At 47.8% G+C, this 72,089-nt stretch overlaps 1 protein-coding gene across 2 annotated transcripts; it reads left to right on the top strand.

Annotated features, from left to right (window-relative positions):
• The first annotated feature begins 36,860 nt into the window (after positions 1-36,860).
• Positions 36,861-71,093, top strand: LOC111833212 (leucine-rich repeat transmembrane neuronal protein 4-like). 2 transcript variants are annotated; one of them, XM_023791229.2, is made up of 3 exons: positions 36,861-37,369; positions 49,528-51,125; positions 69,585-71,093. In XM_023791229.2, the coding sequence occupies exons 1-3, from the start codon at positions 37,366-37,368 to the stop codon at positions 69,648-69,650; spliced, it is 1,668 nt and encodes a 555-aa protein (XP_023646997.1). In that variant the 5' UTR covers positions 36,861-37,365; the 3' UTR covers positions 69,651-71,093. The 2 variants fall into 2 exon arrangements, with proteins under 2 accessions (XP_023646997.1, XP_023646996.1); XM_023791228.2 differs by lacking the exon at positions 69,585-71,093 and adding an exon at positions 51,413-51,645.
• Positions 71,094-72,089: the final 996 nt, after the last annotated feature.

Genomic DNA, 72,089 nt, shown 5'->3' with positions numbered 1-72,089 from the left:
CAGGAGATTGTAGAGATCAGAATGTCATCAGGAGATTGTAGAGATCAGAATGTCATTAGCAGAGAGTGGAGATCAGAATGTCATCAGGAGATTGTGGAGATCAGAATGTCATCAGGAGATTGTAGAGATCAGAATGTCATCAGGAGATTGTGGAGATCAGAATGTCATCAGGAGATTGTGGAGATCAGAACGTCATCAGGAGATTGTGGAGATCAGAATGTCATTAGCAGAGAGTGGAGATCAGAATGTCATCAGGAGATTGTAGAGATCAGAATGTCATCAGGAGATTGTAGAGATCAGAATGTCACCAGGAGATTGTGGAGATCAGATCATCAGGAGATTGTGGAGATCAGAATGTCATCAGGAGATTGTGGAGATCAGATCATCAGGAGATTGTGGAGATCAGAATGTCATCAGGAGATTGTGGAGATCAGATCATCAGGAGATTGTGGAGATCAGAATGTCATCAGGAGATTGTGGAGATCAGAATGTCATCAGGAGATTGTGGAGATCAGATCATCAGGAGATTGTGGAGATCAGATCATCAGGAGATTGTGGAGATCAGAATGTCATCAGGAGATTGTGGAGATCAGATCATCAGGAGATTGTAGAGATCAGAATGTCATCAGGAGATTGTAGAGATCAGAATGTCATTAGCAGAGAGTGGAGATCAGAATGTCATCAGGAGATTGTGGAGATCAGAATGTCATCAGGAGATTGTGGAGATCAGAACGTCATCAGGAGATTGTGGAGATCAGAATGTCATTAGCAGAGAGTGGAGATCAGAATGTCATTAGCAGAGAGTGGAGATCAGAATGTCATCAGGAGATTGTAGAGATCAGAATGTCACCAGGAGATTGTGGAGATCAGATCATCAGGAGATTGTGGAGATCAGAATGTCATCAGGAGATTGTGGAGATCAGATCATCAGGAGATTGTGGAGATCAGAACGTCATCAGGAGATTGTAGAGATCAGAACGTCATCAGGAGTGTGTGGAGATCAGAATGTCATCAGGAGATTGTGGAGATCAGATCATCAGGAGATTGTGGAGATCAGATCATCAGGAGATTGTGGAGATCAGAATGTCATTAGCAGAGAGTGGAGATCAGAATGTCATCAGGAGATTGTAGAGATCAGAATGTCACCAGGAGATTGTGGAGATCAGAACGTCATCAGGAGATTGTAGAGATCAGAACGTCATCAGGAGTGTGTGTGGAGATCAGAACGTCATCAGGAGATTGTAGAGATCAGAATGTCATTAGCAGAGAGTGGAGATCAGAATGTCATTAGCAGAGAGTGGAGATCAGCACTGTCTGCCTCCCACCCTCCACCCCCACCCTACTTAGAGCTACTTTTCTACCTCTAGCTAATAAAAACTGGACAATCACTTACACAAAGGTTGGTGCCATGGGATTAAATGTGCATGCGGCTGACTCTCCCCTGAATTTGCTAATGGAATGTGTGAACTCAAACACTTTTCCAGTCATTCCACCCTGTGAATGCATGTTCTCCAGCCACTGCATGTGGAATGACTCTGTAAGAGTATCACTCATATTAGTAAATGTGTTGAGAAGCATCACTGGTGTCATCATCCCTGGAGGAAAAGCCCCCACCCATCCTTAGCTGTCATTACTCGAAGGTGATGGCATCACATCGGGAGAAGAAGGGTGTCATTACTCTAAGGCAGTGACATTACTCTAAGGCAGTGACATCACAGCAGGTGGAGAAGCCTGTCATTACTCGAAGGTGATGGCATCACATTGGGAGAAGAAGGGTGTCATTACTCTAAGGCAGTGATTTCACAGTGGGTGGAGAATCCTGTCATTACTTTAAGGCAGTGACATCTCAGGAGGCTGGAGATGGGTGTCATTACTCTAAGGCAGTGACATCACAGCAGGTGGAGAAGCCTGTCATTACTTTAAGGCTGTTATGTCACAGTGGGTGAAGAAGGCTGTCATTACTCTAAGGCTGTTATGTCACAGTGGGTGAAGAAGGCTGTCATTACTCTAAAGCGGTGATGTCACAGCGGGTGGAGAAGGCTGTCATTACTCTAAAGCGGTGATGTCACAGTGGGTGGAGAAGGCTGTCATTACTCTAAAGTGGTGATGTCACAAGCGGGTGGAGAAGGCTGTCATTATCCTAAGGCGGCAACATCATTGCAGAAGAAGGCTGTCATTATTCTAAGGAAGGTGATGTCACACCCTAACCCTAACACCTACACTCACCATACTGTTTCTGAAATTGTCGCTTGAAGATCCCGTTGACCAGTTTAAATCCAGTTAATGGCAGCAAAACAGACGGATGTGATGGAGAGATCTCTAAATGATAAGATGCGATTTGACAGATACAGATCAAACTCTCCCTGAATCTGTAGTTCAGAGGGTACAGCTTAATGCGTTCAGAATCTGATTGATGTCACCACCCTCACGCAATGGAGAAAAGTGCTGATCGTGACTCGAGAAGGAAGATGAACGCCTCAAGTCCCAGATCCCCCACTGCGCAAGATCGCTGTAGTGAGAGAACACCCAACTCCTGTCAAGCAGGTTCAAAGCGAGCGACACCTCAGGATGGAGAATGTGGTGAGAGGTAAAGTGCAGCACATGTGAAAAGCGGGAAGGCCTGTCAGAGAGTGATAACCTATCAGCCGAATGGGGGATGTTTCCCTAACGGAGCTAAACGCAAGCGCAGGACGCGGCACATCCAAAGGCCTGCTGCCCTTGCATGTAATCATCCAGACTCCAGCACAAGGTCACCACCAAACTCAGCATATCGGCATGTAAATATTTGTTTTCAGCCTAATGTAGTAATAATGCAGGGAGCATCTCAGGAATATGTTAACAAGCCTAGGACTGGACAGCCTTCACAAAAGTGATCGTGAGTTATGCAAGGGTACCTGCGTCAGCAAGGAAACAGCTGAGCACAGCTGGAGAGGGCTGACCTGGGTCCGGTGAAGCACAGGTCACATCATAACAGTCCAGAGAACCAAAATCACAGCAGTTAGTGTATATTCACTCATTTTAGCTGAACTGTTTCCATCTCCTGAGAATAAGCCCTGCAGTGTGAGTATGTGCGGACTGTGTACAGACCGTCAGTCCATATGGCTGGCAGGGAGGCTGGCAGGCTGCAGCAATGTGTAAGTGTTGGTCTGTAACTGTTAATCAGGACGTTCATGGAGAATATTAATGGCACAGCATGATTTTATTATAGCATTTCCATCATTTGCCCCCTATATGTATCTGCTGGACACACCATTACTGACTGAAGTGTAGCAGCTTGACAGATACTACATTTAACAGAAAGGCACCATGAGGGCAGGGCCATAGCATTGGGGCGGGGCCATAGCATTGGGGCGGGGCTATAGCATTGGGGCGGGGCTATAGCAGGAGAGTAGAATGAGCCTGCTGAAGCTCCCAGCTGGGGCAGCATGAGGGTGGGGTGAGGAGAACAGGATGAGGAGGGGGGGGCTCTGTGCTGGGGGCGGCATGAGGGTGGGGTGAGGAGAACAGGATGAGGAGGGGGGGGCTCCGTGCTGGGGGCAGCATGAGGGTGGGGTGAGGAGAACAGGATGAGGAGGGGGGGGCTCCGTGCTGGGGGCGGCATGAGGGTGGGGTGAGGAGAACAGGATGAGGAGGGGGGGGCTCCGTGCTGGGGGCGGCATGAGGGTGGGGTCAGGAGAACAGGATGAGGAGGGGGGGGCTCCGTGCTGGGGGCGGCATGAGGGTGGGGTCAGGAGAACAGGATGAGGAGGGGGGGGCTCCGTGCTGGGGGCGGCATGAGGGTGGGGTCAGGAGAACAGGATGAGGAGGGGGGGGCTTCGTGCTGGGGGCGGCATGAGGGTGGGGTCAGGAGAACTGGATGAGGAGGGGGGGGCTCCGTGCTGGGGGCGGCATGAGGGTGGGGTCAGGAGAACTGGATGAGGAGGGGGGGGGCTCTGTGATGGGGAGACATAGTGACATAAGGGATGAAGTCAGAAGACCAGGATTAGTGGGACCTACTCACAATGCTACCCACAAGCCTCACTGAGACTATGGGCTCACATCACATGTGGGTCCCCTGGCACCGGGGGGGGGGGGGCTTTCTCTATTACAGCTTCATCAGTGCATTCAGTTCAGATGCTGAAGGGGCCCAAAAACATCTTCCATCTTCATTACCCCGTCTTACACGTGGGAATAATTACACACATTAAATACATACTGAACACAGGTATGAGATACCGGGGGGGGGAGGGGTTAACACCATTTATCTGCATCCAGGTGCTATGACGATGTCAGAGACTCCATCTTCACTGTGAAACACAGGTGAGATTTGCGAGATGTGTGTTTACATCTCTGTGTGTCTGCGTGTGCATGGCAGAGCTCACCTATCTACCAGCAGCTTGACCCCTGGTTTATTTATCGTGTGACGGGGACAGTCATGTCCAGGCTTTGAGTGACGAGGTAACGAAAAGCCTCTTAAATATGGGTCATTTCTCCGCTTTCTTCCTTACTGTGTTCCTTGTCTAAGTCACAGCAGCAGTAGCCATGAATTTTTAATACCCCAGCAAGCACAATAATTCAATTAAGCACAATTAAAAATGAAGAAATGATTAATGAAAAAAAACATGTTCGTCTCCCGGCGATTCACTCTCTACAGTTAAACGTCTGCTTTTCTTTAATTAGCTCTTGCAGCTCATGGTTGCAGCTGAGATGCACCAAGCTGTACTTTTGTAGCCTGAATTTAAAGCAACCAGGCACTTCCTCTGCAGGACAGAAACACTGGGCCCTTTTCTCCCAAGAGGACAAACAGCAGCATTCATGTGGTTTGTGCACAGGGCGGCCCAACGTCCCCCTCCAGCTTGGGCTGTGACTTAAAGCCATCTACAGCAGGTGTGGCTCTCTTCTGCATGATTAGGGAAGTTATCTTACTCGTGTGTGTGTACTAGGGGAGTTATCTTACTCGTGAGTGTGTACTAGGGGAGTTATCTTACTCGTGTGTGTACTAGGGGAGTTATCTTACTCGTGTGTGTACTAGGGGAGTTTTCTTACTCGTGTGTGTGTACTAGGGGAGTTATCTTACTCGTGTGTGTACTAGGGGAGTTATCTTACTCGTGTGTGTGTACTAGGGGAGTTATCTTACTCGTGTGTGTGTACTAGGGGAGTTATCTTACTCGTGTGTGTACACAGGAATCAATGATAGCAATGGTGCAGAGGTCGGAAACTCTGGAGCAGGCAAACACGGGATTTTGAGCTCTTCTTAGGTCCGGGGCACCACACCTTCCTGAGCATGAACAGGTTAGTAAACTGCAACAACACAGTAAATAAACAAAGAGATAGATAAATAGATAGATGAACAAACAAACTAACAAATAAATAAAGCTACCATCAACCAAAAGCAGCGAAAAGCAGCCAAAAACATTTGGTGCTAACAGCTCAAAACAGGCAAAATACTGTAACATCAGTTCTGAGGTAAAGGCAGAGCTTTTGCTTACTTTCAGAATAAAAATACTTGTACTTTGTTGAATGTGGAGCCCTTTCTTTCTCTGTCTATTATTATATGTCTTGCCCTCACTTACACATACAAGGAAGGATGTTCAGCTGACAGAAACTTCTAGAGACAAACAATAATAATGCATTTCTTGGAGACAGAAACAGCGGCTGTGTGATAAAAATAACCCTGGAGTGGATCTATTTGGGACAGATACACCTGCTTATTCTGTGTCTGTTACCTCTCTCAAGTTATCTTGGGGAAATGACCAGAGAATTTTCAGCTCAAAAACCAGCACAGAGGATTGCAAAATGCACAGAGAATGACTTGTGGTGCAGAACAAGGCTTGGATCCCAGAAGCATTCCTGAAAGGTTAGTGAGCATCTTCAAAGCCTCAAGCACAATGGCTTTCAGTTGTTTGCCTGTTTCAAAGTAACAGATGGAGAAATTTTATGCCAGCCGTCACAGATACCCACCGAGCCCCCCCCCCCCCACCATTGTTGCCCCCGGTCAAATTGTCATAGTTCAGCTATGAGCGCAACATCAAACCAATGACTAATAAAAGCCATCTGCCAAGACTGACAGCGGTGAAGTTCCCCTCACGGGCGACTCCTTGAGGTTTGTTCACAAGCCCGGAGGACATCAAATGCTCTGTTGCTATTGCTAATTGCACAGCTTTTGCGTCATATGGACCCTGCGTGACGCATGCACTGCTGACCAAAGCACCTTCTAACAATGACACATAACTACCAGTAACATAAACTTCTATCCCACCAGGAGATCGGGAGAAGACCAGGGTTAGAAACAGGAAAGGGCTTCAAACAGCAGATGCTGAGATGTTTCCTCTAGATGTCTGAAGAACGCACTGACAATAAAGCATGTCTGGCTGACTGTGGCATAAAGATCAGTCATATACCGTAATAAAAAACGCTCAGAACATAACATCACGGCTGATCTTCTCTGACTGTGCATGTGTGCTGGAATCTGAGGGCACTTGGGTTGTAAGAAGCCAAACGTTTATTACTCAAAAATGCCATGAACTTGGCTGATGCACATTACTTGGCAAACAGAGATGAACATCCCTAAACTCAATCAGAGATGAACATCCCTAAACTCAATCAGAGATGAACATCCCTAAACTCAATCAGAGATGAACATCCCTAATCTCAATCAGAGATGAACATCCCTAAACTCAATCAAACAGAGATGAACATCCCTAAACTCAATCAAACAGAGATGAACATCCCTAAACTCAATCAAACAGAGAAAAGCTAAACCACAATGACTCACCTGAACCCCACATGTTCAGGAAGCCCCCTGCTATGCAAGATCCTCCCATCAGACTCGATTGACCTTAACGGGCTAGTGATTCTCATTAGATCAGTCTTGCTGATGGGTCTGTATGTCTGTGGCACTGACTGACACTCAGGAAACACAGGTATCAGGTATGTGGCACTGACTCACACTCAGGAAACACAGGTATCAGGTATGTGGCACTGACTGACACTCAGGAAACACAGGTATCAGGTATGTGGCACTGACTCACACTCAGGAAACACAGGTATCAGGTATGTGGCACTGACTCACACTCAGGAAACACAGGTATCAGGTATGTGGCACTGACTCACACTCAGGAAACACAGGTATCAGGTATGTGGCACTGACTGACACTCAGGAAACACAGGTATCAGGTATGTGGCACTGACTCACACTCAGGAAACACAGGTATCAGGTATGTGGCACTGACTCACACTCAGGAAACACAGGTATCAGGTATGTGGCACTGACTGACACTCAGGAAACACAGGTATCAGGTATGTGGCACTGACTCACACTCAGGAAACACAGGTATCAGGTATGTGGCACTGACTCACACTCAGGAAACACAGGTATCAGGTATGTGGCACTGACTCACACTCAGGAAACACAGGTATCAGGTATGTGGCACTGACTCACACTCAGGAAACACAGGTATCAGGTATGTGGCACTGACTCACACTCAGGAAACACAGGTATCAGGTATGTGGCACTGACTCACACTCAGGAAACACAGGTATCAGGTATGTGGCACTGACTCACACTCAGGAAACACAGGTATCAGGTATGTGGCACTGACTCACACTCAGGAAACACAGGTATCAGGTATGTGGCACTGACTCACACTCAGGAAACACAGGTATCAGGTATGTGGCACTGATTCAAACTCAGGAAACACAGGTATCAGGTACTGTATGTGGCACTGACTCACACTCAGGAAACACAGGTATCAGGTATGTGGCACTGACTCACACTCAGGAAACACAGGTATCAGGTATGTGGCACTGACTCACACTCAGGAAACACAGGTATCAGGTACTTTATGTGGCACTGACTCACACTCAGGAAACACAGGTATCAAACTCTCTGATCCGCAGCATAGCCCAGCAGGCACCTTTTTCAACAGTCCCTGTGGTCCTCATTGAGTGGAGCCATCTGAGCATCATAGATAAGGAGAACAGCTTGAGCCGATGCTAACAGCAGAGCCGGACCTGAAGACTGGGTCCACAGCCTCTCACACACACGGGGGAAAAGGCTCCTGTGCGGACATAAGCACACACAACGCCGGCCTTTACTGTGCAGGCTGCTCCTGGCAGCTGATGTAAAGGCAGAGAGGTAAACAGGGGTGTGGGGGGTTATCTCAACCCAATGAGCAGCTCAAGCTCCAGTGCAGCTCTGCCTTCTGCCTTCTGGGAGATACACAGCAGCAGCAGCATGTCCTATGGTGCTAAAGTGATGGTGGTGTCAGAATTGCTGGAGGGTTTCAGGGTGTCCCAGAGAGGCAGTGCTCAGGTGGTCATCGTGGGGAGTAAATAAGCAACAGTGTTGGATCCCACCCAGCTGCCGCAGGTACTTCCGGGACGGAGCACTGAGATCACTCTAACAGGTTTTAATCCTAATGCTGAAAAATCCCTAGATGCCGTCCTCTGGCTGTCCTCCTACGCCAGTGTCAGCCCAGCAGCATCTTCCCCTGCCTCTTTCAACCGTATGCTTGTCCTCAAACGCTGGGAGAGGAGGTCACAGTAATCAGGGGAGCACATCTCCCCGGTGGTGATGCCAGGGCCTCGGGTCCTGCATTACGCAGCGGGTACATCAGGCTCCGCGGAACAGAATCTGCTGCCTCAAACATCAAACAACAAACTAGTGATTGTCAGAAAGAGGTCAGCAAACAGCTGATTATGGTCATTTTGCCTGGGAATTTAATGACTCACAGCTTCTGTCGGAGCTCGGAAAATGCCCACAAGAACAAAAAGAACCGCGTGTGCAGCTTCTGGGCCTTTAATGACCATCAAGCATACAGGCCGCAGCACACGATTCCCGGGATTAATGACAACAATTTCACTCAAATATTTATAATGCTTTTGGTCGCTCTCCTTGGATGCAGCAGATGATTTAAAATGTTTACTCATTTATTTTTTTTATAAAACTGTATTTAACAGGACCTTGGGAAGCCTGATAACATCTTAAATAAAGTATCATATTTTTAAGCCTGGGGCTGGATAACTGAGGTAATGATGGTTAATTGCGATCCAGACCAGCGGGGTCAGGATGGATTCCAAAAGAGAGCCTTGAGTTTGAGTTTAAATGGCACCATCCAGCCACTGCATGCAGGCAGCCAACTGAAGAACACTATTGTTGGGGGAAGTTTCCCCAGAGCACCCCCTATAGGCCAAATTAACTTTATGCATGATGCCTCTAGCCAACTGTGAGGAGATGTGTTGCTCCTCCAATCAGCTCCAGGTTTCTACTTGTACCTGGCAATCCGGTTTTCCTAAATAACATAAAGGTGTCCTGATTGGCTGGTAGATGGAACATAACCCTCCAGTGGTCCAGTCTTGAGTATGATGCCACAGCACAGCACTGGCACTCATCACCGCTCCCATTTGCAGCAGCCATTTAGTTTCATTTCAATGCATGAGAATAGGCGTCAAAATCAATAAGGAGAGAGCACAGGGCATGATTGATGCGAGCAATGGCGTACGGGTCCTGGTGGGGAAGTCCATCTCACTAATGGCCGCAGATGATGCTGAGGTGATGTCATCCAGAGGGAGCAAATGACAAAGCATAAAAAATATATTAAGTTACTTTAAAATAAAACCTTCATCCAAGGGGGATGATCTATTCAGGTCAAACACCTCTCTCAAGGCTAGTAGCCAGACCTTCAGCTTGCCTGGTGCCATTTGTGATGCTAAATGACTTGATGTTTAACAGGGAACACCAGGCCTGTGTGGTAACCCTACAGTTATGGGACTGTGCAATTATATCTGCAGTGTCACTAGGACTTATCTGGTGCTTAATGACTGCTAAAGCTTTGCAAAGGGCTAACTAACCTGGGTTTTACTAATGCTAATCCTTCTCTGGTACTAAGCAAGTGCTTCACTGATGTCAATCTGGTGGTTTGCTAGTACTAAACTTAGTAAAAGTGGTTAATAGTATACACACTTCCCTAACCATTAGGCCACCGCAGGGACTTTGCCCATGCTAATCACATGCTATGCTAGCAGCTGCTTTACTTCTAATCAGTGGCTACTACTGCAGTGCTTCCCCCAGTGGTAATCAGATAGTTTGGTAGAGTTAATTGGTTGCTCTGGCAGAGTGTTCTAGTAAATTGTTTTACTAGAGCTCTTCAGGTTCTTTGTAAGCTGATCTGGTGCTCCGCCAGTGCTTTCATTAATGTGAATCAGGTGCTTCACTAATGTCTCCTCTGAAGGTAATCAGGTGCTTCACTAATGTCTCCTCTGAAGGTAATCAGGTGCTTCACTAATGTCTCCTCTGAAGGTAATCAGGTGCTCTTTTGCAGCTAATCATTACAGCTCTTAGACCTGTAATCTGCGAGGGGGGTGTCTGAATTGTGGTTGACGGTGTCATATGCAAAGATTAAGCACTGAGGCAGAAAAGCCTCCCCGCTTCTCAGGCCCTGGAATATCACATCTCCCCTCCCCAGGTGACCACGTGCTCTTCTGGCTGCCCTGGGGACCTGAACACTGCTTTTCTCCAGTTGTGTGTCCAGTAGCCCCTAACCCTCCTGCTTCTTATTCCCCCCCAGTATTCTACCGGTCAAACATTTTTGAACACCACTCTTCCATTTATTTCATAAACTGAAGATTTTTTTATTCATGTTAAGCACTGGAAAGTCAAGTCAAATAAAAGATGTTTCCTTTATAACGTGGAAAGAGTATGTAAGAGTGCATGTCTGACATCCTATTAACTGGTTGTGTGATGATGGCATCGTCAAATTCTAGGCCGTCCTTTAGCTTTGAACGCACTGGTTAACTGTTCCATCCTATGTATGTAATGTCGCTTGTAGAAAGAATGCCTTGAATTTTCTCTTCTAACTGCTAGAGGAGGTGGATCAAAGATATGACATTTTCTTGCAAATAAAGGTACTCAAATTGTGAACACACTGTAAATTTCTTTCCTATCAAACAATATTGAGTGTGTTTTTAGTAAATGTTAAGTGAGTAACAGTGTGTGCATAAACGTTTGACTGGTAGTGTAGAGGTAAACCTATGGTACGTCTACGTGCCCAGTGCATCCCTCTCGTCAGGTAAACCTATGGTACATCTCCGTGCCCAGTGTATCCCTCCCGTCAGGTAAACCTATGGTACGTCTACGTGCCCAGTGTATCCCTCCCGTCAGGTAAACCTATGGTACGTCTACGTGCCCAGTGCATCCCTCCCGTCAGGTAAACCTATGGTACGTCTACGTGCCCAGTGTATCCCTCTCGTCAGGTAAACCTATGGTACATCTCCGTGCCCAGTGTATCCCTCCCGTCAGGTAAACCTATGGTACGTCTACGTGCCCAGTGTATCCCTCCCGTCAGGTAAACCTATGGTACGTCTACGTGCCCAGTGCATCCCTCCCGTCAGGTAAACCTATGGTACGTCTACGTGCCCAGTGTATCCCTCCCGTCAGGTAAACCTATGGTACATCTCCGTGCCCAGTGCATCCCTCTCGTCAGGTAAACCTATGGTACATCTCCGTGCCCAGTGCATCCCTCCCGTCAGGTAAACCTATGGTACGTCTCCGTGCCCAGTATATCCCTCCCGTCAGGTAAACCTATGGTACATCTCCGTGCCCAGTGTATCCCTCCCGTCAGGTAAACCTATGGTACATCTCCGTGCCCAGTGTATCCCTCCCGTCAGGTAAACCTATGGTACATCTCCGTGCCCAGTGTATCCCTCCCGTCAGGTAAACCTATGGTACGTCTACGTGCCCAGTGTATCCCTCCCGTCAGGTAAACCTATGGTACATCTCCGTGCCCAGTGTATCCCTCCCGTCAGGTAAACCTATGGTACATCTCCGTGCCCAGTGTATCCCTCCCGTCAGGTAAACCTATGGTACATCTCCGTGCCCAGTGTATCCCTCCCGTCAGGTAAACCTATGGTACATCTCCGTGCCCAGTGTATCCCTCCCGTCAGGTAAACCTATGGTACATCTCCGTGCCCAGTGTATCCCTCCCGTCAGGTAAACCTATGGTACATCTCCGTGCCCAGTGTATCCCTCTCGTCAGGTAAACCTATGGTACATCTCCGTGCCCAGTGTATCCCTCTCGTCAGGTAAACCTATGGTACGTCTACGTGCCCAGTGCATCCCTCTCGTCAGGTAAACCTATGGTACATCTCCGTGCCCAGTGTATCCCTCCCGTCAGGTAAACCTATGGTACATCTCCGTGCCCAGTGTATCCCTCCCGTCAGGTAAACCTATGGTACATCTCCGTGCCCAGTGTATCCCTCCCGTCAGGTAAACCTATGGTACATCTCCGTGCCCAGTGTATCCCTCCCGTCAGGTAAACCTATGGTACATCTCCGTGCCCAGTGTATCCCTCCCGTCAGGTAAACCTATGGTACATCTCCGTGCCAAGTGTATACCTCCCGTCAGGTAAACCTATGGTACGTCTCCGTGCCCAGTGTATCCCTCCCGTCAGGTAAACCTATGGTACGTCTCCGTGCCCAGTGTATCCCTCCCGTCAGGTAAACCTATGGTACATCTCCGTGCCCAGTGTATCCCTCCCGTCAGGTAAACCTATGGTACGTCTCCGTGCCCAGTGTATCCCTCCCGTCAGGTAAACCTATGGTACATCTCCTTGCCCAGTGTATCCCTGACATCACTCTGCCTGGAGGCTGTTAATGGCTACATCATTAAAGCAGGAAGGAAAATTCTCATTTAGTCTACAGCAAGAAATTGGGAACAAGTGGAGCTGGAGCAAAAAGGTTTAATTCCAGAAAAGCCAAAGAAAATGCTGACAAAATGAAAGAAGCATTATTTGTTTCACTTATTCCCCGCAATCTGAATGCTGAATGGGCAGAACCGCAATGGTGGCATGGGATGGGGGGGCAGTGTGAGCGTCAGGCCAGGAGGTACAGACATGCCTCGCGGTCGGCCCCCACGCAGACTGAAGGGCGAAGAGAATGTGCAGGTGGCACATCAAGGCTGATTACTACATTCTACATAGACAGACAGACAGACATACACCCAGCCAGCCCTCCTGATCAGTTTCTCCAGCCTGGATGAGTCCTTTCTGCTGTGCCGCTCCCCCAACACACCACACCAAAGAAAAGGACACTGGCCACCACTGGAGCTTCCTGCAGATGTTAAAGGACCACAGGCTCCTCAGGAAGTACAGCCTGCTTTGGCCCTTTCTGTACAGGTGCTGGGTGTTGTACAGTATGTCCAGTCCAGTTTATTCCCCTTGCAAACTTTTAAAGTAACCAATCTTGCTGACCCTATCAAAATCAGGAAGGGAAGTATTATGGTGCATTCGATTATTTCTCTCATAGTCAAAACTCGGATGAAATCGTCACGAAAAACGTCACTTCCCGTCGGAAACATGCCTCTTTCATGACGTTGATGTCAGACAGAATTTTCTTGTCCGAGTTTCCTCTGTGATGTAATTTCACTCTCAACAGTAATTCAATTTTATAAATCTTTAAAAATGTTTATTTTGTTAATTGTATTAATAGTTATAAATGTAATTGCACAGGTTAGATTTAGAGAATACCATATCATGAGCGTAAACAGTATCCTAGCATGCAATATCAGATTTTTACCAGATTTGTTAGTCTTTGGTTTGTTTGTAGTTTGTTTGCCTGTTGAAAAAAGAATATTGCTATGAATGTGCTAAAATATTTTATAAAGCTTTTAATGTGGTTTGACTAGTTCGTGTTTCTTGTTTGAAAAATAATCTCACTCCAAATCTGCTAAAATATAAAACAACAACACACAGCAGTGTGTTCACGGAGGCAGCCATGTTTGTTCCGAGATGCGGTAGCTCGAACGGGAGATTGTCGGACGTGATGTCACTCAACTCGGAATTTCCGAGTTCCGAGAGAAAAAGGAACGCACCATTAAGCACACCGTGTTAATGAAGTATGAGAGAGGTCTGAACGTTGCCCCCTAGTGGAGGGGCAGTGGGAGACTCCGCCCATGTGGGACACTGAGAGCTGAGTGTACCTGCCAGAGATGGGCCCCTGTTCATCGTGGGGAGGGGAGTTCCTGCGGGCAGCGCTCAGCGAGCATGATGGAGTTTTAGGCCTCAGATAAGGACGACCTTACCGTTTATGACTGGATGTGCTTGCAGAGGGCGCTAGTGTTGTCATCGAGAGCAGAATAGTTGTTTTCAGTGCCTCTCCCATCATTCTGTGCGACATTTTGGGCTGTGAGTTTTAGGTATGAATAACATTTAACACAGAGGGAAAATAGCCCAAATACCTTTACCCAAATCGGGAAATTTCAGAAGCCTCAATTATGTTTTGCGATTTTCATTTGGTTTATAATACATAAAATGACTTAATTTATCCTGATGTCAATGTTTGCTGTGTGGCTCTTTTGTTGTTTTTTTTGGATAGTCTGATATCAATTACATGTGAACTCTTAATTAGCTGAGTCCAAGATAATAATGAAATGAAATCTGCTCTACTTGTCCATTCTTAGCGCTTTTCTGCTTTGTAGCTGAGATTTCAGAGTGGTTTGGATATCTGTTGTCGTTCAAATGCTGATATTAATTAATAAATAATGGATATATAAAACATAGTTCATGTTTAATTACAGCTCTTGCATGGTTAGGGGAAGAGGAAAGGCCAAAGTCACTGAATTACGGCTGCGTGACCAGTTGTTCTCCAAAACAGAGCATGCGGTTCTCATGGAGACATTTCAGTTTGTTTTGGGGTCTGTGGGAGACATGCAGAGACGTGGAGAGATGTGCAGAGACGTGGAGAGACATGCAGAGTCGTGGAGAGACGTGCAGACATGCAGAGACGTGCAGAGACGTGCAGAGACATGCAGACATGCAGACGTGCAGAGACATGGAGAGACGTGCAGAGATATGCAGAGACGTGCAGAGACATGCAGACATGCAGACGTGCAGAGACATGGAGAGACGTGCAGAGACATGCAGACATGCAGAGACGTGCAGAGACATGCAGACATGCAGACGTGCAGAGACATGGAGAGACGTGCAGAGACATGCAGACATGCAGAGACGTGCAGAGACATGGAGAGACGTGCAGAGACATGGAGAGACATGGAGATACATGCAGAGACATGGACTTTTCTGTCAGAAGTGCTGGGTAAAAAAGGAATTAAGGTTTATTGTAGATTGTTAAAAGACTGAATCTTTGCGTGATTGGATTTTGGGGGGCAATGGGGAGTGCCTCCCTATGCTGTGTAAAAATTGCCAAGATAAATTAAAACATGTTAATTGCATTAAGAAGAAAGAGTTTTTTTGTGTGTGTGTATGTGTCTTGGGATGCTTCCTTAATTCAGTAAAAGTACTGCAAATGGATTGGTTTTATAACAAAAATTATTACTTTATTCATTTGTTTACAATATATATATATATATTACATTAGAAGCAACCAGTAGTTTTAAGTAAAACATTTATTTGAAATAGTTACAAACTGAAACCCAATTTATAGTTCTAAAAGAGCTGTTCTGAGTTTAAAAGCAGTTTCATTGGCTTCTTTTTAATTAGTAACACCTTTGCGGTAACATAAAACACCAAACATTTGTGTTACTATCCCTTTGGGAGCCAACAGCTACAATTACAATTAATAGCAAAATGGCAAGAACAGCCCTGAATGAGTCCACCAAAAAAGAAATTCATGTATGTTAAATATTGTTTGTCAATGGACATTTGTTATGAAACCAAAAAATTTGCAACATTTTTACTGAATTCAGCAAGCGTCCCAAGACTTTCTATAATATGTGTATATCCTTTAAAAAGATTCACTCATTAAATTAACCGTTTATTTTGAATTCCAGTTGGAAGCACTGCGAGAGAGCCACTGTGCGAGAGAGGCACAGTGCGAGAGAGCCACTGTGCGAGAGAGCCACTGTGCGAGAGCCACCATGTCTTCTGTCCCCCCCCATGTATACTCTTGTCTAATTCCCCCCATATGGCTGCATCAGGCTGAACTCCTGTCATAAAACTACACTGGCCAGAAAACTTTAATCATAATCATGTAACTTTTATGAATATTTTACAGTATTGGTTAGGCATTAAATAAAAAATTTACTTGAAACACGCTGCATAAATTAGTGTATATGTCTGATTTGTGAATGTTTACAAGTTTAATGCATTCAATCATGCAAAGATTCTACTGGAAAGCTCTCAAGAGGGAAGCAGGAAGCCGGCGTGCCATGGCCTTTGTCGCCCTGAAGGCGGCGCCACCCACAGCGGAGATGTACCCACATATCCAAAGTGGATCGTCATGCTGCTGTCGCTGAATGTGGTTTGAGAGGAGTGTGGCCCCCCCGGTCCACTCACGACCCCCCCCCCCCCACGCCCCCCGGCCACCCATAGCGTTTGAACCAGAATCACTAACATTTATCTGCAGACGTAGGGCTTCAAAGGTCACATGGGACAGCGGCTGTGTTAAATTGCCTTCCCTGCTGCTGTCAAGCACTGTGATGCAGGGGGGTGGGGGGGGGGGGGCGTTCCTCCTTGTCGGCCTTATCCCAGCTGTGTTAACAGTCAGAAAACGCAGGGGGGGTGAAGATGGCTGACTAAGTGCAATCTGCACAGATGCCAGAATAACCCTGTCCACCTGTCCAGCAGACAGGAAGCGATTACAGAAGCAGAGGATGGTTTGGATCTTTGACCTTATTTTCTGCAAGGGTTTTACTTTCAATAATGAGTAAGAGATTCAGACAAACTCTCTCAGTGTAGTTGGATTTCATTTATGCGAGGCTGTCTGATCTTCCCGCAAAGGAAAGCGACGCAGAACATCAGAATGCTCTGATTTAGCTCATATGTCCCTTATAAGAGTGTCATAGCAACTACATTTAAGCTTGATGAATGGATATGTTGGAAATCAACTCAGATTTACAGTGACAGTCTGTGCCAGTCTGTTTGAAGCAACGGAACAAGGTCCTCAGCTATGCTGCACTTTAACTGAAGATGTCCAGAGCCCCATCCTGCTGGCTGCGGTGGTGGAATGAGGCCCTCAGCCCTTTGTAATGTAGATATTCATGGACTGCAGCTGCTTCTTGTTATCTCTCTCTCTCTCTCTCTCTCTCTCTCATTTGTTTAATTAATTGCAATCTCTCTGTTTGTTTGTTTGTTTATTTTTAATTTTTTATGTGTGTCATCCGATTATTCCTCATAGCATTAGGATGGAATATAATAAGATACTGTCAGGTTATGAATTATCATACAGCAATACCACGTTAGGGAATATTACGCAATGCAGCCACGCTATGGGGTGCTTCAAGTATTATAGTGCCATACTCTACAGAGTAAATCGCGGTATAATTAGCATCCTTAATCCATGTTGTAGAGTAACGTGCAGGATTTTTAGTATTATACTATTAGTGTTTCATGTTACAGAGTAATGTTCTGCATTGTATCATGGTACTATTTTGCAGAGTAATGTGGAGTATTATTAGTATTACTGCAACATGTGACAGAGTAATTAATATTGTTAATTATTAATATTGTTATACCATGCTACATAGTGATATACAGTATTTGTGGTATTATTATGCCATGTTGAGGAGAAATGTGAAGTATTATTATGCTTTGTAACAGATCATAATTTCTCTGGGCTGCCATGGTAAAACAGGATCCAAAGCCCAGTTCCAGCACTCCGTCCATTCTGCATAAAAACAGTAATTATCACAGAGCCGCTTGCACCCTCTGCCCGCTGATCCATCGGCTCCCTGTGGGGACGCTAGTGTTCACAGATAACGCTAAACACCAGTGGGGGAGGGTGATATTCCCATACACACCATTTAGAAGGTTTTATTGCATTATATTCTGTTTATTTACTTCCTGGCTACACACAAAATTCAATTATTGTAGCATCACACAAATTAAAAATGCAAGAGAAGCCAGATCAATAAAGCAATTTGTGTTGATTGATAAGATGTTGCTATGAAATATGGTACTGATCATTTATTTATTGGGTTATTGGTGCAGTAAAACATTTCATTTCCCGCTCAGGGTACCATTAATGCTATTTTGGGACCTTGACATTATCTCACTTGAAAAACTGACATGCTGTAGGGTAAGACGGAACCAAAGGAACATGGGAAAGGAAGAAATTAGGAAGCAAACGAGAGAGAGAAAATGAAGGATGTCATTAAAATTGTCAGCTACCCACTGCTCATTGTGGCTCTTTACTCACTGCCGGTGGCTCCTTCGTTATTCCTGCCACATTGCAGAGATTTATCCACTGCATGTTGTTATTTGTTTATTTATTTAAAGCAACTCATTTGGATTTTTTTTTGTTTTTTGGACATTCAAAACAGCCCAAAAATTTGGCTATACAGCTAAACAAAAACATTAAAGCTGAAATTACACACAACATCGATGCACAGGCAAATGGACACTGACACAGGCTCAGCCTGAAAAGCTGTGCTGCTTCACTTAACCTGTGTAAAGAGCGTCAGACACAGACACTGTACAGGCTCAGCCTGGACAATGAAAAGCTGTGCTGCTTCACTTAACCTGTGTAAAGAGCATCAGACACAGACACTGGACAGGCTCAGCTTGGACAATGAAAAGCTGTGCTGCTTCACTTAACCTGTGTAAAGAGCGTCAGACACAGACACTGGACAGGCTCAGTCTGGACAATGAAAAGCTGTGCTGCTTCACTTAACCTGTGTAAAGAGCGTCAGACACAGACACTGTACAGGCTCAGTCTGGACAATGAAAAGCTGTGCTGCTTCACTTAACCTGTGTAAAGAGCATCCGACACAGACACTGGACAGGCTCAGCTTGGACAATGAAAAGCTGTATGTTAAATATTGTTTGTCAATGGACATTTGTTATGAAACCAAAAAATTTGCAACATTTTTACTGAATTCAGCAAGCGTCCCAAGACTTTCTATAATATGTGTATATCCTTTAAAAAGATTCACTCATTAAATTAACCGTTTATTTTGAATTCCAGTTGGAAGCACTGCGAGAGAGCCACTATGCGAGAGAGCCACTGTGCGAGAGCCACCATGTCTTCTGTCCCCCCCCATGTATACTCTTGTCTAATTCCCCCCATATGGCTGCATCAGGCTGAACTCCTGTCATAAAACTACACTGGCCAGAAAACTTTAATCATAATCATGTAACTTTTATGAATATTTTACAGTATTGGTTAGGCATTAAATAAAAAATTTACTTGAAACACGCTGCATAAATTAGTGTATATGTCTGATTTGTGAATGTTTACAAGTTTAATGCATTCAATCATGCAAAGATTCTACAATTACAAAGATTACAAAGAATGGTGTGCAAAGGGAAAAACATCCAGTTTGCGGCAGTCCTGTGGGTAAAAATGCCTTGTTGATGCTAGAGGTCAGAGGAGAATGGGCCGACTGATTCAAGCTGATAGAAGAGCAACTTTGACTGAAATAACCACTCGTTACAACCGAGGTATGCAGCAAAGCATTTGTGAAGCCACAACACGCACAACCTTGAGGCGGATGGGCTACAACAGCAGAAGACCCCACCGAGTATCACTCATCTCCACTACAAATAGGAAAAAGAGGCTATAATTTGCACGAGCTCACCAAAATTGGACAGTTGAAGACTGGAAAAATGTTGCCTAGTCTGATGAGTCTCGAGTTCTGTTGAGACATTCAAATGGTAGAGTCAGAATTTGGCGTAAACAGAATGAGAACATGGATCCATCATGCCTTGTTACCACTGTGCAGGCTGGTGGTGGTGGTGTAATGGTGTGGGGGATGTTTTCTTGGCACACTTTAGGCCCCTTAGTGCCAATTGGGCATCGTTTAAATGCCACGGCCTACCTGACCATGTCCATCCCTTTATGACCCCCATGTACCCATCCTCTGATGGCTACTTCCAGCAGGATAATGCACCATGTCACAAAGCTCGAATCATTTCAAATTGGTTTCTTGAACATGACAATGAGTTCACTGTACTAAAATGGCCCCGACAGTCACCAGATTTCAACCCAATAGAGCATCTTTGGGATGTGGTGGAACGGGAGCTTCGTGCCCTAGATGTGCATCCCACAAATCTCCATCAACTGCAAGATGCTATCCTATCAATATGGGCCAACATTTCTAAAGAATGCTTTCAGCACCTTGTTGAATCAATGCCACGTAGAATTAAGGCAGTTCTGAAGGCGAAAGGGGGTCAAACACCGTATTAGTATGGTGTTCCTAATAATCGTTTAGGTGAGTGTATATAGCCATTGCTATTCACTTTTAAAACTTAAAATATATATCACTCTGTTATAAATTGTTTTTGAAATTTAGTGAAAACACAAAATAAAAATGTAATTTATTCCATAACTGTGTAACAATTTGGATGTAAAATGTTCAGTTACATTCTGTGTGGTTGTTGTTACTTTAAGTGATTTTATATTCTGCAGGGACCCAAAGGTCCTTTTAGAGAAGTTTTTCGTTTTAATTTGTATTAATATTTTATGTGTTTTTCTCATGTCTCCCACTGTTTGTATTTCAAAATTTCTGCAAGTGAACAATAATAACTTAAAACAAGCATAAGTGACGCTGTAGCTGACAAGCAGGCTGCATCAGTCTCATAGAGCTGCGTGATCTCACTCTTCCTCATTACACATTGATGTTCTTCCATGCCCTTATTTTGAGGGTAACAAAGATGTTTTTCTTGCCTTTTGCGGTATTTCCTTCACTTGAGGTTCTGTACTCATCTTCCAAATGGATGCAGTGGTAGAGCGTGGCTTCTTATGGACTAGTATGATGTTAAAACCTGTCCCCACTGTAAATACAGCCACCCCCAGTGTCCTCAGACAAAAACAAATTATGGTGTTACACATGCGCTGGCCTTCAGTAATGTACCCTTATCCCAACAGTGACCAGCCTCACACAACTGCTTCAGATCAGCAGAGTCCGGTGACCGCAGGGTAAATCAAAGAGGCAAGTCAGAGAGACCACCCAGCTGTACCTGACCATAAATCAGATCAGCAGAGTCCGGTGACCACAGGGTAAATCAAAGAGGCAAGTCAGGCAGACCACCCAGCTGTGCCTGACCATAAATCAGATCAGCAGAGTCCGGTGACCACAGGGTAAATCAAAGAGGCAAGTCAGGCAGACCACCCAGCTGTGCCTGTCCATAAATCAGATCAGCAGAATCCGGTGACCACAGGGCAAATCAAAGAGGCAAGTCAGAGAGACCAACCAGCTGTACCTGACCATAAATCAGATCAGCAGAGTCCGGTGACCACAGGGTAAATCAAAGAGGCAAGTCAGGCAGACCACCCAGCTGTGCCTGACCATAAATCAGATCAGCAGAGTCCGGTGACCACAAGGTAAATCAAAGAGGCAAGTCAAGGAGACCACCCAGCTGTACCTGACCATAAATCAGATCAGCAGAGTCCGGTGACCACAGAGTAAATCAAAGAGGCAAGTCAGGCAGACCACCCAGCTGTGCCTGACCATAAATCAGATCAGCAGAGTCCGGTGACCACAGGGTAAATCAAAGAGGCAAGTCAGGCAGACCACCCAGCTGTGCCTGACCATAAATCAGATCAGCAGAGTCCGGTGACCACAGGGTAAATCAAAGAGGCAAGTCAGGCAGACCACCCAGCTGTGCCTGACCATAAATCAGATCAGCAGAGTCCGGTGACCACAGGGTAAATCAAAGAGGCAAGTCAGGCAGACCACCCAGCTGTGCCTGTCCATAAATCAGATCAGCAGAATCCGGTGACCACAGGGCAAATCAAAGAGGCAAGTCAGAGAGACCAACCAGCTGTGCCTGACCATAAATCAGATCAGCAGAGTCCGGTGACCACAGGGTAAATCAAAGAGGCAAGTCAGGCAGACCACCCAGCTGTGCCTGACCATAAATCAGATCAGCAGAGTCCGGTGACCACAAGGTAAATCAAAGAGGCAAGTCAAGGAGACCACCCAGCTGTACCTGACCATAAATCAGATCAGCAGAGTCCGGTGACCACAGAGTAAATCAAAGAGGCAAGTCAGGCAGACCACCCAGCTGTGCCTGACCATAAATCAGATCAGCAGAGTCCGGTGACCACAGGGTAAATCAAAGAGGCAAGTCAGGCAGACCACCCAGCTGTGCCTGACCATAAATCAGATCAGCAGAGTCCGGTGACCACAAGGTAAATCAAAGAGGCAAGTCAAGGAGACCACCCAGCTGTACCTGACCATAAATCAGATCAGCAGAGTCCGGTGACCACAGAGTAAATCAAAGAGGCAAGTCAGGCAGACCACCCAGCTGTGCCTGATCATAAATCAGATCAGCAGAGTCCGGTGACCACAGGGTAAATCAAAGAGGCAAGTCAGGCAGACCACCCAGCTGCGCCTGACCATAAATCAGATCAGCAGAGTCCGGTGACCACAGAGTAAATCAAAGAGGCAAGTCAGGCAGACCACCCAGCTGTGCCTGATCATAAATCAGATCAGCAGAGTCCGGTGACCACAGGGTAAATCAAAGAGGCAAGTCAGGCAGACCACCCAGCTGCGCCTGACCATAAATCAGATCAGCAGAGCCTGTTGACAGTACCTGTAATAGAGCTAGAGAAGGCAAGGAGGCCATCAGGCTGCATCTGAAAAAGGAAACCCCCTTATCTCAGGCTGAATTCGCTGTGTGGCACTAGAGGAAATGCCTTAATACAAATAAAAAAAGGTCTCTGATGGTATATAATGAACCCTAGTCCAGGAACAGCACATCCTGAGTCAAGGTTAGAGGAGTTAACGCAATAATTCACAGGAAAAGAAGGCTGGAGGCGGCTGCAAAAAGATCTATATGTTTTTGCGGGCGGGTTTGCAGGGCGACGTGAGCGTGCATTCGCAGTGTCTCCCAGACCTGTCAGCACGCCCACCCACACACCCACCTGCGCGCCTGCAAACACGGCACCGGGACCCTCCCCTTCCTGCCCGCTCGCGGGTACCAGCTGCACTCTTTAAAGGGATTCTCCCCATAGACATGGATCCCTGGGTCTCTCCCACACGCTGCTCTGAAGCATCCCCACCCCCCCACGCTTTGCCCTGGAAGTGTGGAGCCTTGGGTTTGTAAAGAGTTTTAAATGCCAGTAAAAGAATGACTGACACTGCTCATAGTGGAACTTTCTTTGTCTGAGATTCAAGGCTGTTAGTTTAACCTCTTAGGTCAGGATAGAGAGGTTTTCTGAATCATGACTGGCATGTTTTTTTGGCTGGAACACCACATGCTTATTTTTTAGAGCAGTGTTTCTCTATCCAGTTCTTTGGGACCCAAAGTCAATCCATGTTTTTGCTCCCTCCAAGCTCAGACAGACAGTCCACATTTTTGCAAATTTTAGCACAAACGTGGACTGTCTGTGGGTCCCGAGAACCGGATGGGAAACACTGTTTTAGAGGGATGTGCCACATGGGCGACCTGGAGCGTTGGAGAGAACGCTCGGGCCCCTGGCTGGGAAGCTGACAGGGCCAAGGAGGGAATGAGCTGTGCAATCAGAGGTGCAGGTTTATCTGAAAGCGTTCAGCGTTGCACCCAGGCGCTGGGCGAGCGTGGAGAGCGAAGCGGTGAAATGGCAGAGCACATGGGCATGTCGCGGCCGGCCTGGCGAGTGGAACAGCACAGCCCACACAGAAGCGCCTTTCACTTAAATTAATTACAAAGCCCCCAGGCCCCCAACCGCATGCTCTCGCTGACACGCGATCGTGCCGCCTTGTCCTGCGTCACAGCGCAGAATCCACAGATGGCGGCCGTATGCCACCAGCCCCATTGGAGCCCACATCAGCCCGACACGAAAGCGTGATTCCCATCCCTGGCATTTCAGAAAAACCTTTCAAGATGCTTTTATTAATAAGAACCTTCCGGGGGTCCAGATGGTGAGCAGTTTGCTGCTTCATGTGTCCTCTGAGCTTCTGCTTTGCAGGAACAGCTGAATGAGACTGTCATGAACTCCTGAAGGTGAGAAGCAACCATAACTACCCATGAAGCTATTTCAGCCTCTTTAAGAGGAGTCACCCTGGCGGTTTGGGTGCTATGAGGCATGTCAAACATACAGACTTCAGAACGTCCTTCAGTTCACTCTCAAAGCGGGGCTTTCGGGCGGGAATGAGCTGTAGATAGCAATCAGCCCTGATGGAAACAACAGCCTTCTCATGCCAGACTAGACGCAAGGCAGCTCGGTGCAGTGCAGAGCCTTAGCACAGTACTCACTCATAGAACACACTCACAGAACACATTCACAGTACTCACTCACAGTACTCACTCACAGAACACATTCACAGTGCTCACTCACAGTACTCACTCACAGAACACATTCACAGTGCTCACTCACAGTACTCACTCACAGAACACACTCGAAGAACATACAGCACATGCTAATGGTACACACTCACAGTACACCCACAAGGTGTGCTTACAGTACATATTCACAGTACACACTCTCGGTACGCACTCGTGCTACATGCTCATGTACACACTAATGGTACATGCTCACCGTATGCACTCATGGTACACGCTCAGCGGATGATCAGTTACCCCAAAGCCTGGCTTTCAGCTCTGTGTCCCCTGCCCTGCCGCTGTCCCCCTGGTCACTGGCTCCCACTGGCAAGTTAGTCTGAAATCAGCAGCTCAGAAAGCGCTGCAGTGCCCTGCTACTGACCTCAGTCACCTGCCTGGGGTGTAGCCCTGAAATCACATGGCACAGTGCGTAAGGAGACACCCCAATGTACGCAGCGGAGTCACATCAATATTTGGATGTGGAAAGTGACACATTCATTGCAATGAGCCGCTTGAATAGACCTGTCGATTTTGCCAGTCCCACGCCTGCCCGTATCGCTCTGAGTGGGTTTGCCGTTCGCTCACCCCCCCCCCCCGTGCACTGCAGCCCCGTCTTTGTTTATTGACAATGGTGCTCTCCCTCCGTCTCCTTTGAGAGTGATGGCGGCGGCTTTGGCAAAGCACGCGATTCGCCACTCACATGCACGGGGCCCCCGGCTCGTTAAAGTGCCCTAGGAGGGAATAACAGGCTGTGATACGGACAGTGTGCTGGCGGGACCTGAGCCATGCCGTCTTCCAGGTCCTCCATTACCTCCAGGTCCACAAAGATCCAACCATCCTCAAAGCATCAGTCTAACTGGCTCCTCAGCCTAAGAGAACTTGACATTGCTGATACATCTACAGCTGGAGGTCAACTCCCGCAAACAGTGCAATATCTTTTTTTTAACATTTAGCCATGGCTTCAGGGTTCCTTTTTTTACGCAAAAAGCCTCAATTCAACATGAATTTCATAAAGATTACAGAAGACGTCCCTGTCCTGGGACTTGCAGGTGTAGCTGTCTGCACAGGTGGTCATGTGACATGTTGCATAACAGTCCCTGACTGTCGCCATGGGTACAACAGAAAATGCTTTGTTTTTCTTTCATAATTGTATTACGAGCTGAGTTTCTAGTTATGATGTTTTTATTTAAAGAGATTGCGACCGAAGAGGCTGTTTCTCCAGCTATAAACATGTTGGTGGTGATGTCATAGCCCCCTTTCTGTGTGTGGGGTTTGTGTGACCCTGTGGGGTGTTGGAGAGGCGCTCCGCGGAAAAGCCAGCTCTCCCTGAGACAGCAAAGTGAGTGTTCGCAAATCCATTACATCACAAGGGTGCCCATGAAATTCCCTCTATTCCATCCTCCAATATTCCCGTGTCCCGTGGAGCTGTTTGCCATCTGTTCGGAAAAGTCCGGTTTATATATAAACATTCATATAAATAGTTGCAATTTAGCTGAGGAAATATATACTGTACACTGATTCAACTGATAATTTAACAACTATTCATAATTTGAAATAACTGAAGGTTTTTTTTGTTTTCAAAAATGAGCTTAAAATTTCATTTCATATCTACATCATGTCTTCATTTTATAAACACTGACAGTTTAATCCTGGGGATTTATTGCCTCATTTATATTTACAGCCTATGGAATTACATATCTGCTGTTATCTGGGAGTTCCTGGACGGCAACTCGCTGCTCACAGAGAGATGGAGGTAAAGCCAAGCGATACTGAAGATCTGTCGACACTGTTTACCTTCCTCTCGCGGATTTCATTCAGCCTCTGTTGTGTGCGTATTTTCCCATCTTGTAACAGTGTTACTGAAGCTCTTTGCTGTGTTTCCTACATATTACATGCATGTTTTTTTCTGATCATGAACATGCAGTGTGACATGCAGCATATCTGACGTAACTGTGTGCTGCTTCTGATCTTCTGCAGGTTCCCACTCTATTCCACAGCGATCATAGACATGTCGCATGGGATGAATATTAGCATGACACCATGTTTTCTGCACAACACTGATCGATCAGCCTGGGCTGCTTCAAATGTATGAGGAGGGCCTTATCTCAGACTCAAGGGAGCCCAATGTATCTCAGACTCAAGGGAGCCCAATGCATCTCAGACTCAAGGGAGCCCAATGTATCTCAGACTCAAGGGAGCCCAATGCATCTCAGACTCAAGGGAGCCCAATGCATCTCAGACTCAAGGGAGCCCAATGTATCTCAGACTCAAGGGATCCCAATGTATCTCAGACTCAAGGGAGCCCAATGCATCTCAGACTCAAGGGAGCCCAATGCATCTCAGACTCAAGGGAGCCCAATGCATCTCAGACTCAAGGGAGCCCAATGTATCTCAGACTCAAGGGATCCCAATGTATCTCAGACTCAAGGGAGCCCAATGCATCTCAGACTCAAGGGAGCCCAATGTATCTCAGACTCAAGGGAGCCCAATGTATCTCAGACTCAAGGGAGCCCAATGCATCTCAGACTCAAGGGAGCCCAATGTATCTCAGACTCAAGGGAGCCCAATGCATCTCAGACTCAAGGGAGCCCAATGTATCTCAGACTCAAGGGAAGCTCCACACCAACCAATACAGAGGTGTCACTGCCAGTACTCATCCTCTCACCTGCATTGAATATAATGATTCTCACAGTATCACAGTATCTGGATTTCTTTGAGTCTCTTGAGTCATGCCAACATCTCAACCAAGGTGGAGACAGACTTTATAACGATCCCTGCATTAGAGTAACATTGTTCAATTAGCTAAGTCACCCTTCCTTCTTGTGCTTGAATTGCAGCAGTCCAGTGGGTCCATCTGTGAGCTCTCCATGAGGGCTTCTGGGCTGAGCTGCAGCAGGGCGCGGGCTGCTGGGCTGTGATGCCAACCTGATGCCCCCTTCCATTTTCACCATGAAGCCGAAGGTGATGATCGGACCCGAGAGGAAACTGCTGGAGCTTTATTTTCAGAGAAGATAATCATCCCTCACATTTCAGCAGCAGGAAAGAGAAGTATGTCTGTGTGTGTGTGTGTGTGTCTGTCTGTGTGTGTGTGTATGAATGTGTGTGTCTCTTTGTGTGTGTGTGTGTGTGTGTGTATGTGTGTATTAATGTGTGTGTGTGTGTGTGTGTGTGTGTGTGTGTGTGTGTGAATGTGTGTGTCTTTGTGTGTCTCTTTATGTGTGTGTGTGTGTGTCTGTCTGTCTGTCTGTCTGTGTGTGCATGTGTATATGTCTGTACATGAGTATGGAAAATGGAACTGGACCAGAAGCTTATCTGAGCAGGAACACACTACTACAGATGAGTGCTTCTCAGGTTAAGGATAAATAAACAGGAAGTTTTTCTTTACTGTGTACTGGTTCCTACACTGTGCATCAGGCCTGGTAATATATGACAAATTCATTATCATGACCACTTATTAAAATGCTTACCAGAGGAGAAAGGAAGAGGTCACCACCCATCAAACTGGTTACCTTTGGAGAAAGCTGGGGATGACCATCAATCAAACTGGTTACCTTTGGAGAAAGCTGGGGATGACCATCAATCAAACTGGTTACCTTTGAAGAAAGCTGGGGATGACCATCAATCAAACTGGTTACCTTTGAAGAAAGCTGGGGATGACCATCCATCAAACTGGTTACCTTTGGAGAAAGCTGGGGATGACCATCCATCAAACTGGTTACCTTTGGAGAAAGCTGGGGATGACCATCCATCAAACTGGTTACATTTGGAGAAAGCTGGGGATGACCATCCATCAAACTGCTTACCTTTGGAGAAAGCTGGGGATGACCATCCATCAAACTGGTTATCTTTGGAGAAAGCTGGGGATGACCATCCATCAAACTGGTTACCTTTGGAGAAAGCTGAGGATGACCATCCATCAAACTGGTTACCTTTGGAGAAAGCTGGGGATGACCATCCATCAAACTGGTTACCTTTGGAGAAAGCTGGGGATGACCATTCATCAAACTGGTTACCTTTGGAGAAAGCTGGGGATGACCATCCATCAAACTGGTTACATTTGGAGAAAGCTGAGGATGACCATCCATCAAACTGGTTACCTTTGGAGAAAGCTGAGGATGACCATCCATCAAACTGGTTACCTTTGGAGAATGCTGGGGATGACCATCCATCAAACTGGTTACCTTTGGAGAAAGCTGGGGATGACCATCCATCAAACTGGTTACATTTGGAGAAAGCTGAGGATGACCATCCATCAAACTGGTTACCTTTGGAGAAAGCTGGGGATGACCATCCATCAAACTGGTTACATTTGGAGAAAGCTGGGGATGACCATCCATCAAACTGGTTACCTTTGGAGAAAGCTGAGGATGACCATCCATCAAACTGGTTACCTTTGGAGAAAGCTGAGGATGACCATCCATCAAACTGGTTACCTTTGGAGAAAGCTGGGGATGACCATCCATCAAACTGGTTACCTTTGGAGAAAGCTGAGGATGACCATCCATCAAACTGGTTACCTTTGGAGAAAGCTGAGGATGACCATCCATCAAACTGCAATGCTCTCTTATCAGGCAGCACACATCACACTTTAAACTCCTAGCATATTCAAAACACTGCAGCTTTAATTGTCACCTGGAAGTTTGAACACATACCCCTGCTCTTAGTTCCCTACATTGGCTTCCTGTTAGGTTTAGAGCTGACTTCAAAGTTCTCCTACTTACATGTAAGGCACTCAAAGGTCTAGCACCTGCCTACCTTACAGAACTGATTCATGTTTACAAGCCGCATCATACACTCAGATCACAGACTGCAGGTTTCCTTGTCGTTCCACATATAAATAAAGTAACAGTGGGCAGTAAAGCTTTCTGCTACAGGGCTCCTATATTGCGGAATGGTCTGTCAGCTCATGTTCAGGATGCTGAATCCGTCTCAGTCTTTATATCTTGACTGAGGATTTATTACTTCAGTTTCAATGTGCCTGTGCATGTTCTGCCACCCCCCCCCCCATGCTCTTCCTCCTTCCCACGTGTCCTGATGGTGCCGGATGGGCACCATCTGAGTTGGAGTGCTGGTTCTGTCCCATGGAAGTGTGACATTGTGGAAGCGGCCAGCAAACTGTGATACTGGGGGTGCAGCCTTCAGTCTGCCAGCACACAGACACATTTATGTCACCTTGACCACAGTTTGCACCTTACATTTAGCAAGCAGCCTACAGAGGGGGGGTTGGGTATCCAGCTGACCTTGGACCCCCAAAGGCTTCAGTCTCCCTCTTTGGGAGTTTTTGGTTCCTCTCCTCCGTCTGACTTCTCTCTTTCCATCTGTCGAAATGCTGTAATGATTGATTTCAACACACCCTTGTCAAGTGCCATGAGGTGATACCCTTATGAAAAGCACTATATAAAATAAACTGAATCGAATCAAAATGGTTACCAGAGGAAAAACATTTGGTTTTTCATGTATATATGACTGACTTGTTTCAGACAGAAAACTGACAGAGAGGATCCTGGTCACTAACTGCGCGCCGCACAGAGATTGGGGAGGGTGAGAGATGCAGGAAGTGCCTGTGTCTTTTCCGGAATAGCCACGCCCCTCTCTCTGACATAGTGAAGCGGCTCCATCGCTGTGTTCCCCGGACACTCTCCCTCACTTACGAAATATAAGAAACGCTAATATTTTTACAGTTTGGTTGTAGAATTTTTTAATGGGGATCCCTGTGCTTGTGGGCTTTTGTGGGGAGGCAGTGGTCGTGGATGCCACAGACTGTGGATTACATATTTAATAACTTAAATATTTAATGACACACACGCGAGGTGTACAGGGAAAGAGTGATTGTCTGAGATGAAGGCACACTCATCTGGAACTGCTGGGTGAGAAACGATTTGATTAGAAAAAAAAACATTTGCCATTTCCTGACTGTGCGGCGCTGCCCCACATGGCCCTGCTGGGAGACAGCTGGAGAAAATGAACGTCTAACCACTCCGAGGGGGCGAGGAGGGGGGAGCTGCCCCCGCTTCTATATGCTCTAAAGCAGTGTCTCCTAATCTGGTCTTCAGGGACCCACAGTCAGTCCATGTTTTTTCTCCCTCCCAGCAGAGAGCCGCAGTCTCTATATCAGAGAGCTGGGAGGGAGCAAAAACATGGACTGACTGTGGGTCCCCAAGGACCGGATTGGGAAACACGGCTCTAAAGGGCTCGATCAAAAGCGAGATATTAGCCTAGTCTCCAAAGCCCAAGCAAACAGCTGACCGTGTAATCTGGATGTTGGTCGCTGGTTAACAACATTAGCTTACTCTGAATTTTTACTAGCAGCTGAATTACATAAAATTACAAATGTTGTCTAATGAGCAACAAGATGAATGACAAGATGAAGCAGTTTGGCATGACACAGGAGCACAACTACAGGTGCAGGACTCTCAGAAGATGCAGCTCTTCTCACAGAAGTGTTTTTTGAAGCATTATGCTCTTCTCCTTCTCCTGTGCAGATAGGGCATGAAGATCAGCCCAGGTCTCCAACAAGCTGGCTTTGATGATGTCATTAGCCCCCATTCCTATATCTTCACACTGCAGTATCTCCAAAGGGGCTTGAAGCCCAATCAATTTCCCACTTTTGCTGCTCTGTTGCCTCTCAGATGTTCTGAAGTCCTTCACACAGATGTTGAGCATGTCGAACAATTTCTCCTTGCGTTCTTGATGGTTGTAAAATCCCCGGCTGAAGTGGGTTCATGTTGGACTTACTGCATCATACCAAGGTCTCATGTGGACTAAGCTACAATGTTGTGTGCAGTTTTAAATGCTGCATTTACACATATTTACACTGCACCTAGCAGCTCGTGGGAGGGCTGAAAATCATCAGGAAGAGCAACACGGGCCAACCTGCACAGTGACAGCTAGCCCACAGGTCTACTAAACAGCAGCCACATGAGGAGTGGAGCCCTGTGCACCCATCTGTACACACAAGCTTTCAAAGAGACACACACACTCACAAAGAGACTCACACACTCATAAAGAGACACACACACTCATAAGGAGACACACACACTCATAAAGAGACACACACACTCACAAAGAGACCCACCCCTGTGCTCTGGACCCACCCTGTCCCCCTGTGACAGAGAGAAAGCTGAGGTGCCTCGCGTTCCCGATCCATATGGACAAAAGAGCAATGGCCGAGAGCCATCAGCGGCCTGCTTGCTTCAGCCTCTGATATTAGGGGGCACCGCAGTACTCAGAGCACTGGGTGCATGTCAACAACACCCCCCTATGTATGTAGAGTCTTAAAGCACTTATGTAAGTCGCTCTGGCTAGGGGCGTCTGCCAAATGCTGTAAATGTAAATGTAAATGTAAATGTATACACTTGGGTGGCATTTTGATGCACTGTCCTCAGAAGTGGAGTGATTAGTGCCCCTGCCTGTTATGTGGAATGCAAGCGGTTCGATCCCTATATGGGGAGAGTGCTGTACCATTTAATGGGGCTGGTGTGAGGCTCTGTGGATTAAGTCTCCTTGCCTGTGTTCAAAATGTCACAAGTATGAATCCCGTCCTCAGTAGAATAGGCACATGACTGTTGACCCTTGAGCAAAACCCTCCAACATGCTCCACAAATGCCAAACAAAAGATGATCCTGTGTTCAGACCCCAAGCTTCACTCTCACGTGTGTCTCTCAACGGAGAGCAAGATGATGATATGTTAAATGAAACATTCCAATGTACCTGTACTCATACTTGTGCAAATGACAAATAATAAGTATCATGTCATTTCGTAGCCGGATCATCCTGTGGGAGGGAGGAACGACGTCATCGCTGGGTCATTAGTGTCCAGGCCTGTGTTTTGCTGAGGTGTTTTGCTCATTCCTCCTCACTCATCGACATTGTTAAGCACAGCCTTATAATGTAGCTCCCAACGATGGCTTCAGAAAGACATTAAAATGGCTTGAAACGATCTGCCTTCAGGGGGTTGTTAAATCAAGGATAGAGTTGGAGACTCGATCATCAAAGCCAGCCTCCTTAACCTGGATGTGCTACTTCCTGTTAGCCCACTCTAGCCTGCACTACTTATTCAGCCAACAGGGGGCAGCATGGTGCACACCCACACACGACACGGGCCCATCGCTAATGCACACTGTTATGGCAGCATCTGGTAAAAGTCCTGAAGCCCCCTATGAGACTGGAGATCTGAGACCCGATGGGTGGTTCATGGGAGTTTTACTTATACAAAAATGTTCTAAGATAACCAATCAGATTGTAGGGGATGTGGGTCCAAGCAATTGGAAGAGGCAGGACCAAGACATCTGATTGGTTGGTCCCGCCTTCTCTAGTTGCTTGGACCCACCTGCTCTACAATCTGATTTGTTATCTATCTGAACCAATCATTTTTCTTTCTGCCCTCAGAACATTTTTGTGGAAGTAAAACCTCCATCCATCCCGCAAGCCAAGTCACGGCTTACAAACCAGTGGACAGCAACATCTGCATAAGCAAGGATGACAAACTGCCCTGCTGGCTGACATTGCTTCGCAGTGCAGGCAACTGACTAAAGAGTAAAATGATACACAATACACTAGCGGTTAACAAAAACAAAACAAAACAGACACAATAACATAGAAATATGGATCTGGAATGTTCTCCCGGAGACCCCCGGAATAGTGGGATCTGGAATGTCCTCCCAGAGACCCCCGGAATAGTGGGGATCTGGAAAGTCCTCCCGGAGACCCCCGGAATAGTGGGGATCTGGAATGTTCTCCCAGAGACCCCCGGAATAGTGGGGATCTGGAATGTTCTCCCGGAGACCCCCGGAATAGTGGGGATCTGGAATGTTCTCTTCTTGGCTCTCTGTTCATGGAAGGCTAGGCAGACACCGAAAATAAACACGTAAAGCGTGCTGTAAGAGGCACAGAGTGAATGCTGACACACTTAAAACACGAAGGCACCCTGCCCTTCACTCCGTCCCGCGTTTAATCTGCTCCACATGGAAAGGAGGTAGCACGACGACAGCGTGAGTGTGAGCTGGAGGGGGCGCTGTCAGCAGAAATGCCACCGACACTCTCTGAGCTGAGGGCTTTTCACTCAGAGAATGATCCGTGTTATTCAAAGGGCTTGGGATTAAGTGCTCTTCTTAAGCTTCCCATGGAGGCACGGCAGCGGGAATCAGCCTGGGTGCGAACTTCGGACCCTTCAGCAAGATCTCCATAAGCCAGTCATTCTTCGTCAACTAGACATGGGCAGTTGTCTCGGTTACCCTTGAGGTTACCAATTAAAAAAGAAACAAGCATTTAAGGAGATAACAAATGCTTTGAGTATACTTTGAGTATATTTTGAGTACTTCCCGTTCTTCTCGATGCCCAGCTTCTAGTAACTCTCATTGTGAATGTTAACATATTTCTAGCACATTCCGGATTCTTCTGGTCTATTTATAATGTTGCCCCTCTTGCAGTGTGGACAGGGGCCTGTGTGCCCTTCCCAGGCAGGTGTGTATAATATAAGAGTTACAGACCCTGCAGACGCAGCTTAAAGTTAAGATCGCATCTCACATCAGTGTTTTAAATGATATCCCATTTTGCCTTTATCCTGCATGTGACAGCTATATATACAGTATGTAGATATAGTTTAATAGGCAATACTTTCCGGTCAGCTGTTAACAAGCAGCACTCACAGGAGTGGAACCTTCCTGTAGCTACAGGGCCTTAATTATCTGCCAAGTGCGAGAGAGCAGCTTGGCGAGCCCCAGTACCCTCGCCCCCCCACCCCCCAATGCACGCACCCACCTCGCGTTTAAAGCGTCTGAAATCCCCCCTCCCTGCTGACGGAGGCCGGCTCACGCTGTCAGTGAACAGGGAGACGCAGAGGCGATGGTATCCTGGTAACAGGCGAGCTGTGCCCGCCGCATCCCCCCCGTCCTCATGGTGCCGTCCTCGCCGTCCTCGCCGTCTTCCACAGAGTGCCATGTGCCTCCAGACTCCAGACTTAAGAGACCTTCTGGAGGACCCCTCACCCTTTACTTAAGAAAAAAATAGCTGAGGGACATAAATATGCTTCCTCCCCCAGCCTCCTGACCAGAACAAGCGATTAGAAGATAAATAAACTGGAACCTTCTCTAAGATTCAAAAGCATCACATACTATGAGTGAGTGCTCGCCGATGCCCTAAGAACGGGAACATACATTCTAACATTTACAGCAAGTGCAAATGTACATGTGACCACAAGGTCAAGTGGGACAACCACGGACTCCTGTGTGTTCAGTTTGCAGCAAGCACAGCCAGCACATACAGCACAGCCAGCACGTACAGCACAGCCAGCTCGTACAGCACATACAGCACAGCCAGCGCATACAGCACAGCCAGCACGTACAGCACAGCCAGCTCGTACAGCACAGTCAGCACATACAGCACAGCCAGCTCGTACAGCACATACAGCACAGCCAGCTCGTACAGCACAGCCAGCTCGTACAGCACAGTCAGCACAGCCAGCACATACAGCACAGCCAGCACGTACAGCACAGCCAGCTCGTACAGCACGTACAGCACAGCCAGCCCGTACAGCACAGTCAGCACAGCCAGCACATACAGCACAGCCAGCTCGTACAGCACATACAGCACAGCCAGCGCATACAGCACAGCCAGCACGTACAGCACAGCCAGCACGTACAGCACAGCCAGCTCGTACAGCACGTACAGCACAGCCAGCTCGTACAGCACAGTCAGCACAGCCAGCGCATACAGCACAGCCAGCACGTACAGCACAGCCAGCTCGTACAGCACAGTCAGCACAGCCAGCGCATACAGCACAGCCAGCTCGTACAGCACATACAGCACAGCCAGCGCATACAGCACAGCCAGCTCGTACAGCACATACAGCGCAGTCAGCACAGCCAGCACGTACAGCACAGCCAGCACATATTAAGTCCAAGAACCTAACAGCTATATGGAAAGGAGTCCTGTGCTAAAACTGACCCGCTTGTTTTTTCCAGGGGAGGGGCTTGTCTGGCCTTCCATAATAGCCATATGATTACAGTGGCACTGTCAAAAATAATTAAAATCACACTGTTGCCTCGGTTAGATTCCATCTCCTCAGTGATCACTCAAGCCCCATGTCACTGCAGCTACATCTCAATCGTGGCCCCCACCCTCTGGGGGGGACTATCCAGGTCTTGCTTCCAAACGAACCCTTGATTAATTATTCTGAATGAGGTGCTAATGTGTGAGGTGGCACCCATTAAGTGGTTAGTCCTTTTGGGAAAGTGCTGATAGCAAAAATGCCCAAATATATGGCCCCTTAAGCCATCCCGGGTCAGCGACCAACATCAGATAATTCACTACAAATGTGTTTCTCCTTTAGTTAAGGTGAGACACTTATTCACTTAAGTAATTCACTTAATTATAGAGCATGGACCTGTTATGCAACAGAAAGCTCTTTAACTTATTAAAAGCATTTATTTATATTTGCATTTCTTTTCATTTTCTTTTTCTTTGACTTGATTATATTGCTTTTCATTTCAATTTCAATTTCATGTAACACAACACCACATATGCAATGTAGTATATAGCATTTATTTTATTTAACCGCTGCTTTTGTCCAAATAGCACATTACAAACAGATGACTGTCAAGGAGCAATGGACTGTCAACCATAAGCAACCAAATAAAATCTAAGACGTTTGGTATTTTTAGTTTTTTATTTATTTATTTATTGACATTGTTTCCCCTTCTGGGGACAGAAAAAAAGGTCAAAATAACAGGTTTTTATTACAGTAATATAAGCCCAGACAGACACAATGACACGCACACGTACTTAATATATATATAAAAGTATAGCGCTGCTATCTAACCCAGTAAGCGGTAATGAGGGATCTGTCAGGCGCGCTCCTCTCACCTGACAAGGGACAGACGATTCACGGCTGTCGCAGCTCTGTTCAGGCCAGTCTACCAGTTTATGACTATAACATAACATGCTCCAGTGTGTGAGTGTCACCTTAACACCCCATAAAAACATAACTCTCACCCTGGGCAATTTAAAAACAAAACAAAACACATGTAAATGTGTAGAACTTCAAAACACCATATTTAACAGGGCTAAATGTAATCCGTTATACATATAAGTTAAGAGATAAGATATATTTTGATGACCCCAGAGGGAAATTCGTTTGCGTAGAGCAGCAAAAAGATACACAAGATTGGGTGTTTATATCTTTTGTGGGGACCATCCATTGATTTTTATGGGCAAAACCCGTAAGTTTGTAGGTATTTGATACAATGTCAATGGTTTTCATGAAATTGAATTTCCCCATTCATTTCCCCTCGTGGGGACCGAAAATTGGTCCCTACAACGTCAGTCAAAACAACATTTAATTAATCACATCGTGGGGACATTTGCGCACACACTACATCACACACACACACACACACACACACACACACACACACACATATATATATATATATATATATATATATATATATATATATATATATAGTATTTTCCTGATTAATGTAGTAATACAGTACTCTTCCGATTGCTGTTAATGATGTGTGACCAATGGGCAGATCCCATTAAGCGATTGCTATACTTTGTAAAATGTATATCGGGGGTGTATAAATTCTTTAATCACGGTCTCTCCCTGTTCCGGGACGTGTCACCATTTCCACCAGAGCGCGTCTAACACAAGTGCATCAGCACCCTGGTTACGTCTCGCCGTTTAACCACTTGCTGACTAGCTGCTGCCTGTCACTGTCCGTCCGGCCGGCCGAGGAGCGCAGGGGGTCCCGCTCCTTACCACGGAGCCGTCGTACACGCAGCCCGGCTGCAGCATGACGCCCGGCTCCCCCGCACCGGAGCGGCGCGCACAAACGGCCAGGTTTCATCTGCTGACCCTGCCCGCTTTCTCAACTCCTTGATCGCTCAGCTTGCTCCTCTTTCTGCATACGGATCGTTTAAATCAGAAGCGACTCCGGATTTCTTCCCACACCGAAGCGCCCCGAGATTTACCTGCCAAGCTGTGCATTTTCTTACGGCAGTTTTAAGAGGCACGGATGGGAGAAGCCTGAGCCCCGCTTGCGCGGGAGCGCCTCGCAGCCTCCGTGTTCCCCTGGACACCGGCAAGGACAGGTGGCTCCGTCCACGCTTCTCACCAAACCGCGCACTTTGGGAGACCGCAACCGCAAGGCGACCGCAAAGCACACGGACCTAGAAGGCGGACATGGGTGAGTGATCGCAACCCGGCGCGCTTGGCTCAAAACCAGCGACAGATCACTCATGCGGGGCATGAGCAGCGCAACTGGTTTCACGTAGTAGAGACCAGCTGTCCGTTGCTTACGCGCAAATGTCCAAAAAGAGACGAACAAAGTTGCCTTTTATTATCGGAATTGAGTGTGCGTAGTATTTTCACTCAGATGCTGAGGATGAATGGATGCACCGAAACACTTCAAAACCTCATTACGGTTACTGATCTGCAAGTGCCTCTGTTTCAGGGACTTACAGTGGATTGCATTAGTTATGTCAATATGTATTCGCGGCAGTGGAACTGAAATATTGTGGCTCTTTCCTGTTAGTTCGTCGGCGTAATTCGTATTTTGAGGCATATGGAAAGATTACTGCAATGGTTAAAATTCAACTTCGAAGTTTGCAACTGCCTGATTTATTCTGAAGGTGGTTATTCTGGTTTATATTGGGATAAACAAATTAACATTCAACTCATTCCCAATAAGACAGAGCCGTAGGCAGTGAGCATTGGGAGGATTAGTAAATCTTATGCAATCCCATTCTTTTTGCATCCCCAACATAGGCGGACATTGCCGTCTCTGTCAAGATTGAACAAAAGCGATGACAGATTGCAGCGCTCCTGTTTACCGGTTTGTAACTTGGCCGGCTCCGGCTCGGGCTCGGGCTCCGGCTCGCAGCCAAGCCCATTATTCACAGCCCGTTTCCACTGACAACTTACAGTAGTTATATAAGACCTGAGCTGTTCGAGGAGCCCGATCAAGCCCCCGAAACGGGCCGGGCTTCGTTAGTGATGGACGGCATATTAACGCGATTGATCGGTAATGTTCATTCACGGCCAGCGTGAAATTATTAACGCATCCATGATTTATCCTGGCTCGGCGTGTCATGCTGCTTGAAGTGCGCTAGTGAAAATAACCTTGTATTTCCTGGAGGATCAACTAAACCACCTGCTTACTTATTCAGGTACATCAATGGAGGTTTTATGATATACATATTGATCGAAATAAGCAAGTGAATGAACACGAAAACCACGCTGATATAAAATCATATTAATGTTCAAGGGGAAAAAGTTTTAATAGAACTGTTAGAGACATCACAGTGTTCCCCAGCTCCCAGAAGCATCGTAATATCCTCCAGTTCCCCGATAAGGGTTCATCTGGATATTTATTAACGCTTCAAATGAGAGTAAATGCGGTGAGTTCGTCTTCTGGGCTAGAATCCGGTCATGGGGGCTAACTAAAATTACTTTACTTTAAATGTTTGTTTCACTTCTAAAAGTTTGCTTTCTGAAAGGAGGATTACTTGCACTACTTGAAAATATGCGTTGTGTACTGTGTGAAGGTTTTATATGGCAATGCCCCAGAAATGGCGAAATACTTGATACACACTGCGGTACTTCGTGTTCACTGTGTTGGATGACGGTGAATGCTCCAACATGAATGTAGGCACGGCAAGCTGGCGGATTGGTAACAGAGTGGATGCATTTCGAGCGCTGCTTGGAAATGGATTTTACATCGCCATGCCAAGGATCTGAGTTAAGCGCTCAGCTGAGCGGTAAAGCGTGAAGCAAAATGGACTAGCGGGAATATTCAGTGGGGCTTATGTTTGACCTTTGAAACCCATATAGCGCAAAATTCATGTAGCAAACGGTGTATTTCTGACATATGTGGACTAAAGCCTGGCAGCAGGCACTGCCCGTAGCCTTTGGCAGACACTGGTCCTTCTCCTCAGCCAAACGGCTGATGGCTGAAGCTTCAGAAATGCATTTGTGATTCAGTGGTTTCTCCGGGTAGGTCCTCTGCAGCTCTCTGACGCCTCCTAAACGTGCTGCTCCTCCGCCGTTCCGGCACTTTCCCACATAGGTACCAGTTTGTATTCTCACATATGCGTTTATTTTTTTCGCTCTCTGTTCACTCAGAATATCACATGACGCAGTTGTCTGGCAAGAAGCCTATCCACGTATAGCAGAGAAATGCCGCTTCACGGAAACCATACATAGCATCATTCATGCAAACCAGAATAACTGCAAACCTGGCTCTTCGGTCAAGCACACAACATCCCACCTCTTTCAGACTGTAAATCTGTACTCTGAACTACAGTACAACCCCTGGAACTCTCAGTCCAACGAGAGGTAAATAAAAAGAAAAATTTATAATAACCTAACCAGACAACATAATTTTAATCGGATATTTTGTTTTGTGAATAATCTATTTGTGCGTAAACAGCCTGTGGTGTCTGCATTTAAGTTGTCATTATTATCAGCAGGATGATGACCAAGAGCTGCCAATATTCTGTGTATGTACAGTATTTTATACTGTCGTACATTTCTGCCAGCAGATTCTTGCTGACGGGAGATTTAGTCCCCATAACCTACAGGATTCATGATTCAGGCAGAGGAAGCTGGAGGAGATCACTGCCTCATTGCCTTTTGCCTCACTGTACTGAGGGATCGCTTCACCAACCTCTGTCCTCGCACTGTCAGAAAAAAAGAGTATCAATCTGTACCTTTGCTTGTCACTGGGGCTGTACCCTCAAGGGTCTGCCAACTGTAAGATAGCTGTTGGTAAATGTACCTTTAAAAAAAATGGACTATGAGGAATATTTTTGTACCATTAATGTTGTTTGTATCTTGGGGATGTTCCTCAGAGTCCTTTTCTGTACCTTAAATTAGACTAAAAGGTACATTTACCTATAGCTAGGGTACAATTGGCTAGACCCTTGAAAGTACAGCCCCAGTGACAAGCAAAGGTACAAATTGGAACACATTTTGCTGACAGTGCAGAGCCCTGATAGTCATCGGTATCTCAGAGACAACCTCTGTCCTCACAGACCCTGATAATCATGGTCTCTCAGAGGCAGCCTCTAATCTCACCTCACAGAGCCCTGATAATGAAGGTCTCTCAGAGGCAGCCTCTGTCCTCACAGAGCCCTGATTATCATGGGTCTCTCAGAGGCAGCCTCTGTCCTCACAGACCCTGATAATCACGGTCTCTCAGAGGCAGCCTCTAGTCTCACCGTACAGAGCCCCGATAATCATGGGTCTCTCAGAGGCAGCCTCTGTCATGACAATCACATGTTTATGCAGTTTAGTTAATGCAGCACATATGGGAGATGCTAACACTTCTTTCTTCCTAGCTCCTCTGGAGTGACATTTCAGGCTATTTTGATTTAAAAACTGCAGGATTTAAAGTAATGGGTTTTAAGTGCACAAAAAGCACCTCATTTCAATATAGTGGTCCCCGTGACCAGCTAATCTCACATTTTTAAATTGCAGTTCAGCTTCACTAATATGCTCATATCGGACAGTTTTATGTATGAAAAGAATAATTTGAATCCGCAAGTCTTAAAGGGGAACTGTGAGCCAGGTCTGATGTAGGAGTGTGATTGTATAATCATCATCAAACACTCCATCCTCAGTTATGGAGGTAGATGATATTCGCAGCAATGAAGCTTGTCCTTTACGCACCGCTTGTGCTGGTGAGGAGTTGGGGGAATCTAAATGGAGGCCTCCTTAGCCTCCAGTTGACACCAGCAGAGGGTGTAATGGTAAAGCTGGCTTGTAAGGGAGAGGATTCAGCCCTTGGGCCCCGGGGGCACCAAAAGCACAAGTGGATAGACGGTGGCAAGGTTAGCTGTACGAGCCACTTGTCACGATGCGAAAACTCAGAGGCTGGTGTGACGCTTTAAGCTCGTAGCATTATGACAGAACAGAAAGCCCTCGTCATAGTTCAGCGAGTAGCTCCCACGGAATTCCAGCCTTTGCATATCTGATCTTCGTCTCCCATGTGAGGTACACACAGGTGAGAGTGAAGCTGAGAGTCACAGCTTAGGGTTAGCCATTTATCCAGCACATCTGGCAGGTAAAGGCTTTGCTGAAGCGCCCAACAGTGACATGATCACTCTGCCAGTCACAGGATTTGAACTGCTAACCTCCTGATCACAGGCAGACAGTCCTAACCTCACCTCCGCTGCTCCAATAACAGTGTAAGTAACACTTTCGGTCACTGTGTGGTAGTTGTCCTGATTATTTGCTAGACAATGGCGTTTTTGATGAAGGATATTGAGTCTACAAAAACCAAAGTAGTACTACTCAGAAATACAGAAAAGCCCTTTATGTCAACCTACCCCATCCCTCAACCCCTCTCTTCAAATATAATCCAGTAAAAATAAATATAGACACGTGTGTGTGCACATGTGCGCCCACTAACTGAATCATCCTATTAAACAGGCTAAATGCCTTATATATTTTTAGCAAATAAGCATATTTGCATATTGCTTAATGTCAATGAATATCTCCCCCGTAATTGCTTTGGGGAGCTATACGTTTTGTAGACCGTACATTTAGAACTGAAAGCCACAATTAACATCTTGAGTTCAGGAAATACTGCTGGCCCAATGAATCAGACTGTTCCACAAAATAGCGTCTTTTCCGTTTCAAATCGGTTGCTGATTAAATTAAACGTGTCTGTGTTAATGACAAGTTGCATTAAATTGGGCTTTTTTTTCCTCTTTGCCCGCCGCTGAAAAAGCTGACTGTTTGGAAATTAAGTCATTTCATTCGTTTGCATGCCGCCATGAAAGTGAAGCCTAAATGATTAATATTACTAAATCTTACTACGAAAGTGCATACCTGTTTTTGTCCCTGTGTGTGGGAAAGAGCAATGATCAGAGAAAAATAGTAAGTGTGCAGACACCTCCTCCCGGCACCCCCGCCGGCTTGAGCCGCCGTTTCACTTGACGAGCTCCGATTGCCGTCTGCATTGGTTTTAAATGTCATCTTTCATCGTTTGGTTTTAGTCCGTAACCCCCTTCCCCTCCACTTTCCTATAGCCCAGGTTTGAGCTCCGTCCCGGGACCCTGGGAGGGCCGGTGATAAAGCTGGCTTTTCTCTGACGTACAACAGGACAGGAACGAGTGCCTTTAAACAGTTAAATGAATAATACTGAATTCATGTAGGCTTACTTATTTTCTTTTTACTTAGCAGAAATTCCTGGATAACGGCGCGCTTTCGGAGTATAATTATGTGTCTTTTCGCGCTCTGCGTAGCGCATTAACCTTGCAGGAGAGTTCCACAAGCTTGTGTAAATTCCCTTTTTTAAAATGAAATCGGTGGCATAAAAAGTGATGTAACCGCTAGCACCATTTGACTTTTTAGTTGTTTATAAAAAAGAAAAAAACTACTTCAAAAAGTTTAATTTCAGCTCTATCGGCTATCAAAAGGGAGGGCGTCGCAGTGTGAAAGATGCGATTGAAAGGTGTGGGGGGCAGAGATGGATCACGAATGAATGGGTGTCACGATGAAAAGTAATTATCCGTTAGTTAGGCTGCGCATAATAAATCATCAACACCCAAAAGTTTAGGACAATCAGTCATTTGCAAACATAAATTATAAAAGTACTATCCTTGTTTTTGAAATGCAATTTAAAAATAACGTTACGGCTGTGCTGCTTTGTCTCTTAATTAAAATATATTCACACATTAACAAACAAACAAACGTCAATGTAATGCTCTTGTGGGGGATGCCACGCATAAAGAGAGTAAACTCCTGTTGGTGTAAAGGTCAGGTACATAAGATGTCCCAAAGAGCTTGATCTGTAAACGCGACAAAGGGTTGGTGTGCAGAACTGCACTGGTGGAGCGTGCGACTGATTCACTGGACAGTGCATGGAGTGTGTTGGGGTCACCGTGCAAATCATTCACTAGACAGTGTGCAAAGTAGTGATGCGCGGGTCGGGTATTTTTCCAACCCGCGGGTCCCGCTTTTATGAAATTATTTGGCCCGCCCCAGAACGCCCCGCAAATAAAGTGACAATTTCTTTACCCGCCCCAACTCGACCCGCGGGTTACCCGCGGGGTCCGCGGGTTACGAGACGACCCGCGCATCACTACTGCTTGGCGCTTTCGTGACTTGTCACGTGACGTAACCTTATCAAAGAACTTAATAAAATATGAAAATAGATATTCCCAAATATTTAATATAGGCTATAGGGAATTGCACGCAACATACATGGATTTTTTATTTAATTTTGTTTTTAATGACCCGCCCCAAGATTTGGACGTTGCATTTATTGTTTACCACTCTGCGGTATAGACGCTCTCTGGGTTACGATGCTCCATGTTACGATATTTTGACTTTACGATGGGTAAATGTTTTTCACTTTCAGTAAATTTTTAAATTAATGACATGAGATATTCGACACTTTTTAAAAATAAATTAGGCTTTATGTTAATGATTTTGCCCATCTGTAGGCTAATGTAAACATTCTAAGCATGTTTAAGGTAGGCTATAGGCTAGGCCAGGGGTCACCAACCTTTTTGAAACTGAGAGCTACTTCACGGGTACTGAGCCATATGAAGGGCTACCAGTTTGAAACGCCCTCCTAAACTTACCTAAACTTCTTGTATAATAAACATAATAAACATGTTTTAAATGCTTTTTTTTGATATTGTCATTTTTAAATCTATATAAATGCAAATGTGATTAAAGAAGAATAGCAACAAATTAAATTTTAGACGCTGCTCACTGGTGAGTTGTGCTATTTTTAGAACAGGTCCTTGGGGGCGTCCTGGTGCCCGTGGGCACCATGTTGGTGACCCCTGGGCTAGGCTATGATGTTTCTGGGGTTAGGTGTACTGTATCAAATGCATTTTCGCCTTATGGTAGGTTTGTCGGAACGTAACCCCTTCATAACTGGGGGAGAGTGTTGAATTGCTGAATCACGCAATTGAAAAAGAAATTTAAAGGTATCTGTTTATCAAGTCCTGCTTACATTTGTGCATCTCCAAACAACCTGTAGACAAATTTGGAAAAAATTTCGAGCCGCTCACTTTTTATGCATCTTCTAAAGTTAGTATCTATACTACTTTTTTAGTCTTGTAAAGTATGAATAAATTTAATGGAGGTAAGTGTAACCGGCGCTGTCATCCTGAGTGTTTGTAGACCTGTTGCTACGGTGCCTAGGGTGGGTTATTTAATGCTAGATATAAATAGTGCTTCAGTTTCAGTCAGCAATATAAGTACACGAGGTATGTACACTTTTCTCGATCATATAAAAAAATGAATGCTACCGAGTGGACCGATCCCAGTTCTTATGGTCTGTGTCACTGCAACGTGTAGTTGCATTTCTGAGGAGGTGCACGTCAGGCTACAGCATGCGCTTTGGCGTAGCATCGATGACTATGCCGTACTTACGGCGTTGATTTGACACAAAAGTATTAATCGACCTTTAGGATCACTGTGTGAATGGTTCACTAGGCAGTGTGTGGAGTGTGTTAGGGTCAGCATGAATGGTTCACTGGATAGTGTGTAGAAACTTAGCGCGTGGGGCGTGTTAGGGTCAGTGTGTGCAGTGTGTGGACTATGGTAGGGTCAGTGTGTGGAGTGTGTTAGGGACAGTGTGAATGGTTCATTGGACAATGTGTGGAGTATGTTGGGGTCAGTGTGAATGGTTCACTGGACAGTGAGTGGAACGTGTTAGGGTCAGTGCACCCAGTGTGTGGACTATGGTAAGGTCAGTGTGTGGAATTTGTTAGGGTCAGTGTGAATGGTTCACTGGACAGTGTGTGGAGCATGTTAGGGTCAGTGCACCCAGTGTGTGGACTATGGTAAGGTCAGTGTGTGGAATGTGTTAGGGTCAGTGTGAATGGTTCACTGGACAGTGAGTGGAACGCGTTAGGGTCAGTGCACCCAGTGTGTGGACTATGGTAAGGTCAGTGTGTGGAATTTGTTAGGGTCAGTGTGAATGGTTCACTGGACAATGTGTGGAGCATGTTAGGATCAGTGCGCCCAGTGTGTGGACTATGGTAGGGTCAGTGTGAGAACTGAGTTAGGGATACTGAGTTCAGTGCTTTAGGGTTAGTGTACGAATGGTGCACTGGACAGTGTGTTGAATGTGTTAGGGTCAATATGTGCATTGCTCATTGGACAGTGTGTGGATTTCCTTAAGAATAGTGTGTGGAGTGTGATAGGGCCAGTGTGTGGCGTCAACAGTGTGTGAATGGTTCACTGGACAGTGTGCAAAGTGTGTTAGGGTTAATATGTGAAGGGTTCATTGGATAGTCTGTGGAGTGTGTCAGGGTCAGTGTGAATGGTGCACTGGACAGTCCCTGGAGTGTGTTAGGGTCAGAGTGAATGGTGCACTGGACAGTCCGTGGAGTGTGTTAGGGTCAGTGTGAATGGTGCATTGGACAGTCCGTGGAGTGTGTTAGGGTCAGTGTGAATGGTGCACTGGACAGTCTGTGGAGTGTGTTAGGGTCAGAGTGAATGGTGCACTGGACAGTCCGTGGAGTGTGTTAGGGACTGTTTATACAGTGTTTTCAGTTGTATCACAGCACTGGTAAGTTCCATGGTGGGTTTCTGTTAGAAGCTGTTTATATTCACCTTTTGCTAGGAGCTTTCAAATATTGTGCATGATAATTGCTGGCATTCAGCCTGCCTTTGCCAATACTTTAATTTAATAACATTTAATGTGAAGGAAAAAGAATGGAAGTGAGCATTTAGAAAGATGAATCGAAATGAGGGATGAGGCCAGTGTTTGGTTCGGGTGACGGTAGGGACAGGCTCACTGTCACCGTGCCCGCTGCCATCGTCCTGATGTTCAGCTGCGTTAAATTAGATGTGGGAGTAATTGAAGCAATAGACTGAAGCATCCTAATGATCGTTCTCCCCGCTCGCCTCTGTCTCCTGCCCATACGATGCACTCTCATGTAATTTTAGCCAAGTTCTTCACCTCAGAAGGTAGAATGTGCTTTCTGACCTGGTTTCACCCCCCCGACCTGGCCAGACATGCTGACGTCACCCGGCAGCTCTGTTATCACCCCATGTTTGGCTTCCTATGGTCACATAGCACAGGTTTAGCTTTAATTGATTTTCTTGTTCACTTTTCCCTCCCCTCACTACGTGCCACCAAAGATGGTGTCACACATGATGAACTTTAACCCTGATATGTTAAATGAGGGGGTGTGCAGGCCGGCGTCAGCCTCCTTCGTATGAGGGGGTGTGCAGGCCGGCGTCAGCCTCCTTCGTATGAGGGGGTGTGCAGGCCGGCGTCAGCCTCCTTCTTATGAGGGGGTGTGCAGGCCGGCGTCAGCCTCCTTCGTATGAGGGGGTGTGCAGGCCGGCGTCAGCCTCCTTCGTATGAGGGGGTGTGCAGGCCGGCGTCAGCCTCCTTCGTATGAGGGGGTGTGCAGGCCGGCGTCAGCCTCCTTCGTATGAGGGGGTGTGCAGGCCGGCGTCAGCCTCCTTCGTATGAGGGGGTGTGCAGGCCGGCGTCAGCCTCCTTCTTATGAGGGGGTGTGCAGGCCGGCGTCAGCCTCCTTCGTATGTGGGGGTGTGCAGGCCGGCGTCAGCCTCCTTCTTATGAGGGGGTGTGCAGGCCGGCGTCAGCCTCCTTCTTATGAGGGGGTGTGCAGGCCGGCGTCAGCCTCCTTCGTATGAGGGGGTGTGCAGGCCGGCGTCAGCCTCCTTCGTATGAGGGGGTGTGCAGGCCGGCGTCAGCCTCCTTCGTATGAGGGGGTGTGCAGGCCGGCGTCAGCCTCCTTCGTATGTGGGGGTGTGCAGGCCGGCGTCAGCCTCCTTCGTATGAGGGGGTGTGCAGGCCGGCGTCAGCCTCCTTCGTATGTGGGGGTGTGCAGGCCGGCGTCAGCCTCCTTCGTATGTGGGGGTGTGCAGGCCGGCGTCAGCCTCCTTCGTATGAGGGGGTGTGCAGGCCGGCGTCAGCCTCCTTCGTATGAGGGGGTGTGCAGGCCGGCGTCAGCCTCCTTCGTATGAGGGGGTGTGCAGGCCGGCGTCAGCCTCCTTCGTATGTGGGGGTGTGCAGGCCGGCGTCAGCCTCCTTCGTATGAGGGGGTGTGCAGGCCGGCGTCAGCCTCCTTCTTATGAGGGGGTGTGCAGGCCGGCGTCAGCCTCCTTCGTATGTGGGGGTGTGCAGGCCGGCGTCAGCCTCCTTCTTATGAGGGGGTGTGCAGGCCGGCGTCAGCCTCCTTCGTATGAGGGGGTGTGCAGGCCGGCGTCAGCCTCCTTCGTATGAGGGGGTGTGCAGGCCGGCGTCAGCCTCCTTCTTATGAGGGGGTGTGCAGGCCGGCGTCAGCCTCCTTCTTATGAGGGGGTGTGCAGGCCGGCGTCAGCCTCCTTCGTATGTGGGGGTGTGCAGGCCGGCGTCAGCCTCCTTCGTATGAGGGGGTGTGCAGGCCGGCGTCAGCCTCCTTCGTATGAGGGGGTGTGCAGGCCGGCGTCAGCCTCCTTCGTATGAGGGGGTGTGCAGGCCGGCGTCAGCCTCCTTCGTATGAGGGGGTGTGCAGGCCGGCGTCAGCCTCATTCGTATGAGGGGGTGTGCAGGCCGGCGTCAGCCTCCTTCGTATGTGGGGGTGTGCAGGCCGGCGTCAGCCTCCTTCTTATGAGGGGGTGTGCAGGCCGGCGTCAGCCTCCTTCGTATGAGGGGGTGTGCAGGCCGGCGTCAGCCTCCTTCTTATGAGGGGGTGTGCAGGCCGGCGTCAGCCTCCTTCGTATGTGGGGGTGTGCAGGCCGGCGTCAGCCTCCTTCTTATGAGGGGGTGTGCAGGCCGGCGTCAGCCTCCTTCGTATGAGGGGGTGTGCAGGCCGGCGTCAGCCTCCTTCGTATGAGGGGGTGTGCAGGCCGGCGTCAGCCTCCTTCGTATGAGGGGGTGTGCAGGCCGGCGTCAGCCTCCTTCGTATGAGGGGGTGTGCAGGCCGGCGTCAGCCTCCTTCTTATGAGGGGGTGTGCAGGCCGGCGTCAGCCTCCTTCTTATGAGGGGGTGTGCAGGCCGGCGTCAGCCTCCTTCGTATGTGGGGGTGTGCAGGCCGGCGTCAGCCTCCTTCGTATGAGGGGGTGTGCAGGCCGGCGTCAGCCTCCTTCGTATGAGGGGGTGTGCAGGCCGGCGTCAGCCTCCTTCGTATGAGGGGGTGTGCAGGCCGGCGTCAGCCTCCTTCTTATGAGGGGGTGTGCAGGCCGGCGTCAGCCTCCTTCTTATGAGGGGGTGTGCAGGCCGGCGTCAGCCTCCTTCGTATGAGGGGGTGTGCAGGCCGGCGTCAGCCTCCTTCGTATGAGGGGGTGTGCAGGCCGGCGTCAGCCTCCTTCGTATGTGGGGGTGTGCAGGCCGGCGTCAGCCTCCTTCGTATGAGGGGGTGTGCAGGCCGGCGTCAGTCTCCTTCGTATGTGGGGGTGTGCACACACATAGGGACCCTCACGCTGTAGCCAGACTGCGACCGTCTGCTTGTCTTTGAATGCAGGTCTTTGTGCTCATTGTGCTGCTGATAATTGATAATGGCAGGGTGAAATTAAGTCAGTGATCCTTGCTGAAACCTCCAATTGATTCCCATTTCATCCTGACACAGCCGTACGCAGGCCTGCAACAGGGGCCTGCAACAGGGGCCCGCAGCAGGGGCCCGTAGCAGGGGCCAACACCGGCTTGCTCAATTGGACCCAGACAAAATCTCACCATTAAATTACACCTCTTAAATTTAGACACCTACGCACCATTTCTCCATTTCGCTCACAATATCTGACTGAGGCCGCTGATAAGTCTGCATTGTGTTTTTCCCATAATAGGGAAAAAAACACGTGTTAATAAAGGAGGAGGATAATGAAATTTTGAAAATGTTGGGATGAAGGTGTCCCGCAGAGGAAACATGGTCCATCAATTTAGATTTTCAAGAGAGGAATGCGAACAGACAGCACCTAGAGCAAAAATGCTCATTCCATTCTGTGGGACCTTTGCTAATCATTCTCTACATCTACTGGCAACTCCCCAACAAATAAAATGACCTGAAAATACCTATTATGCAGCAAAACACTTCAAATGAGGCAATACATCACCAGGAACGTGAATCAGTGTAATGCACCACCGGGGAGCAAACATCAGTGTAATGCACCACCAGGAAAATGAGTGAGTTTAACACAACACCAGGAATGTTAGTCAGTTGAAGACACGACCAGGAACATGAGTCATTTCAATACACCACTAGAAACGTCTATGTAATTCACCACAGGAACATGAGTCAGTTTAATACAGCACCAGGAATTTGAGTCAGTTTAATACATTGCTGGGAATGTGAGGTACACATTGTTTTGCTGATTTCACCTGCAACTATACATTTACAGTCTCTTTTCTTCTTATTACAGGGTCGTTGCCTGGGGGCTGGAGCCTCCTGTACTTCCTTCTCCAAACCACCACACTTGTTCTCCTGGGCCAGGGAGAGAAGGCTTGCCCGCTAGCCTGCCGCTGTGAGGGGAAAATCGTCTACTGCGAATCTGCAGCACTTCTGGACATGCCAGAGAACATCTCAGTTGGCTGCCAGGGCCTGTCGCTGCGTTACAACAAAATGATAACCCTCCAACCTTTCCAGTTTTCCCATCTCAACCAGCTCCTCTGGCTCTACTTGGACCATAATGAAATCGAAATTGTGGACGGCCGCGCCTTCCAGGGCGTGCGGCGCCTCAAGGAACTCATCCTGAGCTCCAACAAGATCGCGCAGCTGCACAACGACACCTTCCAGGCCGTGCCCAACCTGCGCAACCTGGATCTGTCCTACAACAAGCTGCAGGAGCTGCAGCCAGGCCAGTTCCAGGGGCTACGCAAGTTACAGATCCTGCACCTGCGCTCCAACAGCCTCACAGGTATCCCCATCCGCGCATTCCTGGAGTGCCGTAGTCTGGAGTTCTTGGACCTGGGCTACAACCGTATTCGCAGCCTCACACGCACTACCTTCCTGGGGCTTCTCAAGCTGGCCGAGCTGCATCTGGAGCACAACCAATTCTCCAGGATCAACTTTTTCCTCTTTCCACGGCTTCTCAACCTGCGGGCGCTCTACCTGCAGTGGAACCGCATTCGTGTCGTTAGTCAAGGCTTACCCTGGACCTGGCACACTCTGCAGAAGCTGGACCTTTCAGGGAATGAGATCCAGACTCTGGATCCGGCTGTTTTTCAGTGCCTGCCCAACCTGCAGATTCTCAATTTGGAATCTAACAAGCTCAGCAACGTGTCCCGTGACACCGTGGATGCCTGGATCTCCCTGACTGCCATAAACCTGGCTGGCAACGTCTGGGACTGTGGTCCTGGCCTTTGTCCCCTAGTGGCCTGGCTGCGGAACTTCAGGGGTACTAAGGACACAACGATGATATGCAGCAGCCCCAAGTTTCTCCAGGGAGAAAAGGTCATGGAGGCCATGAGGAACTTCACGGAATGCGAAGAGGGTCCTACAGAAGAGACGACTTTTCCTTCGCCAACGTACTCGCTAGACGAACTCGATACAAGTGCTGCACCTCCCCCTCCCATTGCCTGGGCCCCATCCCCATCCCTTAGACCCTGGCTGCTACCCCATGTCACACTTCCCGGCCCGGTTGAGGGAGGTCCCAGGAAACCGGCAGCCGGGACGCCAGCATCCACAGACGGCCGCTCCTTCACAGCCATTCCCCAGCTGGAGCACCTGTCCCTGCACAAGGTGGTAGTGGGAGGTGTGGCCCTCTTCCTATCCGTGTGCTTCATCCTGCTCGTCATCTATGTGACGTGGAAGCGCTATCCCAGACCCTCAAGACAACTGCAGCAGCACCCACTGGGTCACAAGCGGCGGAAAAAGGCCCGTGAGCCAGAACAGGACCTCGGCTCCCAGCTCCAGGAATACTACATGACCTACGACCCCTCGCACCCCGAGGCCTTAGATGTGCTTGTTAACGGGGCCGCGGCCTGTACGTGCACCATCTCCGGGTCCAGGGAATGTGAGGTAAGAAAGGACACTTTTCAGCTGCTGAAGCCAAAGGTCATTGGCTCATTACGAATGTGATATAAGGAAAAGTGATGAGGCACCATTGGTTATTTCCCATAAACCTTTGCAGGGCTTGACCTGAGCACTTAGTACGACAAGTGTCATTGCTCGCAGAATCCCAGAATAGTATCTTAGATATGGTTATTACTCTGCTGGTTACTGCACAGCGCTCAGGCACACTCAGAAATGAGCTGCATCCACACTGCATTCACAAATCAGAATGGCAGGGATGGTGTTTTTGGCAGGAGGTGCTGGGAGCAGGAGTGTGTTACAGTCTGCCAGTATATGGCGATGGAACTGACAGTCCGGTACATGGTGCCCTCAGGTTTGGGAAGTGAAAACCCACCCGCACAAAGTGTGTGTGAAGTTTGTATGTTGACCCCATGTCACAAGGGTTTCCCAAGGGAATCTCCCACATTGAGTGAGTGTAAGCGTGTATGTGCCCTGTGCTGAAATTTCACTGTATTATGCATTAATAATAAAGGGATCTTTATCTGATGGACTGGCATCCTGTCCAATTTTTCCCTTGCCCTGTGCCCTGTGACAGAGTGCCATCCCGTCCCCTGTCCTGTGGTGGACTGGCATCCACACACACACACACACACAAATACTCACACTCACACACACACACACACACACACACAGAGCATAGGAGGGATTCAAAGAAATGTACAGACCTTTCAGATGTGTGGATTTTGTATTTTACATTAATCTTTTGTGTGTAATAGAAGATGTCTTATATTAAAGCTTGAAAAAACAGTTTGACTGGTTCTGAAAGGGTCTTTTAGAATGAATCTACATCAGATAAAGACAAAACATAACTGCTGAGAGAAGGAAACTGAGCATTTACAGTCACATTTATTCATTTAGATGGTTAATTTGGGTTGATGTGTCATGATTTATGTTTTTTATATTCCAATTAAATAAGCGAAGGATCTTATAAGACTTGACTGCCCACCAAAAGACACTTCTCTTCATCCTAGTCCTGTACCTGTCAGCTTCAGTTAATGACACCCAGCTGACCTAAGTTTTTTGAGTGTTTGTTTAGTTTGGTATGTGTGCTTTATAAGAAGGGCTTTAGATCCTGTTTCATGTATACATTTTATGTTTTTTTTTTCACGCCATCATTTTGGTCCCTGTTGTCTCATTGCACTGTACTGCCCCCAGGTGGCAGAACCCCCACAACCTGCCACCCTAAAATCTAAATTTGTAGCCTTTGACAGCACCTGATACTGGCACACGATGGAGACATTTCAGAGAGCATTCAGAGAACTACGGAGATAGATTTTATTGCCTGGCAGGAACTGTCTGCCTGAGAGTAAATCTGGGGAACAATTATGTTGTAAACGTTCGTTCTTTAACACTTTTCCTGGTGAATCATTACTTGAAACCAAGACAGAAATGGTACATGCAGGATCTGACACCTATGAAGGTTTCAGGATAGGATTATGTTTCAATGTTCCCCCTGAATTGCTGGAAGTGATGCGGAAAAGCCCGGAAGCTTGATGAGTTAATGGAATAAGGAAGGAACAAAGCATAAGAACTAATGAAATGGGCAGCGTATTGACTGATTAAATAGAATATGAGTGTGCATGCTGAGACTGCCCAAGATGCACTTGTTGTTGATTAATTCAGCCCAGAATGAGAGTGCTGCCTCTGAGATACCAGACACTATTATACATTTCGGTCATGCACCGCATGCCGGTCAGGAAGCGTGGACCGCCGCCATAATGGAAAATTCACATCGACTCTGCAGTTTTTTGATTACTTTATTATTATTTTTTACTTATTCTAAAAAGTTGGATTTGGGTCAATTAGTTAAACGGCGTTTATCCTTAAAGCCATTCATTAAAATGACTTGTCTCCCAGTGACGATTTCCTGACGTGGCCTGAGGGCCGTACGTCTGCCCGCTGTCAGGGATCCTGCTCTAGCCCTGCCTAAAATACCAGCTCTCTCTCGCTCGCATGCTCGCTCGCCTCAGGGGCCGGGAACACATGGAGCTTGGTGTCTCTGCAGAAGCCTGAGGGAGAGCAGCTTGGCGACGTCTCATCAGGGGTCCTACGGTGGCTTGATCTAGAAGCCGGGCACTGATAGACAGGAAGTCCGCCAGGTGCACACATGACCCAATCAGCAGTAAGAGGAAGAGCACCCCTCCCATTCCTCAGAGGCTCTCTTGCCAGCCGTGTTGAATCTCAGCTCTGCCACATTTGATGAGAAGCCATTACACACAGTCTTCATAACAGCCCTTTAAAGATGAGAAAGTCAGGGGGATTGCATGTGTGAGGGACGTTCAACTCTGCTGAGGACCGTATAAACCATACAAGACTGGCATGTAGGGATGATGATGGGTTGTTTTAGGGTTGATGCTGGATTGTCTTAGGGTTAATGTTGGGTTTCAGTAGGGTTGATGTAGAGTTGATGTTGGGCTGCAGTCAGTTTGATATTGGGTTGCTGTTGGGGTGATGTTGGGTTGATGTTGGGTTGCTGTAGGGTTGATGTTGGGTTGCTGCAGGGTTGATCTTGGGTTTCTGTAGGGTTGATGTTGGGTTGCTGTAGGGTTGATTTTGGGTTGCTGTAAGGTTAATGTTGGGTTGCTGTAGGGTTGATGTTGGGTTGCAGTCGGGTTGATGTTGGGTTGCTGTAGGGTTGATGTTGGGCTGAGCCATGATGGGGGGAGGGCTGCAGCTGCAGCTTTAAGGGGTAAATAACCTCAAAGGCAGAATTATAAATGCATTTCAACAAATAAATTCACAGTAACTGTTGGTAACCATCCTGAAGTTGGGCTCGTCTTGCTACCTGCATGGCTGGTCCTGCAGTTAAATGTGAAAGCTGTCAGCACTTAGGCTACTCATTTTCCACTTGGTCGGTGTTTCTTGCAAAGTTTGCCCTCCTACTCCTTAAATAGAGAACAATGAGATAGGCATCACCGTTTATTCATAAGCAGTACAGTCATACAGGGGCTCTGCGAGCTGCTGAGTAATTGTGCCCTCTTGATGGCTCTTTGCTTCACTAACATCTCTTGGCCACAAGGAGGCAGTGTGGGGAAGTCTCAGCTAGAACAGTGCCCTTCTGTGCACCAGGTAGTACAGTATCATGGTTTTAATCAGACATGGGCTGATATTTTGATTATGACACAGAGAAATTAGATGAGAATTACTCAGGAGGCATAAGCAAGCCAAGTATTGAGGAAAGAGCTGGGAAGTAATGATAACCATGACAATATGACAAAGACACAGACCTGAGAAGGGTCCTGCTATAGGAGCATTTAACCTGAACTGCTCCTCTGTGTTTATATGTAAATCTGCGTGTAACGCCAGCCGGCCAGCCAAAGGGAAGTGTACATTTTTAATGTGATTCCAGGACCTTAGATACCTTGTGGTCAACCAGCCTGATCAGCAGGTCCACTAAGAGTTCGGATGGCTAGCTTTCAGAAGCTGCCCCCCACCTTGGTGAAGTGATGCGTGAAGCACCAGCAGGTGGCGCTGTTACCAGCAAGTTCATTAAACATCATGTACTGTAATTAACAACAATCAGATTAACATGGACCGGCTGGGTGTAGAACTTCAGTAGGTAAGAAAGCTGACGACAGGGCTGGAATCCACAGCCTCCAGCATCCGGACCCTCTGCCCTTTCGTTGGTTTCCACGGAAATGCCAAACTTGTGGTGCCCTTATCTCATGGCCCCCGAGGCAAGCAAGCATGTGAGTGAGTGAGCGAGAGTGATTATTTTAAGCAGAGCTGGAGCAGACACCAAGGAGTGACATGACCATGGCAGAGGGATGGAAGCTCTGGCAGAGTCCAGCGACACTGCAGCCAGCTCCCGATCGCTACCAGACCAATGCTGAATCGTGACGTGGCGTTTGTTCAGAGCTCTGACATGCTCATTCTGGCCCGATCCCTGCTAAAATATGTCATTAATGTATTTTGATACTCAGTTACGTACATTTTGGAATACATTAAAGATCATTTTTAAAGCTGCATTAGCATTTTTAATTAGCATATTAGCCACTCCATAAGAAGCAATGCTCTGTTGCTGACAGATGTTCAAAGAAAGTCCTTAACGCCCCCGTTCCCCACGGCGTCCCTGCGCCTCCCCCTGACTCGCTGTGTAGCCTTTTCTACTCACGCGGGAGAGTCAAGTCTCTATGGGCTCGCTGTCTTCAGCTGTTTGTTTGCCTTTCTCTCTTGTTAGGTAATACTGTGGGCTTCAAACACCTAGCAGACTTTAAATGAAGTTTAGAGACTCTGTGTGCTCCAGGCACTGGGGCCAACTGGCCGACAGGCAACGGGCCTGATGTGATGTAAGTGATTGGCCAATGCTTCAATCCCAGACAGTGTGCTGCCTTTTAACAAGCCCTACAACTGAATGACTCCAGACAACTACGACTCTCTAATGATAACTCACTATTAGAAAATCTGCAAATCAGGGCTGCACGATTCTGTGTGGAATATGAATCACAATTTATTTTTTTCATTCAGAATAGAGATTGTGATTTTCTGTCATGATTCTTGAGCAATATATTTCTCTCTTTATTATTCTTGTCACAATGGTCAGCAGGGAAAGAGTGACAATCCACATGCAGCTATATGATGAACTAAAGGGGTCCTATTACAGAACCAAACGACATAGAGTCCTGGGCTAACCTAACATGGGGACAAGGTTCAGGGCAACAGGAGAACGGGAACAAGAACCAAACACTAACGGGAGCAAACATGCAGCTGCAGCACCAGCACTATCTACAATGATCGAACTAGGGATCGGCACACTGGCGGGAAGCTATATACAAGGGCAATGAGAACCAGATGAGGGGCAGGTGTGAGTGATTTGAAGCTAGAGGGGAGGAAATGGGATGATCAAGAGAGACCCCTGCTTGCCAAACAGGAACATGGCAGGTGTAGTCTAGACAGATCATGACAATAATAATAACAACATCAACAACAACAACAATAATAATAATACTTATTATTATTATTACTATTATTAATGAATTGTATATCAGGGCTGTGGAGTCGGTAGATAAATGCTCCGACTCCGACTCCTCAGTTTCTAAATCTTCCGACTCCGACTCCGACTCCCCGACTCCGACTCCTCTGTATGTATATACTATGCTAATGTATTTTCTACATCCATTGAAGGAAAGGAAGGCAACATACATGTCATTTCACCACAGAACTACTGGCTAGGAAGCCAACACTCTACTATAATGCCAGATTAAAGACAAACACAATGAAAACAAGGTTTCAAGGGTAGCGCATAGCGAAGGGGAGCCGACGGAGCTGAGAACACACCAGATGATTTTTCAGGCGTTTGACGCGTGATGACTCGTTGAACGGCCGAAAAATCGGCAGTGCATCTGTAAATGTATGGGGGGCTTTAGGCTAGGTTCACAGTTCCCTGTAACAGTGGAACATGACACAATGGAAAGCAGTGCCGCACCTTACCTGTGCATTACATCCCATATAGTGACGCATACAGTCAATGAAAAGCATGCTTCATGGTTACTTGACATGTTCGTTTTGTGGTAACATTATGCACTGCATGCATTGGGCTTTATTCTTACAGCAGAGAAGTAGTTCATTATGACTGTTTGTGAATTGGGACATTTCAACTTACTTTTTTAATTCCCATTTAAATTTAGTAGGAGTCGGAGTCGGTTAACTTTTTGCCGACTCCGACTCCGACTCCAGGTACCCAAAATTGTCTCTGACTCCGACTCCTCGACTCCGACTCCGACTCCACAGCCCTGTTATATATTGTCTTTATGAACATGGAACAAACATTAGGTAAAGATGCACAATATATTGGTTAACATATTGGTTGATAGGCTGATATTTGTTAAAAATCCGATATTTAAACTATAAAATATTGAAAGTTAGCAGAAGCAGAGCGAAAGACGAAATGGTGATGGCACTGGAGCGATTTCATCAGCTCATTCAGCACTTAGGAGATGCGTCAAAGTTCCAGGTGGTGAAGTGTTTATAATCCATTATTAAATCTCATCCACAGATCAATCTTTTGTTTTCCATCCATCCATTTTCTATACCCACGGAATTAAAAAAAAAATCGATGTAATGTCATTCTGCTAATCGGTATCAGTATCCACAATGTTAGACAAAAATATATCAATTATCTGTATCGATCAAAACGTCCACATCAGTGCACCACTAACAGTATGATCGTTACTGAAATGGGACCGTCACATCTCCTTTGCAGAACAGAAAAGGCACTCTCCTGGTTTTTAACAAACAACCCACTTTGAAATGCAAGAAATGCTTAATTAACTTAATGACAATGGATGGTGACAAGTAGAGATGGGGGAAGTTAGAGTAGTGTCAAGTATACATTTAACGGCAAGTTTAAAAGGTAGGCCTGCCTGACAGGAGTTTTCTGTTAGCATGCAGCTAATGTCATAGAGAACAGCCAGGAGTCAGGGCAGTCTGTTAGCATGCAGCTAATGTTATAGAGAACAGCCAGGAGTCAGGGCAGTCTGTTAGTATGAAGCTAATGTCATAGAGAACAGCCAGGAGTCAGGGCAGTCTGTTAGCATGCAGCTAATGTTATAGCGAACAGCCAGGAGTCAGGGCAGTCTGTTAGTATGAAGCTAATGTTATAGCGAACAGCCAGGAGTCAGAACAGTCTGTTAGTATAAAGCTAATGTTATAGCGAACAGCCAGGAGTCAGGACAGTCTGTTAGTATGAAGCTAATGTTATAGCGAACAGCCAGGAGTCAGGGCAGTCTGTTAGTATGAAGCTAATGTTATAGCGAACAGCCAGGTGTCAGGGCAGTCTGTTAGTATGAAGCTAATGTTATAGAGAACAGCCAGGAGTCAGGGCAGTCTGTTACTATGAAGCTAATGTTATAGCGAACAGCCAGGAGTCAGGACAGTCTGTTAGTATGAAGCTAATGTTATAGCGAACAGCCAGGAGTCAGGGCGTTCTGTTAGCATATGGCTAATGACACTGAGAACCGCTAGGAGTCTGGGCACCCTGTTTGTATGTAGCTAATGTGGAACAGCCATGAGTTACAGCAGTCTGTTAACATGCAGCTAATGTTGTACAGATAATCCAGGAGTCAGGGCAGTCTGATAGCATGTGGCTAATGTCACAGAGAACAGCCAGGAGTCAGGGCATTTTGTTAGCATGTGGCTAATGACACTGAGAACAGCTAGTAGTAAACGCAGTCTATTAGCATGTAGCTAATGTCATAGAGAATAGCCAGAAGTCAGGGCAGTCTGTTAGCATATGGCTAATGTCACAGAGAACAGCCAGGAGTTAAGGCTGTCTGTTAGCATGTGTCTAATGGCTTGTGCTCCATGCTGAGTGAGGGCGCTGTTTGGTTAAACACTGCCAGAGTAGCATTTAGCACTGTCAGCATTACTGTAATGAGCTGCACTGCAGTACTCTGTTGTGTCTGCATCTCATCACCGCTTTACTGAGATCTAGGATTGCAGAGTGAAACACCGGGACCGCCAATTTGGCTGCTTCGGCACACAGCTGCACGCCAATCCCACTCAATGGTGCTTGCTTGTCACCATCCATGTAATTGGGCCGCTGGCCAGAGCTGGTACTCTGAGTGTGTTGGATTTTTATCGCAGTGCTATGTCCATCATGGCCAATGACACTAAGCTGAACAAATAAAATACCAAACCTCACATAACTGCCAGATATCTGATTATACGTCACTGTACTTGGTTTACTTTATGTATGTGGCCCCTTTTAACAGAGGCAGTGCTCCTATTGCATGGGTTACTTACAGCAATGTAAAGAGCCTGAAACAGTGCAGACCCTCAGAAACACTGAGAAATGACACTGCGGGGAACACAGGCATCACCAGACACACAACCATGACCGTTACATGTTTAAAATGGGACATCGGGCCTAGGAATGTAGCTACCTGGCCCAATAAGACCACCAGACCCAATATAGCTGCTTGGTTCAATACAGCTACCAGGATTGATACAGCCATCTGGCCTGATACAGCCAACTGGCCTGATACAGCCACCTGGCCTGATACAGCCACCTGGCCTGATACAGTCACCTGGCCTGATACAGTCACCTGGCCTGATACAGCCACCTGGCCTGATACAGTCACCTGGCCTGATACAGTCACCTGGCCTGATACAGCCAACTGGCCTGATACAGCCACCTGGCCTGATACAGCCACCTGGCCTGATACAGCCACCTGGCCTGATACAGTCACCTGGCCTGATACAGCCAACTGGCCTGATACAGCCACCTGGCCTGATACAGTCACCTGGCCTGATACAGTCACCTGGCCTGATACAGTCACCTGGCCTGATACAGCCAACTGAGCTGATACAGTCACCTGGCCTGATACAGCCACCTGGCCTGATACAGTCACCTGGCCTGATACAGTCACCTGGCCTGATACAGCCAACTGGCCTGATACAGTCACCTGGCCTGATACAGTCACCTGGCCTGATACAGCCACCTGGCCTGATACAGTCACCTGGCCTGATACAGCCAACTGAGCTGATACAGTCACCTGGCCTGATACAGTCACCTGGCCTGATACAGCCACCTGGCCTGATACAGCCACCTGGCCTGATACAGTCACCTGGCCTGATACAGCCAACTGGCCTGATACAGCCACCTGGCCTGATACAGCCACCTGGCCTGATACAGTCACCTGGCCTGATACAGCCAACTGGCCTGATACAGCCACCTGGCCTGATACAGTCACCTGGCCTGATACAGTCACCTGGCCTGATACAGTCACCTGGCCTGATACAGCCAACTGAGCTGATACAGTCACCTGGCCTGATACAGCCACCTGGCCTGATACAGTCACCTGGCCTGATACAGTCACCTGGCCTGATACAGCCAACTGGCCTGATACAGTCACCTGGCCTGATACAGTCACCTGGCCTGATACAGCCAACTGAGCTGATACAGTCACCTGGCCTGATACAGTCACCTGGCCTGATACAGCCACCTGGCCTGATACAGTCACCTGGCCTGATACAGCCACCTGGCCTGATACAGCCAACTGCGCTGATACAGTCACCTGGCCTGATACAGCCACCTGGCCTGATACAGCCACCTGGCCTGATACAGCCAACTGCGCCGATACAGTCACCTGGCCTGATACAGCCAACTGCGCCGATACAGTCACCTGGCCTGATACAGTCACCTGGCCTGATACAGTCACCTGGCCTGATACAGCCAACTGCGCCGATACAGTCACCTGGCCTGATACAGTCACCTGGCCTGATGCAGCCAACTGGCCTGATACAGCCACCTGGCCTGATACAGTCACCTGGCCTGATACAGCCAACTGGCCTGATACAGTCACCTGGCCTGATACAGTCACCTGGCCTGATACAGTCACCTGGCCTGATACAGTCACCTGGCCTGATACAGTCACCTGGCCTGATACAGCCAACTGGCCTGATACAGTCACCTGGCCTGATACAGTCACCTGGCCTGATACAGTCACCTGGCCTGATACAGTCACCTGGCCTGATACAGCCACCTGGCCTGATACAGCCACCTGGCCTGATACAGCCACCTGGCCTGATACAGTCACCTGGCCTGATGCAGCCAACTGGCCTGATGCAGCCAACTGGCCTGATACAGTCACCTGGCCTGATACAGTCACCTGGCCTGATACAGTCACCTGGCCTGATGCAGCCAACTGGCCTGATACAGTCACCTGGCCTGATACAGTCACCTGGCCTGATACAGTCACCTGGCCTGATACAGCCACCTGGCCTGATACAGTCACCTGGCCTGATACAGCCAACTGGCCTGATACAGCCACCTGGCCTGATACAGCCACCTGGCCTGATACAGCCAACTGGCCTGATACAGTCACCTGGCCTGATACAGTCACCTGGCCTGATACAGTCACCTGGCCTGATACAGTCACCTGGCCTGATACAGTCACCTGGCCTGATACAGCCAACTGGCCTGATACAGTCACCTGGCCTGATACAGTCACCTGGCCTGATACAGCCACCTGGCCTGATGCAGCCAACTGGCCTGATACAGCCACCTGGCCTGATACAGCCAACTGCGCTGATACAGTCACCTGGCCTGATACAGCCAACTGCGCTGATACAGTCACCTGGCCTGATACAGTCACCTGGCCTGATACAGCCAACTGGCCTGATACAGTCACCTGGCCTGATACAGTCACCTGGCCTGATACAGCCAACTGGCCTGATACAGTCACCTGGCCTGATACAGTCACCTGGCCTGATACAGTCACCTGGCCTGATACAGCCAACTGGCCTGATACAGTCACCTGGCCTGATACAGCCAACTGGCCTGATACAGCCACCTGGCCTGATACAGCCAACTGGCCTGATACAGCCACCTGGCCTGATACAGCCAACTGCGCTGATACAGTCACCTGGCCTGATACAGTCACCTGGCCTGATACAGTCACCTGGCCTGATACAGCCAACTGCGCTGATACAGTCACCTGGCCTGATACAGTCACCTGGCCTGATACAGTCACCTGGCCTGATACAGCCAACTGCACTGATACAGCCAACTGCGCTGATACAGCCAACTGGCCTGATACAGCCACCTGGCCTGATACAGCCAACTGCGCTGATACAGCCAACTGGCCTGATACAGCCACCTGGCCTGATACAGCCAACTGCGCTGATACAGCCACCTGGCCTGATACAGCCAACTGCGCTGATACAGTCACCTGGCCTGATACAGTCACCTGGCCTGATACAGTCACCTGGCCTGATACAGCCAACTGCGCTGATAGTCACCTGGCCTGATACAGTCACCTGGCCTGATACAGTCACCTGGCCTGATACAGTCACCTGGCCTGATACAGCCAACTGCGCCGATACAGTCACCTGGCCTGATACAGCCAACTGGCCTGATACAGTCACCTGGCCTGATACAGCCAACTGGCCTGATACAGCCAACTGGCCTGATACAGTCACCTGGCCTGATACAGTCACCTGGCCTGATACAGCCAACTGGCCTGATACAGCCAACTGGCCTGATACAGTCACCTGGCCTGATACAGTCACCTGGCCTGATACAGTCACCTGGCCTGATACAGCCAACTGGCCTGATACAGCCAACTGGCCTGATACAGTCACCTGGCCTGATACAGTCACCTGGCCTGATACAGCCAACTGCACTGATACAGCCAACTGCGCTGATACAGTCACCTGGCCTGATACAGTCGCCTGGCCTGATACAGCCAACTGGCCTGATACAGCCAACTGGCCTGATACAGTCACCTGGCCTGATACAGCCAACTGAGCTGATACAGTCACCTGGCCTGATACAGCCACCTGGCCTGATACAGTCACCTGGCCTGATACAGTCACCTGGCCTGATACAGTCACCTGGCCTGATACAGCCACCTGGCCTGATACAGTCACCTGGCCTGATACAGTCACCTGGCCTGATACAGTCACCTGGCCTGATACAGCCAACTGGCCTGATACAGCCAACTGGCCTGATACAGTCACCTGGCCTGATACAGTCACCTGGCCTGATACAGCCACCTGGCCTGATACAGTCACCTGGCCTGATACAGTCACCTGGCCTGATACAGTCACCTGGCCTGATACAGTCACCTGGCCTGATACAGCCAACTGGCCTGATACAGTCACCTGGCCTGATACAGTCACCTGGCCTGATACAGCCAACTGCACTGATACAGCCAACTGGCCTGATACAGCCAACTGGCCTGATACAGTCACCTGGCCTGATACAGCCAACTGCACTGATACAGCCAACTGGCCTGATACAGTCACCTGGCCTGATACAGCCACCTGGCCTGATACAGTCACCTGGCCTGATACAGTCACCTGGCCTGATACAGCCAACTGCACTGATACAGTCACCTGGCCTGATACAGCCAACTGCACTGATACAGTCACCTGGCCTGATACAGTCACCTGGCCTGATACAGCCAACTGGCCTGATACAGCCAACTGCGCTGATACAGTCACCTGGCCTGATACAGCCAACTGCACTGATACAGTCACCTGGCCTGATACAGCCAACTGGCCTGATACAGTCACCTGGCCTGATACAGCCACCTGGCCTGATACAGTCACCTGGCCTGATACAGTCACCTGGCCTGATACAGCCAACTGGCCTGATACAGTCACCTGGCCTGATACAGTCACCTGGCCTGATACAGTCACCTGGCCTGATACAGCCAACTGCACTGATACAGTCACCTGGCCTGATACAGTCGCCTGGCCTGATACAGTCGCCTGGCCTGATACAGTCACCTGGCCTGATACAGCCAACTGGCCTGATACAGTCACCTGGCCTGATACAGTCACCTGGCCTGATACAGTCACCTGGCCTGATACAGCCAACTGGCCTGATACAGTCACCTGGCCTGATACAGTCACCTGGCCTGATACAGTCACCTGGCCTGATACAGTCACCTGGCCTGATACAGTCACCTGGCCTGATACAGCCAACTGGCCTGATACAGTCACCTGGCCTGATACAGTCACCTGGCCTGATACAGCCAACTGCACTGATACAGCCAACTGGCCTGATACAGCCAACTGGCCTGATACAGCCAACTGGCCTGATACAGTCACCTGGCCTGATACAGTCACCTGGCCTGATACAGCCAACTGCACTGATACAGCCAACTGGCCTGATACAGCCAACTGGCCTGATACAGTCACCTGGCCTGATACAGTCACCTGGCCTGATACAGCCACCTGGCCTGATACAGTCACCTGGCCTGATACAGCCAACTGGCCTGATACAGTCACCTGGCCTGATACAGCCATCTGCACTGATACAGTCACCTGGCCTGATACAGTCACCTGGCCTGATACAGCCAACTGGCCTGATACAGCCAACTGGCCTGATACAGCCAACTGGCCTGATACAGTCACCTGGCCTGATACAGTCACCTGGCCTGATACAGCCAACTGCACTGATACAGCCAACTGGCCTGATACAGCCAACTGGCCTGATACAGTCACCTGGCCTGATACAGTCACCTGGCCTGATACAGCCACCTGGCCTGATACAGTCACCTGGCCTGATACAGCCAACTGGCCTGATACAGTCACCTGGCCTGATACAGCCAACTGGCCTGATACAGCCAACTGGCCTGATACAGCCAACTGGCCTGATACAGTCACCTGGCCTGATACAGTCACCTGGCCTGATACAGCCAACTGCGCTGATACAGTCACCTGGCCTGATACAGCCAACTGGCCTGATACAGTCACCTGGCCTGATACAGCCAACTGGCCTGATACAGTCACCTGGCCTGATACAGCCAACTGGCCTGATACAGTCACCTGGCCTGATACAGCCAACTGGCCTGATACAGCCAACTGGCCTGATACAGCCAACTGGCCTGATACAGCCAACTGCGCTGATACAGTCACCTGGCCTGATACAGTCACCTGGCCTGATACAGCCAACTGCACTGATACAGCCAACTGGCCTGATACAGCCAACTGGCCTGATACAGCCAACTGGCCTGATACAGCCAACTGCGCTGATACAGTCACCTGGCCTGATACAGCCAACTGGCCTGATACAGCCAACTGCGCTGATACAGTCACCTGGCCTGATACAGCCAACTGGCCTGATACAGCCAACTGGCCTGATACAGTCACCTGGCCTGATACAGCCAACTGCACTGATACAGCCAACTGGCCTGATACAGTCACCTGGCCTGATACAGCCAACTGCGCTGATACAGTCACCTGGCCTGATACAGTCACCTGGCCTGATACAGCCAACTACACTGATACAGCCAACTGGTCTGATACAGCCAACTGGCCTGATACAGTCACCTGGCCTGATACAGTCACCTGGCCTGATACAGCCAACTGCGCTGATACAGTCACCTGGCCTGATACAGCCAACTACACTGATACAGCCAACTGGTCTGATACAGTCACCTGGCCTGATACAGCCAACTGCACTGATACAGCCACCTGGCCTGATACAGTCACCTGGCCTGATACAGCCAACTGCGCTGATACAGTCACCTGGCCTGATACAGCCACCTGGCCTGATACAGTCACCTGGCCTGATACAGTCACCTGGCCTGATACAGTCACCTGGCCTGATACAGTCACCTGGCCTGATACAGCCAACTGCGCTGATACAGTCACCTGGCCTGATACAGTCACCTGGCCTGATACAGTCACCTGGCCTGATACAGTCACCTGGCCTGATACAGTCACCTGGCCTGATACAGTCACCTGGCCTGATACAGCCAACTGCACTGATACAGCCACCTGGCCTGATACAGTCACCTGGCCTGATACAGCCACCTGGCCTGATACAGTCACCTGGCCTGATACAGTCACCTGGCCTGATACAGTCACCTGGCCTGATACAGCCACCTGGCCTGATACAGTCACCTGGCCTGATACAGTCGCCTGGCCTGATACAGCCTCTAGACCTCCTGTTGGTTACATGGCTGTGAACAACTTCTGTATTCAGATTGGCTCATTGTGTCTACATATTATTTATAAAATGTTCCAAGCCTTTGTATTACTAGTCTTAAAACTGTTAATTGCCAGTTACCATTGACAGCAATCTAAATATAACATTATTCAGTCAGATGGCAGCGTGGTGGCCTCAAAGCTCCAGGCTCATGGGTTTGCAGTCAGCCCTGCCCGTGTATGTGTGTGTGTGTGTGTGTGTGTGTGTGTGCGAGCGGGTTTACCTATCCTTATGGGGACATAATGTCCCCATAACGTGATAAATATCCATTTTTTTCCCTTATGGGGACCAGTTCTCCCTGTGTCTCACGGGTTCCTTCCTGTGTGCTCGGCTGTAGGACCCGTTCGTCAGGAACCGGAATCGCTCTACAGTTGCACGTCAGGCTTTGTATGGGGCTTCGCACATAATTAAAATCCTGGAAGTGTTTCCAAAATATAGCAGTTTCCTGGTCCCCATAAGGGAAAACTCTATTTTATAAAAATCGGTGACTGCTATGAAAAAACTAAAAATGCAAAAACTCTTGTATTTTGTTAGGTTACTTATGGTTATGGTTAGGGCTGGGTAGGGGTTAAGGTTGTCATAGTTAGGGTTAGCATTTTTCCCATTGAAATGAATGAGCGGTCCCCATAAGGATATGTTTACCTTACATGTGTGTGTGTGTGTGCGTATGTGTGTGAGAGAGAGTGTGAGTGTGTGTATGTGTGTGTGTGTGTGTGTGTGTGTGTGTGTGTGTGTGTGTGTGTGTGTGTGTGTGTGCAGCTTGCATGTTCTCCCTGTGTCTCACGGGTTCCTTCCTGTGTGCTCGGCTGTAGGACCCGTTCGTCAGGAACCGGAATCGCTCTACAGTTGCACGTCAGGCTTTGTATGGGGCTTCGCACATAATTAAAACCCTGGAAGTGTTTCCAAAATATAGCAGCTATTGTTTCCCCGTCACCATGATTCAGTGTCATTCGGGTTTCGCTAAGGACTGGCATGTCCCCTGAGGGGCCCCGAGCGTGGGGGCCTTCCGCTGCCTCACATCTTAATTACTTTATCAAGGTAATTAATGGGAGTCTAAATCACCTCACCTGGTGTTTTGTGTAAGTCAGGCACTCATTAAAAGGTGTTCTCTGAGACGGGCAGACCTGCGAGTCTGGGGAAGCTGCTGCATCTTATCTCGTTAATTAAGCTGATTATCGGGACGAATTGGCTGAGCTGGAGAAAGGCGAATGGAAAGTGGCAGGCAGAGGGCATCGCAGCAGCAGTGTGCCAGAGCACCATGGTATACGCCGAGATGGCTGATCTCAGATCAGCAGACCCTCTGAAGGTGAACTCTTTGGGTCCCTGTATGTCCTACATTATCACACGTAATACTCAATCAGAAAAAGGGTGGTCTCAGATCAGCAGAACTTTTGTGACCATGTGTGCCCATAGCATCATGAGGTAGAAGTACGAGGGAGATTCTGGTCTGCTTTAAGAAGGAGCGTTTCCCTAGGAAACAGCTCTCTGCTGATTGTTATAACTGGATTAACAAGCTTTATGGGCTTTCAAGGAGACGGCATGTACAGGCTTTAAGAAAGCCCCCCCCAACCCCCGTGTGTGTGTGTGTGTGTGGATTAGGTTTATATTACATTATGGGTACCAAATGTCCCCAACAATGTGATTAAAAAAAACCTGTTATTTTGACGTTGTGGAGACCATTATTCTATTTTGTTTGGCTGTGGATGATGGGGGTGGGTAGGGGTGCAGTGCTTAGCAATGTTGCCTCACACCTCTGGTACCAGGGTTCGAGTCTCTGCCATGGCTCCACATGTGAGTTTTATGTTCTCCCCATGTCATCATGGAGTTTTCCCTGGATAATCTGGTACCCTCCCTGTCTAAAAACACGCTAAGGTGGATTGGAGTTACCAGACTACCCATAGAATGGTGTGTGTGAGCCCTGCAATGGGTTGGAACCCCATCCTTAGTTGTTCCCTGCCTTGTGCCCACATGGGGTTATAGTGGTTCAGTGGTTCATTTTCAGATTTTTTTCCCATGGAAATGGTCCCCACAAATATACAAATACAAACGCATGTGTGACAATTTTTCCCTCTTGTTTCTTTGGGAATGTACAGGCAAACATCTCTGTCACACATGACATGCTTCTGGACAAAAGCCGTCACAGAATGGACTCATTAAATGGCGTCTGGGCACTGCAGACATTATTGCAGGATTTGCATCCTCTCTTCCACCGGAGAACTGTTAGCATCTATTACATGGAGGATGAGAATGTGGCCTGCTGATTATCATTGAGCATCACTGTCTCGCGTGCTACGCTATCATCATTATGATCATTGTTATTAGCTGCTGTTAAGTCAAGTATGTAGATGGCATTCCTTCAGTAGCTTCCCCGGGTTGTTCTGGTTTTCCAGCATGACTGCATTGACAGGTCAAATGGATTCGATCCACCCATGTCCTCAACACCAGCCATACTCTGACCAATCAATAGATGACAGTCCTGTCACCCAGAGCTGCACCGTTAGTCATCCTGGTCTCTCCACTCCACACATATAGTCCCGCCGCATCATTCACGAGCTACAGTCTCTGTTTGAGATTCGTGTCTGAGGACACAGGAAGCTGCTTTTGCATTTTATTTGGAGTGCTGAAGGTTCTTCTTTCAGCCCTGTGTGTATCACAGGATGAGTCACGTCATCAGTCACTGGGCAGAGAGCACATCCCTGAGTTTATATCATATATGTACATTTCCAGCTCTGCACGGCCACAACGTCCTTAAGCAGGCAGCAATGAGTTTTTAAGGATTCAATGGAAGCTTGCATGGCTACTGTACAGGAAGCCTTATGCTATGCTAGTGTTTGTGTGTGTGTGGCGGGGGGGTAGGAGGGGTTCATAGTTTATTCTACAGGACAATAGGTAATGTGCAGCTGTAGCTCCTGATCCCAGTGACCTGATTATTTTGTGTGTCCCTCTTTTCTCAAAAGTGATTTAATCCCCATTTCAAATATGTTTTAAATGTGGAGAGATTTTCCACCATATTATGGGATGAACAAGACTGTTGAAAGTCATTAAATCATAACCCAGATTTTTCATCAGCAGAATTAAAAACAGGAACACACAGTGAATACAGAAAGCCTTGATGCTTAGTGCTCTCAAAAGCATGTCAAATTGGCCAGAAAGCCGCATGCTCCCCTCAAACTCCAGTTAATTACAGACTGTGCAGCTGTGAGAGCTTCTACAGGTGGGCTGTGCTGTCATGTGACAGCATCTGCACCGGCTGCATCCATGTCACTGTCATGTCCATGCTGGTGTCGCTGTCAATGTCCCTGTCATGTCCATGCTGGTTTCGCGGCCAGTGTCTCTGTCATTCATGCCGCTGAGCATTTCGGTGTCTATTGTGTTATGTGTTGTCAGTATTCTTGGCAAAATTGAATGAAAAGAGCATAGAAATAGAGATCTGCAGATGAAAGTGGAACCCAGTAATGAAATGATGTGGGGAGGGGGGGCTGTTTGGGCTTGGTGTCCCAAGCAGGACACTAACACCATCAGACACCCACCAACAACAGACTTAATGTTGCCGAGGTCACATTGTGCAGCATCGTTTAATGATCTTTTAACAGACATGCTTCCTGTCAAACACCAGCAGAGGTAACCTGAGAGGCAGGAATGTGCATCAGTATTCACTGGCTGATTCTCATTTGGTTTAATTAGTGAAACAAAGGAGTAAGCATGCAAGGTCACAAAGAAGACAATGACTGTTAAAATGAGTCAGATGGAAAATGTGCCAACCGTGAAAGACAGTGGTGAGTGTGTGTGGTGAGTGTGTGAAGATGGACTGGTATGTACGTATGACAGCCACACTTAGATATACTCTGCATCATTCTCATGGCGGACATACAGTACTATATATGTATTACTGAGAAGTAATATGTAATCAGCTTTAATTAAGTTGTGGTCCTAACCTTCTCCTAATGCTTGTCCCACAGAATGAATACACATGTCCCAGACCGTTACCGGGGGCGTGGCCGGGTGGAATGCCAACAATACGCTGAAGACCGCTGGACAGTCATGTGACGCCTCACATGCCTATGAGTCCCAGCATTCTCTGCTCTGGGGCAGAAGGGGCCCTAACCTCCTTCTTGTAGGAGACATTCTCCCACCCTAAGCCAGAATCTCATTCACAGAGGCTCTCTCTTCATAAATGCAAAATATTTTATTTATAATGTTTAAACTTCTATAGATGTTTTTTTTTTTTTTTTTTTTTTTTATAAATAAAACTAAAAAATTCGCCCAGCATAACTCCCCTCGTTGCACTGCCGACACTGGAGGATGATCCCGTCACTCAACACAGGCTGACCTGCTACTGGTCACTGCATCAGAGGATCTGCTAAAGGTCTCTGTCTTTCAGCATCTCCAGCACCACAGCTTTATGGTGAGGAAGTGGGGGGGGGGGCACCTGAGAGGAATCCAAGGGTGGAGCAGAAGAATGAAGGAGAGGCCACCCATGCAGGAGGTCACCTGCAGCACCATCTCAGAGAGGTCCCTGCAGGACGCCCTCGCACACAAACATTCATGGCCACATCCTAAAGGACGCGTCATGTAGCTCGGTAACGACCCAGACTGCACGCTCCCAGGAAGGCGCAACAGCTGCATGGAAGCAGGCTGCTCTGTGCCCATCGGGGGGCGCCGGCTGAGCCTCAAGGTCACCCCGACCCACATGAAAGGATCACGGCTCTGAAAGGCCAGCTGCCCAGTCTGCCTTTCGCGTTTCATTCTGACCCTCTTTGACCGACATCGATATACAAAAACACACTTTTGACTCACTCCTGAGAGCTGATAGACGTGGCCCTCGATTAAACAGGCCGGGCATTCAGCTGTTAGCGTGCATATGGGGACTCACCATTCAGGACGCATTGTGGGAGTTAGACCCCAGCTGGAGCCCATGGCCAGCCAGGCCAGGGAGGGATTAAAGCCACATTTATCCACATAAGTGCTCACCAGGCTTCCATCTGACAAATCACCTGCGTGTGTGTATGTGTATGTGTCTGTGTGTCTGTGTTTGGGTAACCAAGCCATTGGCGTCTGATCTATAGATGCATCTTGCAGCTTGGCTGGTTGGATCAGATCCAGGTGCCAAGGCAGAGTGTGAGAGAGAGTATTTTACGGGATTAAGCCTGCAGTGCCTCTGGTCCACGTCATCCTACAGAAAATGTGGCTCTGGTCATTCGGACAGACGTCTCAAGCTGAAGTGGGCGGGAGTGTGTCCAGGTGACGCCACGGACCCAATTTTGTACTCTGTGGTCTCTCTGCATTTTACCCTGCAAATCTGTTCATATTTTATAAGGAACAGTATGACTTGTTCGCCAAAAAGGTCCTGTTTTCTAAATAAAATGTTGTGACATTCATAGGAAAATGTGAATATGTTTCCTGGATATAGGCATTGCATCATGTTTTTTGTTTTCATTAAAAAAGTGTTTTCTATAAAAGGCTAAAAAGCTATCAGAAGTGCTTTCATTTCTTATTACAGTGAAGAGATTTGATTTCCTGTAACCCTGACCAAGATATGCAGTTAGAACATGGAAGGTTGGATGGATGGATGGATCTTAAAAAAAATCTCCAGCATCTATGTGTGTTTGTGTGGGTTATGTAAATATTACATTGTGGGGACAAAATGTCCCCAAAATAATATAAAGCCGGTTGGTTTGATGTTGTGGGGACCATTTTTTTGGGTCGCCACAAGGGGAAACTCAGTTTTATAAAAAAATTGTGACTGCAATCAAACAACAAAAAATGTCAAAAGTCTTTTGTTTGGTTACCTATGGTTAAGGTTAGGGCTGGGTAGGGGTTAAGGTCTTCATTGTTGAGATTAGGGTTCTTCCCCATTGGAATTAATGGATGGTCCCCATGAAGATATGAACACAATCGTGTGTGTGCATGTGTGTGTTTGTGTGCCACACAGAGTGCACATGGGCACGGAGAGGTGATGTCATCTCTTGCGATGTCACCACATGAACACATCCCAAAAGGATCCCAGGAGTACACTGATCTGGACGTCACCTTCAGACAGCACCCCTCTGGAGGGTTGTCATGGATACGTCACCGGGGGTGGGGGGATTTGTCATACAGGGCAGCACTCCACCCGCCTGGCTGGGAGCTGACACAGGCAAACTCAAGGTGCTCCTTAATAATCCTAATAATAATTGTATTTTAGGGATAATAGTCATGAGGAGTTTCCTCTCAACTTTAAATGTCCTGATGTGACAGGTACACTGTCCATGTCGCACTTACACGCCGTTTCTCTGCACAGCCCAGGAGACGCCCAATTCAGCCGAGTGTTTGGGTCGGATCCTGGATCAGACCCCAGACCAGCACAGGATCAAGGTGTCTGCGCGGCACAGCCCGGGACGTCAGAAACAGGAGCAAAAAAATAAATAATTAGTATCATGTTCTTTTTCTCTTTATCATGAATCCTCGCGTAACTGAAGTCAGTT

The sequence above is a fragment of the Paramormyrops kingsleyae genome, chromosome 7, assembly GCF_048594095.1.
Source record: "Paramormyrops kingsleyae isolate MSU_618 chromosome 7, PKINGS_0.4, whole genome shotgun sequence".
Lineage (NCBI taxonomy): Eukaryota > Metazoa > Chordata > Actinopteri > Osteoglossiformes > Mormyridae > Paramormyrops > Paramormyrops kingsleyae.
Note: the sequence above shows the minus strand (reverse complement) of the source record. Positions and strands in the feature narration are given on the sequence as shown.

Excerpts from the sequence above, each read along its gene's own strand:
- LOC111833212 (XM_023791228.2), top strand. Across the intron at positions 51,126-51,412 it reads CCGGGTCCAGGGAATGTGAG|GAGGTGCTGGGAGCAGGAGT; the intron begins GTAAGAAAGGAC and ends TGTTTTTGGCAG.